The 72089-nt window shown below is 40.8% G+C and overlaps 8 non-coding genes across 8 annotated transcripts; all 8 read left to right on the top strand.

Moving 5' to 3' along the window:
- Window positions 1–31248: 31248 nt before the first annotated feature.
- Window positions 31249–31321, top strand: trnak-cuu (transfer RNA lysine (anticodon CUU)). The gene has a single exon. It is a non-coding gene; the product is annotated as a tRNA-Lys (tRNA).
- A 2628-nt stretch (window positions 31322–33949) lies between these two features.
- trnak-cuu (transfer RNA lysine (anticodon CUU)) lies at window positions 33950–34022 on the top strand. Its single transcript has one exon. It is a non-coding gene; the product is annotated as a tRNA-Lys (tRNA).
- Window positions 34023–35958: 1936 nt separating this feature from the next.
- Window positions 35959–36031, top strand: trnak-cuu (transfer RNA lysine (anticodon CUU)). Its single transcript has one exon. It is a non-coding gene; the product is annotated as a tRNA-Lys (tRNA).
- A 1165-nt stretch (window positions 36032–37196) lies between these two features.
- On the top strand, window positions 37197–37269 carry trnak-cuu (transfer RNA lysine (anticodon CUU)). The gene has a single exon. It is a non-coding gene; the product is annotated as a tRNA-Lys (tRNA).
- A 2627-nt stretch (window positions 37270–39896) lies between these two features.
- trnak-cuu (transfer RNA lysine (anticodon CUU)) lies at window positions 39897–39969 on the top strand. The gene has a single exon. It is a non-coding gene; the product is annotated as a tRNA-Lys (tRNA).
- Window positions 39970–41138: 1169 nt separating this feature from the next.
- On the top strand, window positions 41139–41211 carry trnak-cuu (transfer RNA lysine (anticodon CUU)). The gene has a single exon. It is a non-coding gene; the product is annotated as a tRNA-Lys (tRNA).
- Window positions 41212–43161: 1950 nt separating this feature from the next.
- On the top strand, window positions 43162–43234 carry trnak-cuu (transfer RNA lysine (anticodon CUU)). The gene has a single exon. It is a non-coding gene; the product is annotated as a tRNA-Lys (tRNA).
- An 18225-nt stretch (window positions 43235–61459) lies between these two features.
- trnat-cgu (transfer RNA threonine (anticodon CGU)) lies at window positions 61460–61531 on the top strand. The gene has a single exon. It is a non-coding gene; the product is annotated as a tRNA-Thr (tRNA).
- The last annotated feature ends 10558 nt before the right edge of the window (window positions 61532–72089 follow it).

Genomic DNA, 72089 nt, shown 5'->3' with positions numbered 1-72089 from the left:
GAAAAATTAAATTCTGTTTGATTATGTTTATGTGTAATGTATCACAAAGATGTTTACAATTAATGTTGTTTCTTTGTCACTTGTCTTACTGCATTAGTGTTGTTACTTTTCAGCCAGATGGGTGGGACTTGTCACCATGGTAACCCAGAAAATGGAGGAGAGACTCCAAACATGTAGTGAAAGAGTCTAATTTTAACCCAAACAATGATATTTTTCCAACACCGAACTAAATAATTTTGTTGTAAAACTTTAAGAAAGCTTCAAATATGTACAAGTGCTTAATAAAACATGACATTTTGTCAGCGTTGTGGACTCTGGGTTGACATTTAGTCACCTAGTGTTTACTTACTTTCAATCTTTTGGCAACCGTGTTTTATCTTTAGTCAAATTTAATTGAAGAGATTTTTGCGTTTGTGATTGCTTCACCATCATCTTTCTGTACAGTTCCATGGTTCCAGATGTTTTCTGGTCTATAGGAAGGTTAATGTAAAAGCCTCAAGTGTCCATTAATTCCAGTAAACAAGATCATTTCCACATTGTGAACAAAGCTTCTGTCTCTCTTAATAATTACCTCCGCCAGGAGGTTATGTAATCACCGGAGTTTGTTCGTCTGTCTGTCCGTCTGTGTGTGTGTGTGTGTGTGTGTGTGTGTGTGCGTGTGTGTGTGTGTGTGTGTGTGTGTGTCTGTTTGTCTGTTAACAGCATAACTCAAAAAGTCATGGACGGATTTTCACCAAATTTTTACAGGATGTCCGGAAGAGCAAGAGTAAGAATTGATTAGATTTTGGAGGTGATCTGAATCACCGTCTGGATCCAGGAATTTTTTGAAGGTCGAAGGACAATTGAGAGATCCGTCCATGACTTTTTGAGTTATGCTGTTAACAGACAAACAGACACACACACACACACACACACACACACACACACACACACACACACACACGCGCACACAGACGGACAGACAGACAAACGGCATGGCGGAGGTATGCGCTCTCCAAGTGCTTTTCTAGTTCATTCTGTGGAAACATGAAACATGAACCATATCCAGACCATAACATGACTGAACGTAAAGTGCTTCTTATTTACGGCAGGACAACAGGTCAGACATTAAAACAGAAAATTATTCTTTTCTTCATTCATCTGTAACGTTATTCATTTGATATTCTTACTTTTAATTCAATTTTAGTTTCATTTTTGGTATTAAAAATAGATGATCAAACAATGTAGGTCAGTTTTCAGTGGATTTACGTCAATTCAACAATGTTGTATAGTCTATATGAATACCAAGATGGATTTTATTATCCTCTACTTACCTCAATTTTTTCCTCACAGCAAACTTAAAGAAAACTTTTGCTCACGTCAGTCAGACTCCAGCAGCAAAACCCCTGAAAGTGTTGAACTGAATCCAACTTTTCATTTTCTGGAACAATGTGATCTCTTAGTTTGTTACCTGCTTTACCTGCTATCAGCCTGGAGGTCCCTGAACCGGAACCAGGTCACATCTGTTATTAAAGCACAACCTGAAGCATGCAGAGTGAAGCACTGTAGAGGCTTCCTCGTGCTAAGAATGCTGCTTAAACGGAACATTTGTTGTGCTTCATTTCTGTTACATCAAGCTTGGTAAAAATCTGCATTTGAGAGTTTTAAAAGAGTTTTTAAACGTCTCAGGCTTAGTCAGTAATCCTGTTCTGTTTGGAAACAGTCATGTTTATGGTTTGTGTTTGTTTGTTTGTTTATTATTTGGATCCCCATTAGCGACAGCATAAGCTGCAGCTATTCTTCCTGGGGTCCTAAAAGATTATAATGAAATACAATTCTAAAAATACAATCACTCAATCAAACAATAAAATATTTCACATTTAAATCATACTGTAGTTTAAATAGACATAAAGTGTCATCATAAAATGACAATTGTATTGTGTATCCCCAAGGACCAATACAGTTATTAAATACATTGGTTTTGCCATGAAGAATCAGCAAATCAGATGTTTTTGAACAATTTTATGTGTTTGGTGTTTTTGTCATTCCCCTGAAAAATATGGAGACGTAATGATGACAGTAACCAATGACCTGTAACTGCACTTTCACTCTAATGAGGAAAAACACCACAATTGTCCCTCAGAAAAAACCAAGATAATGGAACAATACTTGGCAGAGTTCAATGACAATGTGAATAAAGCTAACTGAATTACTGGAGGGTGACAGCTGTGATGAAACTGCAGGGAGGTGTGTAAGATTACAACTCTGTGAGAGAGAGAATCTAACCACTTTCTGTCAAAATTTGATGGATTTTTTGTTCTCTGTCAGAACAAAAGGAAACATGAGGTCAGCATAAATTAGCATAAATTAAGCAAGCAATGAGGTCAGCATAAACTAAACAAGCAATGAGGTCAGCATAAATTAGGAAAGCAATGAGGTCAGCATAAATTAAGCAACCAATGACATCATCATAAATTTGCATAAATTAAGAAAGAAATGACTACTACTACTACTACTACTACTGCGATGTTGCAGGTTACGCTGTCTTCCACCGACTGGGCGGTGTTACAGCTGACTAACCCTATGACTTACCCGCATAGAGTACCCTCTCCTGTGGAAAAGCGAGTGTGTGGTGTTGGGCCTTGTTATGATGAGTTTTCTGCAATTTGGTTGGCAAAAACTTCGGGTCCCATGTCGTACTTACTATCGCGCCCGTTACACTAGAAGCGGTGGTTTGGTTTCTCCTAGCAAGTGCCAGAAGCATAAGGAAAAGGAAAATTTTGTCCTGGAAACTTTCCGCTCAGAGTGTGGAGTTTATCGCACTGTGCTAGTTCTACCAATGACAGCTTGGAACGAGAAGACAAGTGAGATGAGGGATAAAATTAATTCACTCTTTCACAGTTTTCGCGATTGGAAGGATACTTTGATGATGAAAAGAGCTCACACAATGTGCTAGACCACGCCTTACTTGAACACTCGTTATAAAAGAGAGAGAGAAATTTGCCTCTGAAACCAGACTGGCCATTACATTCCTAGCTGAAACCCGCCATTAAAGAGAAAAAAAATGAGCAGACGTCTCACTACCACTTTCCTGGGCCCCGTAACTTTGGCCTCGCAGCCTATGGAAGATTCACCGGTATCACCCCCGGAGCACATGGAGGCCTGCCTCGATCCCCCAGTCTCGCAGCCCATGGAGGCCTCCCTCAATCCCCCAGCCCCCGCAGCCCGTGGAAGTTTCACCGGGGCTCTCTCTTCGATCATCTCACCACCACCGTCACCTACATCTGACACGCCATCAGCTGACGCTGAAGGATCTGGGCATCTCTGTGCAAGTGAGCGACAGAGAGAGGATGGAGCAGGAGCTTTCCAAAGAGTCGTGGCAAAGGCAGGGCAGCGGGAGAAGAGGAGGAGGAGGAGCAACGCTGTCAGACGCGGACTTGCGGTCATTATTGCAGGATTGAGATAACAAATGCGCTCAGGTATCTGATTTTTGCCAATGTTGTCATTTACAGCAAATGTGTTAAGAGGTTATATTAGTCCACTTTAGGACTTTTGACGCAGCTAGCCACGCTGATAAACAGTTATTGGTATATGTTAATGAAAATTAGGGGCTTGGGGGAGAAAAACACTCCTTTATTTTCTTATACATGAAATGACCCAGGATAGGGTTACAATCTCACCAGGGAGTTTCTGTTTCTCTTTAGTTTGGTGATTTGGATGGCACTCTGTGCAGATTTCCCAGAGAGGTTAAAAAGTCACCGCTCTCTGCCTGGGATGCAACTAGGGCTGGGTTCAATTTTGCATCCAGTGGGACTTGTGGAAGTCTATCTTATTCATTTGGTTCATTTTGTTCCTCTCAGTTTTCTTGTAAATTGTTCTCATATCCTTGACATGTCAGTTAGGTCCACACATGGTTATAATATTAAACCCCAGTTATTGGAATTTGACAGGAAAAATTCATTCGCAAGGTAGAAGGATGAGGAGAATAGGGAAGTGGCAGAAAAAAGGAAAGAAAAAATACTAATACATGACAAAACTGAACGTTGTTTCATATAATGTTAAAGGAATTAACCACCCAATTAAGAGAAAAAAGATCTTAGGTCAGTTGAAAGAATTTAATTGTTCTATTGGCTTATTACAGGAAACCCACCTGACTCAGGCAGAACACAAGAAATTAAGAAGGGATTGGGTTGAACAAATGTTTTATGCCTTTTGTCCAAATGGTAAAAAGAAGGGGGTGGCGATTTTGGTTAGCCGGTCCACTGGTCTTACGGTACAAAGGGAGTTAAAGGACAACCAGGGCAGATATATTGCAGTCGTGGGAACAATAGAAGGAGTACACTTTACAATTATGAATGTTTACGCACCAAATGAGGATGACCCCACCTTTTTCAAAGACATAGCATCTATATTAGCAAAGGAAGCTAAGAGTACAGTAGTTCTTGGGGGAGATTTCAATTGTGTCCTCAACTCGAAAACTGACAAGTTGCCAGCTGAATATGGACCCCCCAGTAGCAAATCCAAAGCAGCAAAATTCTTGTTAGAGGAGCTAGGGCTGAGTGATTGCTGGAGAGCTATGAACCCAAAGATAAAGGACTTCACATTTTGGTCTCAAGTTCATGGTTTTTATTCTAGAATTGACATGATTTGCATCTCCAAGCAGAGTCTTCATAAAGTTGAGGATTGCACTATAGAGCCTATTACTTTATCTGACCACGGCCCTGTCAGAATGAGATTAAATATAGGTTTTGGAAGACACTTTAAGTACTGGAGGTTAAATGTTTCGATGTTATTAGATCCAACCATACAGCAACAACTAAGACAGACAATAGGCGAATATTTTGAACTCAATGGTAATGGATCAGTATCCCCCTCCACCTTGTGGGATGGTGCGAAGGCGGTACTGAGAGGTAAATGTATTGAAATAGCTGTTAAATTAAATAGACAAAGACGAGAAAAAGAGAAACAATTGGAATGTGATATAAAAAGATTAGGGGATGAGCATAAGATAACTGGTGACGAGAACATTTTGAAACAACTACAGGCCAGTAAAATGAATCTAGATGAAACACTCACTCTAAAAACAGAAGGCGCTCTTCGTTACACAAAGCAAAAATATTATGAGAATGGAAACCGAGCCAGCCGTCTGCTTGCATTTCAGTTAAGTAAAGAACAGTCTAGTCGTATAATTCCTAGAATAAAACGTCCCATTTTTTCTACTGAGGTGTCACATCCAGCAAAGGTGGTGGAGGCGTTCAAAACATTTTATAAAATCCTTTATGATTCACCAGATCAGGCACAAGATGTGACAAAAATCAAAGAATTGTGATCAAATTAGAGGCCGAACAGTTGACTAACCCAGTTACAGTGGGGGAAATACAAGAAACCATTAGACTCTTGAAAAACAATAGATCCCCTGGAACTGATGGCTTTTCATGTGAATTCTACAAGATTTTTATGAAGGAGTTATCGCCCAAACTTTGTGATGTTTTCAATTATGCTTTATTTGAAAACGGCCCACCTAAATGCTGGTCGGAGGCCATTATAACAGCAATTCATAAGGAGGGGAAGAACTCATTAGAGTGTGGCTCTGACAGGCCTATTAGCCTGCTTGGAAACAATGTTAAAATTCTCAGTTCTATTTTGGCAACCAGAGTTCAGAAATATTTGGGCAAATTAATTAATCCTGACCAAACTGGATTTATACCAGGACGCCAGAGTCCAAATAATATTAGAAGGGCCTTAAATTTACAGTCAGTAGCAAAAAATTCCATTCGTCCTTCTATGCTTCTCAGTCTTGACGCTGAGAAAGCATTTGACGGGGTTGATTGGTCGTTTTTAAATTACACATTGGAACAAATGGGGTTTGATATTACATTCATTAATTGGATTAATACCTTAAATAAAGATCCTGTCTCTAGAGTTACAGTGAATGCTCCGATTTTTTTGAACTTAAGAAAGGGGTGCGACAGGGTAATCCAATTTCACCTATTTTATTTGCATTAAGTATTGAGCCCTTGGCTGAACTGATCAGAAGAAATGACCAAATAGAGGGGATAGTAGATGGAGGGGGCACGGTACATAAAATTTCTCTATTCGCAGATGATGTTCTTTTATTTATAAAAAATCCAGCATCATCTGTACCTGCTCTCATGCAGGGCCTAAGAGACTACGGTGAATTTGCAGGGTATAAGGTCAATGAAGGGAAATCCAAAGCATTGATGATCTCAGGAAGTGGGCCCAGCCAATTAGACAAGCATGTGAAATTTAAATGGTCAAAAGAGGGCTTCAGATATTTGGGTGTCATTCTGACAAATCATTCTTCTCAACTATACAAGGCTAATTATGATAGACTTTTAAATCCCAAATGAGCCGTGTCCCGTTTTTTATTTGGAAATCGAAAATCAAAAAACGTAAAATGAGCCTATATCTGATTTTCTACTGTGGGTTTATTTCACACAAGTCGGGAAATAAAATACAAACGTCATTCCCTTTCGTGTGTCTCGCTTTGCCTTGGACAGGTGTCGTGCCAAAGTAGTTACCGTCGATAGAAATTGTATCCCCTGCCGCGGGAGCGTGCATGCATTCGGAAGGGTGGAGTTATAATTCTGTGTTTAGATATCAGCGTAGTTTTTTAATAAAACAAAACGTGGATTGTTACGATCATGCTTTGATTGTCAAACATGCTTGGTAATGCAGCACGTGACATTTCTGTCTGAATAAATGCTTTGCTATACATGGCGTGTTGCTCAGTTAATAGTATTTATCGCGCTGCCTAACAATGTCTTTTCCTTCTCCTTTTTGTAATAAAGTGTGATGTTGCTACTCGATTACCCTGCTCACTAAACGTAGGCTCAATACCCTCTGGGTGGGAACTAGATTCAAACGCGCCGTAATTCAATCTTTAGATCAATCTGTCCAACTTCTGATACAGTAAAATCAACACCACTGTGAGCATTTTATCACACTGCCAGACTCAATTCCACCAGGGTATCTTATCTTCAAATATTGGCGTTTTTGTTTTGTTTGTTTTTGGTTAAATCCCCCCTCTGTTCATCATCAGAATTTCATAGCATTTATTCAGAAATTCTCAACACAGACAAATGACGATACAGGAGGATCTACCAGAACATGTTATGAGGGGAATACAGATTTCAGCCTCATTGTCTGCACTGTCCAAGGTAAAGCGAGACACATGAAAGGGAATGACATTTGTATTTTATTTCCTGACTTGTGTGAAATAAACCCACAGTAGAAAATCAGATATAGGCTCGTTTTCCATTTTTTTGATTTTTGATTTCCAAACAAAAAACGGGACACAGCTTGTTTCTAGTTTTTCGTTTACCTTCATCCAAACGGAAATCGAAAATCGGATGGTTTCCCGTTTTTCGTTTACCCATATCAATCCGCAAAACAGATGGCCATAAAGTACACGGACCGTTAACTCCCAAATTGTCTGAGTATCCCTTTAATGCACAGGGCTAGAAGGTAGTGTCGTCAGGACAGTTGAAATGGAGACAATTTTGAATTGACAATTTACAATATTTTGCTGATGGAATGTTTTGTTTGATTTCATCACAGGATTGTGACACTGATGAGATGTGGGCAAAAGTATCTGTCAGGGTGCTGATTGTTGTCAGTGAAGATGAGCAAGTCGTTCCAAATCAGCTCCACCTTCACCCAATGTCTACTGCCATCATTGCTGAGGGAGGTATTGTAATGGACAATGTCCAGAACCTGCCTGAGGCACTTTGCCTTTTGTTTGGATTGTCATACGCTTTACATTTAGACAACCCAAAGGCCATGAAAAACACTTTGGGCTTCATTCAAAGAGTGATGCTTGGCCTGAGAGAGAGCAAACTCCCACCAAAATTGCAAAGTCTTAAAAATCTTTTAAGTTAGAATGCAAATGCTCGAGTGGATTCAGTTGTTTCTTATTGTTCACTGTATTAAAGTCAGCCCACGGGTTCATCAGCAAGTTAGAGGCTGTATGTTCGTACATTCATTCACACAGGTGAGATTGCCAGTCATTACCCTCTCAGGTTTATGTGTTAAATACAGTGTTATAAGGAGAAGAAAAAGTTGATGTAAATGGAAGAAAAATAAAAGACAATTTATATTTGAACTTTCAGCAGTTATTACCTTGATTTATTATGTTTAACTGTAATTCGGATTATTTTAAGAAATTGAAGCCTGTTTTTATTCCTGTATGGATATTTTTGAACCACTTGAATTGCTGAAGTTCAGTTTGCATGGTTTTAGAAAATAAGTCAGATTGTTGTCCAAGTAAATATATAACTTAGAAATGCTAAGTTAGTTCAACTTAGATAAGTATGTTAAATGAACTGAACAGTGTAAATTTAACATGCAATTATTTAGTAGATTTTGAGTAGTCTTTAGTCAAAAGTGTTCTAAAATAAGTCATCAAGTACAGTCTACTTGATTGTTTTAGTTGCTTAAACTCATTTGTAAGTGTACTCTACAAAGGAAGTGCTAGTTAGTACAACTAAATTTAACTAGTTTTCTTTACTTGTTTTTTAAGTGCAACCGGTTTGCATGCTTTTTTTAAGTAATGATAACTAATTGGATTTTACAGTGTATGGTCGCCAGTGCCGCTAACTTCACGTTTCTGATTACAGAACTTCCAATGATCAGAGTTGGTTTCTCAGCAGGTGTGTTGCTGAGTGGGGAAAAAGAATTGGAAATGTGAAGCGGTTAGTGGTGAGCCTGCACAGTGGGCTTGAACTTAGGACTACGTTTTCTACAAACTGTCACCCTGCCACCCTGACTTGCCAGCTGCTCGGGGACGGCTAGCAGAACCTACACTAGCTGCTGTGCTATTGCAGTCTATTAGTGTTACACACAGAGATTTAATGAATATGTAATTAGACAAGGTTGAGAAGCTACAACAGTCAGATAACACAACACAGCGCTAGAACAGGAAATGATGCAATATGCTCACCGTAACATCAGACATCAGGGAGGATGAATCCCTTATTTATTAAAAACCTGTTTAATGAAAGAAAATGGATGTGTACAACAGCCTCAACCATCCAAGACATGGCTTTTACCCAGCAAAAGCTGCAGAAAATTTCAATTATTCCTTTATGGAATCAGTGGATGAATGCAAACACATGCTGTCTGTAAAATTATCAGAAGGAAAATAAATGGAGGGATTTTGAAACCACTAATGATTATTGACATGTAGCCCTGTGTATGCCGCTCTTCATTGGTGCAATTGGTGCAGCCAAGAAAAAAAGTGTGTCCATCAAAGTTTTTTATTTATGTATTTAACCTTTATTTTACCAGGTGAGTTAGTTGAGAACAAGTTCTCATTTTCAATAACAACCTGCTCAGTTCAGGTGTTTTAATCAGAATCTTCTCCCTCCAATGTGTCAGTATGTTCCAACAGAACCCAGTATTTGCAGTTTGATCCTGGGGGATGAACTCATGCTGCACAATCATGCAAATGTGGAAGAAAACATTGAGTGTGTTCCTGGTACTGATCTCTGGCTGCTGTTTGGTCTTAGTTTGTCGTTGTAGATTCAACTCTGGTCACCAGTGAAAATGCTTCACATGAAATCTGATGTTTGCTCTGTATGAAAGTCTCAGTTTCATGCTGAAACATTCAACTATTAGTGGTCAGAAGTGGACATCCAGGGAGTTTTACAAAATGCTTACATGTAGATGCTGTTCGTTGTACTGTAGACAGTTTCTGCACTTGTACAGTCTAAATGCTTATAATATTTGGTTTGCTTGCAGCAATCTATGATGGCATGTGCTCAGACCTTTAAAGAGAGTCTATACCATGAAGATGCTCAAATTATTGTTAGCATTAGCAGTTACAGCTACATTTATGTTACTGCCACTCAAAATATACACACTGTTATTCATGACAAGGGAAAATAATGAGTGTAAACTTTGAAATTACAGCTGAAGCTGAATTAAAGTTAATCTGCGTTAAATTGCAGTGCTTTTTTAGAAATTCAGCTCAATCATTTTCGTACTAAAGTATGGACTGTGTATCTACAAATATGTTCCATTACTTACTGAGAGGGACAGAAAACATTACCTAATTTTGACAGATGCTCACTCCTGATCTTCTAGTCTGCTTAGTTTGATTTCACATGTGAAATTCACACATGACAGGCCTTCAGCAAAGAGCCAGAGCCAGTGAGATGTGGAGAGTGCAGAAACAGGGCAGCATGATGACTGGCTGCAGAGAAATGGTCCAGTCCCACAGCAGATGGTTAGAAAGCCTCTCAGGATGTGGCATTATCAATGAGACCTGCAATGGCTTTCAATTTAAAATACAGCTACTCAGTCCTGTCTACTCTGCTTCTGCCTTTTTCACAAGAGCAGCTAATTATCTGAATCACAGACTCATGTAATCAAAACTGTCTTCTGAATCACAAATGCAAATACCAGTCAAACTGCTGCATGCTGTGCGAGGTGGAAAGTGTCAAAGGAAATCTTCACCACATTGTAGTTGTTTTGAACATCTTGGAGATTGTAGCAAGCATTTTACAGCTGTTGCACTTATTTTGGCTGAGACTTTTCTTTTCTCCCAAAGCTTCAACTGCATTGTGTAGATTTTTGTTCGGCTGTAGAAGATAGATTTCCAAGGCCTGATTTTATTGGCAGAAAATGAGGAAGGACGGAATATTCATCTGCCAGCAATGAAGAAGCATGGAATGTTCCGCTACCAACAACAAGGAAGCCTGGAATGTTCAACGACCAACAATGAGTAAAAAATAGAATGTTCAGTAACCAACGACCACAAAACATGGAATGTCCAGTTCCCAAACATGAGGAAGCGTGGAATGTTTAGTTTCCGTCACCAGAAATAAGAACGCCTGGAATGTTCAGCTACCAATAATGAAAAAGAATGAAATGTTCTGTTACCAACAATGAAGAAGCATGGAATGGTCAGTATCCAACAGTGAGGAAGAATGGAATGGTCAGTATCCAACAGTGAGGAAGAATGGAAAGTTCAATTACAAACACTGAAGATGCATGGAATGCTTAGTTACCAACAACCACAAAGCATGGAATGTCCATTTTCCAAACAGGAGGAAGCATGGAATGTCCAGTTCCCAAACAGGAGGAAGCATGGAATGTTCAGTAACCAACAATAAGGATCCACGGAATGTTCAGCTACCAAAACCGAGGAAGCATGGAATGTTCAGTTACTGACAATGAGGATGCATGAAATTTTAAGCTACTAACGATGAGGAAGCATGGAATGGTTAGTAATCAACAATGAGAAGACATAGGATGTTCAGTTCTCAACAATGAGGAAGCATGGAATGTTCTTTAACCAAAAAAGAGGAAGCATGGAATGTTCAATAACCAACAATAGGGATAGATGGAATGTTCAGCTACCAACCATGAGAAAGCATGGAATGTTTAGTATCCAACTATCATGGAATCTTTAGCTACCAACAATTAGGACGAATGGAATGTTCAGCTACCAACACTGAGGAAGCATGTAATGTTCAGTTGTCAACAATGAGTAAGCGTGAAATGTTCAGTATCTAACACTGAGGAAGCATGGAATGTTCAGCATCTAACATTTAGGAAACATGGAATTTTCAGTATCCAATAATAAGGATTCAGGTGATGTTAGTTACCTAGACTGAAGAAGCTTGGTGTGTTCACTGTCCACCACTGAGAAAGCATGGAATGTTCAGCTAACAACAAAGAGGACACATGGAATGTTCAGTATCCAACACTGAGGATGCATGGAATGTTCAGTTGCCAGAAATGAGGAACAATGAAATGTTCAGTATCTAACACAGAGGAAGCATGGAATGTTCAGCAATCAGCAATGAGGAAGAATATAATGTTTAGCATCTAACACTTAGGAAACATTGAATGTTCAGTATCCAACAATAAAGATTCAAGTGTTGCTTAGTGACCAAGACTGAGGAGCATGGTGTGTTCAGTATCCACTACTGAGGATGCAAGGAATGCTCAGTATCCAACACTGAGGAAGCATGGAATTTTCAGTATCCAACAATGAGGAAACATGGAATTTTCAATATTCAACAGTGAGGAAGCATGGCATGTTCAGTTACTACCAACTAGGAAGCACTGAATCTTTAGCTACCAACAAATAAGAAGAATGAAATGTTCAGCTACCAACACTGAGGAAGCATGGAATGTTCAGGTCCAAATACTGAGGACGTATGGAATGTTCAGCAAACAACACTGAGGAAGCATGGACTGTTCAGAAACCAACAATGAGGAGACATGGAATGTTTAGTGACCAACAACTAGGCAGCATGGAATGTTCAGAAACCAACACTGAGAAAGCATGGAGTGTTCAGAAACCAACAAGGAAATATAGAATGTTCAGTATCTAACAATGAGAATGCATGGAATGTTCAGCTACCAACAAAGATATAACATGGAATGTTTCGTATCCAACAATGAGGAAGCACAAAATGTTCAGTATCCAACAATAATGACGCATGGAATGTTCAGAAAACCTACAGCCATCTTTCATCCCCGTGATATTGAAAAATTCGGAACATCTTGTCTCAGAGTGATGCTGAGGAACCAATCCACATATTCAGAACTTCTCAGCTGGACTACTATAGTTCCTTATTATCAGGATGTCCGAATAATTCTGCTGAAAACCTCCAGCTGAAACAAAATGCTTCAGTCTGAGTTCTGATAGTAACCAGGAAGAGAGATCACATTTCTCCCACATTAGCTTCTCTTCCCTGATTTCTTGTAAAATCCAGGATATAATTTAAAATCCTGCTTGTGACATACAAAATTCTTAAAGAACTTATCGTTCCATATCATCCCAGCAGAGCCCTTCACTCTCAGACTGCAGGTTTACTGGTGGTTCCAGAAGTTCCAGAAACAGAACCTTCAATTATCAGCTGCTCTGTTGTGGAATCAGCTCCCAGATGCCTACTTTTAAGATAAGGCTTAAAACTTTCCTCTTTGATAAAGTTTATAGTTAGGGCTGCTCAGGATCGCCTGAGATATCCCTTAGTTATGTTGCTATAGGTTTAGATTCCTGGAAGATTCCTATGATGCACCGGGCTCTTCTCTTCTCTTCTCTCCTCTCCTCTCCTCTCCTCTCCTCTCCTCTCCTCTCCTCTCCTCTCCTCTCCTCTCCTCTCCTCTCCTCTCCCCTCCCCTCCCCTCCCCTCCCCTCCCCTCCCCTCCCCTTCCCTTCCCTTCCCTTCAGTTACAACCACCATTACAAATCACTAACTGTATGTCCCTGAGGTCCTGTGTTCTGTCTGCAGGTATCTCTGATCTGAAGTTTCTGGCCTCACTGACCTCCATGATGTCCATTGTTCTGTTTGTATTCCTTGCTCTCCACCTGCTATCCTGCTGTCCACACTCTTACCCCAACTGGCTGAGGCAGATGGCCAACTTCTCTGCGCCTGGTTCTGTCAGAGTTTATTTTTTACCCCTCCCTAAGGTTTTTTGGGTTCCTTCCCTCCGTTGCCGATCACCTTATTATGTTAAGCGCTGTGAGAAAGCATATATTGTGATTTGACGCTGGATAAATAAAGTTGAATTGAATTGTGCATGAATTGGAGAAAGACTCATTTCAGGGGAAGGGAAACAACTGTATTGGTGCAGCCAAAAAATAAAGTGTGCCCAGCAAAGTTTTCTATTTATTTATTTATTTAACCTTTATTTTATCAGGTGAGTTAGTTGAGAACAAGTTCTCATTTTCAATAACAACCTGGTCAGTTCAGGTGTTTTAATCAGAATCTTCTCCCTCCAATGTGTCAGTATGTTCCAACACAACCCAGTATTTACAGTTTGAGCCTGGGGGATGAATTCATGCTGCACAATCATGCAAATGTGGAAGAAAACATTGAGTGTGTTCCTGGTACTGATCTCTGGCTGCTGTTTGGTCTTAGTTTGTCGTAGATTCAATTCTGGTCACCAGTGAAAATGCTTCACATGAAATCTGATGTTTGCTCTGTATGAAAGTCTCAGTTCCATGCTGAAACATTCAATTACTAGTGGTCAGAAGTGGACATTCAGGGAGTTTTACAAATGTGGCAGGAGCACTGTGAGCAGAGTCACAACAGGACAACTTTGATTTGTGAGATAACATTAGTATGGAATATCAGTCCATTGCTGGAATGCTTAAGGTCCTGCATATGAAGAAAAGCTCATAACAGTTACACAACTGTGTTATTAAAAAATAATATTGAGAGCAAAGAAGAAAATGATCAATGATTTAAGACACTGTTCAATTTTTTTTTATTACTAATAGACATCAGTCAAGATGACCAACAAATGCTGACTTGCTCCATACATTTTAGTATATTTCCAAACCCGCAGATACTCTGGTTTCTATATCGTGTTCCTCTGTATTATTTGTTAGCACACTTCAGTGTTTTTACCAGCTTCTGGACACTGGTATCATTTCAGTCTCATGTAGAGGTGTCTAACTTCAGCATTTACAACAGAAAAATACCTCTTTCAATTTCCTAAACAGGTCAATAAACAACATTTACTCTCCAATGCAGAAATTCATGGCCACTCTCAAGGTTCTACAGTATATTGTAGTTAAAACACATAAATACAGCTGGAGGCTCTTCACTGCTGCATACTATCTGTAGAATGACAGAAGCTCACTACAGCAACACACTGCAGTGAAGAACAGCACCTTTTTATTGAACATGTCATGTCTGGGTGGAACATGTAAACATGTTTTACACCTTCCTCACTTGAAATGCAATTTTTGAGCATACATGAAGAAGTAAATGAATGAGTAATGGGTTTTCCTCATGAGTCACAAGCTGTTTGTGTTCTGTGGAGCTGGAATTTACATTCTATGTCAGCCAAAGAAGCAGCAGCTTCATGGATCATTGCGATCATTGTGTGTATATGTGCGTGAATTCTGCAGGATGGAACAAACAGGATATTCTATAAAGATAATGTATGAAACTTTACAGCAGGAGATTGTGTTGAACACAGAGATATACTCCATTCACATTTCCTGGTTCATATATCAGCTGTGCCTCAGAGACCGTCCATCTAGCAAGGGATATCATTAACTGCAAATTCCAACACTTAAAAGAAAACATGAATAAAATGTTTAAAGAACTTTAGAGGATATTTTCATTTCCAGCAATGTTTCTACAAAATTATGTTTTAACATCAACCTTTGGAGGAGACTTTGAGAAAAATCATGTTCAATGATAAGTGAGAAACATCCTCCGAGCAACATTCAGAAATGTTTTTCCAAGAAGTTATTGAAATGATTTTTTTTTTTTTTTCCAAAGAACTTGATCAAACTTACTTTGTGAAAGACCATTTAACAGTTGCATGCAGCTTGCAAGAACAGAAACACCTTGCATGTTTCACACTGGACTTGAGGTCACCAAAACAGCCCGACGCTCTGCAGCACACCACATTCTTCAGGTTGACCACCTCTGGAAGACGTGCATTAGCCCTTCTGCAGATGGAGATGCAGTTCCTTCCTGAAACGTTTCTTCTCTGGCTCCAAATGGCCAGTGTTGTCTTCCTGTTCTGAGAGATCTATACCGTCTTCCTGTACATTGTGCTGGGCCAAGAATGTCTTTGCCCCTTCCATTTGAAATTCTAAAAACTGCATGATGTCCTTTCTTGGTGTGCCATGTGCTCTTGGCGGTAGGAGCCAAATGTTGGCTGAAACAACATCTGTGGAGTTGTTATGCTCAGTCTAGAGATTACTGAACGGAACATGAAAGGGCATTCTTCCCCTCGTTCCCAAGCAGCTACAACACTTTTTCTCATACAGTTCAGTGCTTATTTACAAATAAGAGTAAACAGAGAATGTGGTTTTAACAACAATACAGTTACAGGGGGAAGTCAGAATCCAGGCACAGAAACAGACAAACTGGTTTCAGCAGAAAAAGGAATCTTTATTTATAGCAAACATAAAACTAAAGATACAAACTAAGGAGGGGCTAGAAACAGGAGGGATGACTGGCAGGGAGGACGGGCTGAAACCTGACAAACCAAACGTTAGAGAAAACTGAAGACCACAAAAACAGTAAACTCTAAACTAACTACAGAGGGGGAGAAAGAAAGAAAAAAAAAAATCAAGAAACCTGCAGAAGAATGAACTAAAAACAATCCAACAAAACTGAATACTCACAACAGGAGAAAAAAAAACTAGACTGAAGGGGCAGGAAAGCAGGCTCAGGGAATCCAGGGCTGGCAAAGCACAAGACGGAGTTACAGCAGTGTAGGACAGAACAAAACCAGGTGGAAATCCAAAAAAAGAAGAAAATGAGTCCAGGTGAGGAACTAACAGGAACCGGCAGGAGTACAGGGGCAGCATTAAGTCCATGAAGCCGTGGTGATCGTAAGATGGTACAGAAGTCTATGGACCAGCATGAAGTAAGTGACTGAGCTGAGTTTATATAGTAGTGGTGTAATTGAAGACAGGTGAGGTAAATGAGCTGATCAGTGCAGGTGATTCATATAGCAGTAATCAGGAGTGCAGGCAGGTGAGTGTGAGTGAGACAGGCAGAAAGATACAGAGACCAACAGATGCAAACAGAGGGACAAAACAAGGAGAGAGATGACAGGATCCATCCATCCTCTATACACCGCTTCATCCTCACTAGGGTCGTGGGTCGGCCGGAGCCTTTCCCAGCTGACTCAGGCGAAAGCAGGGGACACCCTGGACAGGTCGCCACTCTGTCGCAGGGCTACATATACAGACGAACAATCGCACTCACATTCACACCTACGGGCAATTTAGAGTAACCAATTAACCTCAGCATATTTTTGGACTGTGGGAGGAAGCCGGAGTACCCAGAGAAAATCCACACATGCACAGGGAGAACATGCAAACTCCATGCAGAGAGATCCCGGGAAAGCCGGGACGTGAACCAGGGATTTTCTTGCTGCAAGGAGAAAGTGCTAACCACTTACTCCACTGTGCAGCACAAGATGACAGGATGAGTGAGAGAAACGCAAGAGAGACAGATGACAAAGACAGGAAGAAGGACAGACAAGGAGGAAGGTGGAAGGAGAAGAATAGGGCTAGAGCAGGGATCACAATAGATAATGTGTAACTAAAACCTCGAGTGAGGCGGAGACGGCCCGAATATTCGGATTCATTCATCTGGTCACCCGGACCGGAGGAGACCTGTCTGAGTGTTTGGATCCTTTTTTTTTTTTTTTTTTTTTCCTTTGGATCCTTTCATCTGGTCTCCCGGACACAAATTTTGCACACTGCCTTCGTTTTGTCTTCAGTTAAACTGAAGAAATCCCAAACAGTGGAGGTCTTCGGCATCTTGTCTTGCATTTATGCAGTGAAGTGAAGCATGACGGGGGGGGGATACCGCTGTAGCGAACGATTATTCGGATATTCAGGTCCAGCCCTACTGAGAACAAGTACCTCGCTTGGGTTGTCCTTGAAAGCTTGGTCCTGGTGTTGACTCTTCAGGGTCATCATTTGAGCAATCAGACTCAACCTGCCGAGTCTGGGCTGGATCTTCTGCCTCATTCCCTCATCAGTCTGCACTGTCCTGGATTCCATGAACCACAATCCACCATTCACAGCCACTGAGACGCCATGCCACGGCCATGCCACGGCCATGCCACGGCCATGCCACACACCCCCTCCATTCTTCTGCCTGTCTTCCCTCCTCAAGCCAGTCGTCAACTAAGTCCCTCTGCTCTCTCTCTCTATTACAGCCAGCCAGTTTAGCTATTCTGAGGTTTCCAGTACTATCGGTGAGATATCTTTATGCCAAAGTTTCAGCATCAGTGGTAACACTGAGGCTCTGATGTCCACTAGCTTTCCTAGTCGGGTTTTACCTTGTTTGGGTTAGTTCTTGTTAAATTTCTGATTTGTTAACTTGAATCTGTTGACTATAATTCGTTCGAGCCCTTGGGGGTCCCTAATGAGTCTAGTTGTGTTTATGCAACTTCCTGTTTCCTGTTTTAGTTTGATTCATTGTCTTGTAGTCTTTTCTTTTGTGCCTGTAAATAGTATTTTCTACCTCTATATTCACTTGGCATGTCTTTGTTGTTCTGCACCTGAGTCTCAGAGTCAAACCCTGACACAAATATGTGGACCTCAAGTTTAGTAGCATAGTAGTTCTTTACTGTTCCAAACCTTTGTCAAATTTGCATGCCACATTAAAAGTATGCATAACTTATCAAGAATCAACAATAAAATTTTATTTGATTTTTTTCTACCTTGATAACGTTTTGGTCGGGAGTGGCCACCTGACTTTCTGATCTGTTTTTCTTTTCTGACACCACTAGGTGGCAGTGTAAGTGGTCACGTTTGTGTACATCAGGTTCCAGTTACACAGAATTAAGCATTATGGTGCAGACAACCAAAATTGTGTTGTCCACCGATGTGGATGCCAGCTCATAGGAGGTACAATGTATATTTTGAAGTCTTTTAATTAAACAGCACGACTGTCAAAACCATTGTACCATTGTAAAGGATGAAACAGAGAATTCTGAAGCTTTCAGTTTGTTAGTCTCACATGTTTTTGTCTGTTACTTGAAAAATTTTAAATGTTATAGAGAGATACTTTAGATCTGAAACAAGCTCACAGAGGCTTTAAACATTTTTGAATAAAGGATTTCATGGATTTCATTCTGTTTTTATGTTATTGAACCTTCAATATGGGATTTGCTGATGTTTCAGCAATGAATTCTATCTTTATTTTTCAAATATAAAAACTAATGTTACATCTTACTTTTTTAGGTATAGCAGTGTCTGACATGCTGCTGTTTGTATTATGCATGAAGCTTAGTATTTTTACTCGACTACGTCAATCAAACATGAATTTTCTTTATAAATGTTGCCTTTATGCTACTGTCAAAAGTCATTTCATCTTTCAAACAAACGGGAGCAGACTTCATTGGGACAAAGAAGTGATGTTATAATACAGCAGCATCACCAAAGCAGGTTTGACATCAATATTTGTACCAACATTGTTGTTACAGAAAGATATTGGCTCCAGAGACACAGAAAGGCAGGGAGTCACTGAAAAAATGAAAAGGGAACACGACAGTAGAGATTAAAATTGAACGCATGGGTGACTTTGCTTCAGTGTTGCACAGGTTTGCCAAATTTGATGGACCATATGCTGTCGAAAATCCCCCAGACCATTACAGCGAGTGTTTTCTCCGATCAATCATCCATGGCATCGCTGAACTGTGGACAAGCTTGATTTTTATCTTCAGGCAAAAATGAGAGCAGGGGAGGGCTGATCAATGATTGAGGACACTATTCAAGGTAGAGGGAAGATTTCAGACATCTTTCATCAGTCATAGTTAGACGTCAGCTGAGATGGTCGACAAACGCTGACTTTCTGTTCTAGGTCTTCCTCATGCTATTTTTCACTCTTCACCCTCAGTGTCAATACTTAGCAGTGACTCAAGCACATCATCATAAAAACAAACATAGGACACCAAAGTTTGTGTCCAACAGGGGGTCCAGACACTCCTCAAGTACAAGTTGCATGTTCTGGCTGCAGCTGTTGGACTAGTCCAAAGAACAACTTTAAAAGTTACGGCTTTATGTTTTAACACCCTGAATTCACAATATAATAACAACAGAAATTTGTTTCCTCTCAGAAAAGGCCTGAATTTCCTCCCAACATTCACGTAGAGTCTGGCTGTACCCGAATGGTGCCCTGCCACATGCAGCCATTTTGTATCACTAGATACATGTATGACTAGACTGTCTCACCTTTCTAACCATAAACAAAACAATAAACATAAACAAACCATAACAGGAGAGGTGATCAAAAAGTTTAGATACTGTCTGTAGTGCACATATGCAAAATCATGCACAAGCAACAAGCGCAAACAGTAGCTATCAATTGTCCAGCGACCACGTGATACCATAATATCAACATCTGGACTTGTGTTTCACATGTTGTTGTGACCACTAGTGGGTTCATATTTGCGATTTCTCCATGATCCACAAACTGGACTGGAGAGCAAACATAAGCAGCCTGAAGATCATTCCTGGCCATGAGAGATGGATCTGCAGCTACAACCAAGAGAAGGAAGTTCCCACAGCGAAAGAGCCGGAAATGTGAATCCGAACGCATCAAGAGGTCAGGAGGTTGTCGTTCTGCCTCAATTTACTGACCATCTTTAATTTTTTCTAAAGCTATTTTTTTGGCCTTCATTATTTTTGATAGGCCAAGTGTGAGACAGACAGGAAATGGGGAGAAGGTATGCAGCAAAGGGCCACAAGCAGAAATCGAACCCAGGCCACTGCGTTGGGGACCAGCTCTAGTAGATGGTTCACCCTGCTTAACCCACTGAACTATGCGGGTGCCCCGACCATCTTCAACTTTACTGATTATTTTTAAAGTGGTGAATATTGATTGAGCTGACCATGTGGGAAGTCTGGACTCATAGGTAACAGCCATTTTTGAGTTAAAAACACTTCAAGAAGATGGGTTGTATCTATTTTTACTACTTTTTCTTCACACCAATCTGTGGAGCAATGTTTGTAGATTACTTAGTAATGTAGTTAGAGTCCTGAAATTTTGAATGCTCACTGATATGTACATATGGTCTTCAATGGAACAACCCTGCTTTGATAGAAGAATTTAAAGTAGTTATATAATGATGCAAATTTGGTCAAAAAATGTCCATGTTTCTGTCTACACTGATATTTCACAAGCCTAAAACCTTCATTGTTCACCCTGTTTTCTGCGATTGCTACCAAGAGGAGCTTTAAACAAAGTATGTTGCCAGTCACAGGCATATTTTCTGAGAATTATTTTTCTTTTGTATTTATGGCTAATATTTGAACATGCACTGAGCAAGTGAGATGGAACACTTACAGAGTGACTCAAAAGTTTGGAAACAAAGTTTAACTGCAACTATTTGAGTTGGGGGTGCTTGAATTCACTCTTATTTTAGCCATTTTTGTTATAGCATAATAAAATAACTTAAAAGCATAGTATTTGCCGAGTGCAATAACTCAGAAGAAAATGAATAGAACCATAAGGTCCAGGTATGCTGGAGCATCACTTCAAAATGCAGGCCATCAGTGTCAGATTTCAAAACTCTTGATGGTAAAGTATCTGACAGTTTTAATTTTTTTAAACATTCAAAAGTACTATGAGACAACATTTACTGGCCAGTTTGAGGAACCTTCATAAGCATGAATGAAGATACATTCCAGAAGATACCAGTGTAACCAGTTGGTGGAAACGTTCACAACTTTGTATAAGAAACAAACATGAACATGTCGAAATATGTTTGTTTTACACTAATCTGTTACTCTTCTGAATATATCTGTGGTACTGATTTATTGAAATAACATTATATTATTTGGATTATAAACTTTTCATTTGTTTCCAAACTTTTGGGTCACCCTGTATATAATATTGTTACTGGGCTAAAAAAAACCCAAGGTTTTCCAATGCATAGTGACATGTGACCAAAAATGTTCACATTTTACTTAATAATATATGTATGTGCAGATTTATTTATTTTTTATTTGGTAAATTGAGTTAGAATGACCCTCAAAGAAACAGAGCTCCGCGGTTTGACTCAGCTCGATAAAGTTGGTTGTTGAAAGTGTAAAGGCAGATTAGTAAAGCCTTGGCTTACCCTGAAATGGCAAAACTACAGATTCATGGCATAAAAAAATTGAGTGGAATCAGTCCAATTTTCATACAAGGAAGACCTATCATATGTATCTCTCTGATAAAGTAATGAAACCGCAATGAGATATGTAATTTATACATTAATGTTCTTTTCCAGGATATTTAGAAAAGTTTGCATGAAATGAAGCACCTTATCAGAGAGAGAACAATAGATAACAGCTATGAGTCACAACAGTAACAAGCAGTCCATCAAAGAGCAGAAAGTTGGGACTCTTGTTTAGTTGCTGTTAGTATTGATGTGTTTTCTTTTAATTATCCAGAACAGCACACAGCAGGCATGAATAAAACTAAAAATATGAACTGATTGCTGATGCAAGCATCCAACTGGAATCATGGTAGGAGGTTTTTTGACCTCCTTTGCCCTAGTTGCACTGAGAGCACAATATTTCTCTCACACTGACACCGTGGGCTGCTCTCAGTCAAATTAAAGCTGCATTTTTCATTATTATCACTGCCAGTCACAGCTGCTAATTAATGGCCAAATGGCAGTTTTAGTTCAAATGTAGCTTAAACAAATAGTGGGTAATCTGCACATCATTTTTCTAACAATTACATGTCTGGGTCCAAGTTTTATAATAGTTTAAATGATAAATGATGTTACTATTGTCATATACAGCTGTGAAGAACAAACAAAATGTGACATAACTCAATAAATGAAGGAGCTTAATGGAAAATTGCAAGTCTCATTGTTTCTATTGATTTGCCTGCCTGTATTTGACCATAAAAATGGTTTTAAAAAGCATCAAAAGGTCAGAAATAGATTCTTGTGAACACTGCTGAAAACCTCTAAATTTATTACAGTGATGTTAAAAATTAAAGACCTGCTTTTCTGTCTCTCTTTATATTTATCCTCGTACTTTGTGTGATTGTGTTATCTTCATACCTCTGCAAAATTACGACCAGATGAAAGTTAAAGGGAATGATGGTGAACTGTGGCAAAAAAGAAATCAGTTCAAATCATTTGAACGGAGTGAATAGTCAAATGAACGGAGGCTCGTCCAATTAGAGAGTACAAATTAAATCTAGGCACAAATTAACAAGTGGTTTCATTCCCATATATTGTGCTCGGCTAATGGGATTATTTTCCATATCTTTAAAATTTAATTTCACACCAATGTATTACGGCTATAATATGCATGGGGATCCTCACATGGGGGCTGTTAGGTTAAACATAAGAATAGAGACATTAATCTGAAAACTAATTAGCTAATCAATCATCCACTAGAGGGAAAAAGGGGAAGAAAGCTTAATGACAGGCCGTGACCCCGAATAGGCTTCACCACGGGGTGTTGGAGAGCAGCTATTGCCCCTGGGAAAGCCTGTTGGAGAGAAATGTGGCCAACCCAGTAATGTGAGCTGCAGCTAATTCACTGATGGTGGAGAACTCGGGTTTCCCATGTAAACACTGCCCTGCATGTTGCTGCTGTGTGAGCCTGTGGTTTTCATTTAAAAAGGTGACTTTGCAGGGTTTTTTGATGTATTTTGGCTTTGTGTGTGTGTGTGTGTGTGTGTGTGTGTAAATCAAAAGCGCTGTCGGCATCTTATTTAACCACCTAACAGAGGTGACTTTTGCAATTGTGCTTTAGTAGCATAATATAATGCTGCGTCACAGGCTTCTGGCAGTGTGTGTGTGTGTGTGTGTGTGTGTGTATGTGTGTGTGTTTGCTTAAATGAATTTGAATTTTCATTTTCACCTCATAATAAACAATAATAAGCTTTCATTATCCCCCTGCCCTGGCCTGTGTTCTTCTGTCCTCCAACTTCGTGGTAATCCATACAGAAACAAACTGTCCTGAAGATCAGAACAGCAACAGGAACCATCCAGATAAATACATACATACACACATACATACATATTGAGAGACCAGATAAACACCTGTTAAATTGTCAGTTGTCATTAGTCATTATCAAAGTCTGTAATTTATAAGATCGATGTAAAACTTGGAGTATCCATATTAGTAACAATTAAATACTGGCCCCAGTAGGAGCTCAACACAACAAAAGTCACTACACTTTTTATTCATCCATCCTCTAAACACCACTTTATCCTCACTAGGGTCACGGGGGGTGCTGGGGCCTATCCCAGCTGACTCTGGTGAAGGCAGGGGACACCCTGGACAGGTCACCAGTCTGTCACAGGGCTACATATACAGACACACAATCACACTTAAAGGCAATTTAGAGTGATCAATTAACCTCAGCATATTTTAGGACTGTGGGAGGAAGCCAGAGCACCCGGAGAAAATCCACGCATGCACAGGGAGAACATGCAAACTCCATGCAGAAAGATCCCAGGCCCACCCTGGGATTTGAACGGGGGATCTTCTTGCTGCAAGGAGAAAGTACTAACCACTACACCCCACTGTGCAGCCCACTTTCATACTTTTGAAATACACCAAATGTGTTTACAAAACAGACTGTCCAGGTTGTAGTTTTCATGTTTTTGTTTTGTAGAAACTCTGGTGGGATTTTCTTCTGTGGACGGTTGTCATGCTGGAATATTCCTTTTCTCCGAGCCTCTGCAGACTGGGAGTCATCTTGTCAGCCAGTATATTGGTTTATCCACAGACATTAATGGTGCAGCTGTGACAGATACTGCCTCAGATCACATTCTGTGCTTCACTGTCAGGACTATGTATCCTCTGTGGTAGTCTTGGAAAGCTCATAAAAATGAAAAAAAAGGACCATAAATAGACACAAAATTACCCAGGAGACAGACAAAACAACTCCAAAGATTATTACCATGAATTACCACAAAGACACACTAAATGCCTTTGTGCTTCACTGTCCAACTGTGCATCCACTGTGGTAGATCTGTTCAGGTTCACACCAAACATGGTGGACTCCATCTGAGAGCAACAAATTTATTTTGGTCTCATCTGACCGAAGAATGTTCTCCCAACATTCTTGTCAACGACTTATGGAAGTTGGCTTAATCTATCAGCTAAACGTATGGACTTATGGAAGCTGGAATTCACCTCTGTATCTCATGAATTTGCGACCATTGCAAAATAAAAGAGGGAAAAGAAAGAAAGCAACTGTCTGATTCATGAGTGAAGTCCTGTTCAAACCCTGGGTAGATGAACATCCTTTTTCAAGTGGGGAAACTGCACACAAACTCTCAGAAATCGTCAATGAGAATCACCTATCGTTGAAAGTGGGAGTACACTTGACAATTCTTCAGGCTTATTTTTGTGTTCTTGAACCAAATGTCTTGTGGAAGATTTGCAACTACTGTTTTCTTTTTCATGTCCTCCGTCCTTCGAGGTTGATGTTCTGAAGTGTCCTTCACGCTGTCTGAGCTTCACAGAAACTCTGGTTTCCATTGACAAACACAGAGCCACGTCTAAAGCAGCTGCCGTCTGTTTTCACAGCTAGATTGTGAAAGTGGTTCACTGTCCGTGGAGTCCTCTTTGAAGCTCTGATTTGTGGCACTATGACTCCTTCTGTACCTCCGGATTACTGCTGACACTGTGTTTCATCTGTGTTTTAGTGGGACACTGATCTTTCTGGATTCTTTTCAATCACTTAAAAATCGCACAATCATAATTTTCAGTTCTTCTCGCAGTTCTTTTCCATGTGGAGCCATGATGCAGATACAAACAACCCGTCAGTCCAAAACTGAGAAAGTTCAGCTGTTCACAGCTCATTTTAGAATCACACCCTCTGAAAATCACAGGTGGACTTTTGTTTCAGTTGTGTGTTGACTTTTCTTGTACTGAGCCTCTACTTTGATGCCTGTATTTTAAATATAGTCTAACATGTTTGTTTTTGATTGTTAATTAAAGGAAATACTCTCACTGTCATTTTAAAAATAATGTTTTTCTTATCATTTAAAGGTTGTAACTCAGAAATCTGGCTTTGCAAAACCATCTCAGCAGTAATCTGATTACCTTTAATGGACTGATTTTGTCATCATTATTCATGTGTGTTGACCTGGAAAAAGCTCCCATGTGCAGACATTTCCAATGATATGGAAGCAGTTTATGTTTCTTTCCAGAGGACTATTTCTCATTTAGAGAGCAACAGAAGAAGGACATATCTTCTTCATACAAAATTAAATAAACATAGAATTAAATACATCACTAGTAAGCATAAGAGGGATGTCATTGATCACTAAAATCCAAAGAGAGGTTCATTTTGCTTTAGGGCCACATGGCAGCTTGTAGACACAAAAATACACTGATAGAAATAAACCTTTAAGGAGACGAGTCACAAACTCTGCAATTCATTAAAATCTGTTTTCACTGCTCCTCCACAGCATCATACTCTTCTCAGCATCTGACATGATACTTTAATCATAAAGAGGTGCAACTCAGCTCTTCACACATGATGTTGTTTTTATTTTCAGGCAGACTTTTCATCTTTTAATGAATCAGTATTGATGCTAAACAGCCACCTGAAATGAAGTGTCAGTGTCTCCAGCAGAGTGGCCCAAACCTGATTTCATCTCATTTCTCTGGGGCTGCATGACTCACTGCTGTGACTAATGCTGTGTGCATGTGTGTGTACCTTTATGAATCACAAAATAATACACAGAGATAACACACACACACACACACACACACACACACACACACACACACACACACACACACACACACACACACACACACGCGTACATATAAATACTGAAATCACGCTTTAAAACAAACTTAAATGTCATAATGCCTTCCTGAGAAGTTTTGCTTGTTGTTAGTGCTGTATATTAATAGGGATAACAGCTTTGTACAACTAAGTTAGAGATAATGATGTATTTATGAACTGTCTGTACTTCCTATAATGCTAAACTGCAGCATTTAGAGTCCCATTTAACCAATGAAATCAGTCCCTTTCTCTCTGCTTACCTCTGAAACCCGCCTGTGCACAGATTCCTCCCGCATCTGCAATATTTATCGCATACTTTTCTCCATCTCAATATTTGATGTTTCTTTAATGCTCCACAACAGTATGAGGTCTCAGAAGCTGCCAGCAGAAAGTTAATGTGCTAAGTGGACATGAATAATAGAAAAAGATGGGCCAAAATTAAAAGGCTCCCCTCTTTGTTTCACTTTTCCTGTTTTCATTAGGTGCCATGCAGAGAAGCTCGCTGTCTTTGTAGATAATGAAGCTTCAGACTTTTACTAGATACATTTCTACATTTTTAGACAGATGCATTGTTGTGCAATTTTATATAACATTGTAAGTTAATCAACTATATTTTGTTTACACTGCTACATTTTCCCAGCTCATTTAAAGGGGAACTTCGGTTTTTTTCAACCTGGGGTCTGTTTCCATATGTCATTTCATACATGTGAGTGATGGAGAAATGAATGTTCGGCATAGCTCCAGTATTTAGCCAGGCAGGCAGCTTCGCAGCTCAGCTAGCAGCTCAGCTAGCAAAAAGTATGGGGCAACTTGCCCCCCAGCATCAAAGTCCACTCTAACATGCTTTTTTTCAAACACTGACCGGCTCGGATAGTGTCAACAAGTGTCCCACAACATACTAGAGATGAGAAGTGAACGAAAACCTCCACATTACTTGGCGATTGCTATTTGTTGTGGTCTGTATCCAAATCTCAGGATGCTAGAAAGCAAATCTCATTCCGAAATCGCGCGATAGCTCGCGAAATCGTGTGATTTGGCAATATATATATACCAGGCTTTGCAAAAGTTCTGTTACACTCGGTTTCATGATCTTTAGAGACGTTTACATGTCGGAGTGAAAAATTCCATTAAATAAACTGAAAGTTGTACCTTATAGGCAGGTTTTTTGTGCTGAACATCAGCAGGATGACCGTCCACAGAGTCGCGGAGAGGCTAAAGAATGGTGAAGATCTTTCAGGTCTTCACCATTCTTCAAAGATCACTGAAAGATCTTCACCATTCTTGAGCCTCTCCACGACTCTGTGGACGGTCATCCGGCTGATGTTCAGCTGCTTGGCTCTGTCAGACTTGTGGCCAGCATGAAGGAGAGCAGATATCTCAACTCTTTTGACTTCCATCTTGATACAACTTCACCGGAGAAAAAAATTGTATTAAGGACACCTGCCTATATGGTAGAACTTTCAGTTTATTTAATGGATTTTTTTACTCTGACATGTAAACATCTCTAAAAATCATGAAATCGTGTAACAGAACTTTTGCAAAGCCCGGTATATACATATATATATATATTAATATAGATTATAATTAATTACAATTAATAGGAATTAATCAAAATTATTTCACAGCAACCCTGTGATTAATCGGATTAAAAATGTCTTTTTTTTGACAGCACTATTTTCATCACGTGGTCGTGGGTTAGTGTGTGCAACATACACGTTGTAGTAACTTGGTTTGGCCACTATGTCAAAATCATTGCTGGTGCTAAATGTTTCTATGCAGTTCTAAGAAAACCCTGGTTCTGGAAAACCTTTAAGTGGTATCCAGTATTCCACTGAGTATCCAGTTCTTCTTTGTACACCCAAGGCTACTCCCACAGATTTGTTCTTGTAACCATATTTCTCATCCATATTTTTCCAAAGGTCCACATTGCATCACTACTAAACTCTGCCTACTCTTTAGATTTTCTGTACTTTATTGATTTAAATCATTTTTGTAATTATATATTCAGTTTTACATAAGACTGTGTGACGTGATTGCAGATAGTGAGACTTCCAGTAAAACTTCCATTTTACTGTGACTAGAAGTTTTGAACTGGTTCTGGACAGCAGCAGCTACAAACACCAACATAACCTTCAGTCAAAGCAGATGAATTCAACCAAGCCTCATGTCTTCCAGGCGACATATCGGATCTGTGATTCAGGTGTATTTGTGCAGCAGCAACAAATTAGCTAGAACCGTTTCTTTCAAAAGGTTGATTTATTCATAAAATTATTATATGCATGACAAAAAAAACACACTCTTGAATTATTCAGATAACATTCATAGACTAAGATACCTCCTGTGAATTTCTCCACTCTCTAATTTAAAAAGGAGGAATAATGCATTCAGACATTTTCTCGGTTGCTATGATATTAAAGCCGTCTCCCTGCTGGGTCCAGGAATCTGCTCCATCCACCTTTCTGCTTCCCTCTCCTTCAAATCTAATCACATTATCTAACCAAGTTCTGTCCTTGAATATTTCTTTAAGCAGAGTGCACGAACATTATTAACCTTCCTCCTGCTCCTATGAACCAGTTTCTTTAAATCTGTGTCTCCGACAGAAAAACAGGGTTCGGGGTAAAGGTCAGAGGTCAACATCTTCTGGACTCCTGCACAATGAATCTAATTAGAATTCTGATGAGTGGAGAGCAGAATGTCAACATTTTCAAGCACTGGCTTTAAAAAGGTGTGAATTTACTATTTATGTAGAAAAAAGGTGGAAAAACTAATATATGAGTATATTAAGCTAGAATAGTATAGAAACATATACCAACAAGAAAAGTACGTGTAACCCAGCCATGAACTAACCGTGACGTCACCCGTTGGTTTCAGAAAATGAAGCCTGGATTTTGCTACTTCCTGGTTGCCGTTTAGCATTTTTTGGAGCCAGTGACGTAAAAAGCGTTATCAAACAGACTGGACCAGAGAGCAACTAGAGGCAGGATTGGCTGAGGACTCTCTTATCCCGCCCACATTTTACTGCAGAGGCTTCTGTTGCTGTCCATCAAGTATAGCCACGCCCCCTGGCTCCACAACTTTAACGATTTATTTAAAATTCAGTATTGATTTATTTTAAGATCGGCCACCTGATCTCTCATTTTGACCATGAAAAATAACGGGAAAAAAATCCTGAGCTGTAGAAAATCAGTCTATCAAATTTTATTTTTTCCAAAAATGAATTGGGGTCTATGGAGCAAAAGCTTTTTGGAGCCAACCCGAGTGGACGACGTAATATTGCAAGTTTTTGACACTTCCGGGTGGGCTTCAATTCTGGAGCCAGATGCTACATCCATCTTTATATTCAGTCTATGGTGTAACCCCCCTGGCCTGGCAGGTGTCAGGTGGGGTGTGTTTATAAATCCAGTATGTGTTAACAAAGAGACACTACGTTTCCGCTTTCATTCAGCTTGACTGCAGGATTTATTCTCCTTTCTTCAGCAAGGAAATAATGACACAAAAATATGCTATTCATTTTGTAAATTACTCAATAACACCAAATGTATAGACAGTATCTTGAATTTGACATAATAAACACCTGTGGGCTTTATAAAACAAATGCACAAAAATGCATCCATTAAAACGTGTCTCTGTCACTTACATGGTCTCTGACATCACACCAAATTACACATTAAATGACACCTAAACTGTCAGTGTCAAACTTCACTAATTCTGTGTTAGCAACTTACGAGAAATGGGTCCGCTAGCCTAGCATAGTCACGTGCAGCAAAACAGCTGAATCTCTACAAATAATTTCAACATAACTCGACTCAAAACATTGCACGTTATATCCAAGAATTCACAACATGCTATTGTTATGATCCCTGCTTCAAGCTTGTAGCGGTTCAACTAAAAAATGCTGCACCCTGCAAAGGTTCAGTGTTGAAAAAAACCTTGTCACCAATATCAAACCGAATATCACAGTCATTCTATACAACAAATAAAGAGGAGGATACAGGCTTATAACAATCAACTCAAGTTATTCATTGTGAAATCCAGTCAGCGTTTTCAGTTGTCTCTTCTTTCTACAGTCTGACCGGTCCAACATAAATAATCCACTCCTGGTTTTCCACATAATCCAACAAAAGAAGAACCAAACAAGGGAGTGGGTTACGGCTGTTCATTCAGTTCCAGAGAAACAAAAATACTCCAAAGAAAAACGCTGCCGTTTGGTTTGGGAACGAAGGATGAATCACAACGAAGAAAAAGAAAAGTGAACCAAACTGGATATCAGATTCATCAATATTGTTTTTCTTTTTTTGTTGATATTGTTTCTTTCCCAGGAGAACAGGAAGGAGTATTTGGGAATCCAAAGAATTCCTCATCCTCTGTTTCCTCCTCAAATATTCCCTGTAGGTGATCTTGCTGGAGCTCATCCACTTATTCAGCAGATGGATAACACGGTTTGAGGCGGGAGATATGCATGTTGCGATGGTCCTCTCCACTGTCCTAAAGAACCACTTCATAGCTGAGAGGTCCAGTCTGCTGGAGGATGCGATATGGAGCCTGCCACTTTGGAGCGAGCTTCGGGGTGAATGATTTTTCTGCCTTGGACATGGGATGAGCGCATCGCCAGACTCTGTCCTTCTCGTCAAAACTCATGTCCCTGTGGTGTTTGTCGTAATTCCTTTTCTGTGGATTACGGGCCAGAGAAAGGTTTTTGGAGACAAAGTCCTTCAGGTCATTGGGCTGGGATATTTTAGAATAGACTGAAGAGTCAGGCACAGCACCTCGTGGCTGCAGCACTACGTCCCGTGGTAACCTGAGCGGTCGACAAAGATTGAGTTCAGCCGGGTTGACGCCTGTGGAGTGATGTACGGCTGAGTTTAGAGCAAACCTGAACTCTGGAAGATGCTTATCCCACTGCTTATGCTGGGAACCCACAAAAGATGCTATCATGGTTTTTAGAGTCCCATTCACTCTTTAAATTAAGTTGATAGTATTAGGTGGGTTTTTATACGTTGAGTGCCATATATTTGCTTAGTGCTTCAGAGCCCGGCTAGCTCAGTCGGTAGAGCATGAGACTCTTAATCTCAGGGTCGTGGGTTCGAGCCCCACGTCAGGTGCAGTTTGTTTGAGTAGCAGTTCATCTCAAAAATGTTGCACCCAGCAAAGGTTCAGTGTTGAACAAAACCCTGTCACCGATATCAAACCAAATATCACAGTCATTCTATACAATAAAGAGGAGGATAAAGGCTTTTAACAATCAACACAAGTTATTCATTGTGAAATCCAGTCTGCATTTTCAGTAGTCTCTTCTTTCTACAGTCTGACCCGTCCAACATAAACAATCCACTCCTGGTTTTCCACATAATCCAACAAAAGAAGAACCAAACAAGGGAGTGGGTTACGGCTGTTCATTCAGTTCCAGAGAAACAAAAATACTCCAAAGAAAAACGCTGCCATTTGGTTTGGGAACGAAGGATGAATCACAACGAAGATAAAGCAAAGTGAACCAAACTGGATGTCTGATTCATCAATATTGTTTTTCTTTTTTTGTTGTTGTTGTTCTTTCCCAGGAGAACAGGAAGGAGTATTTGGGAATCCAAAGAATTCCTCATCCTCTGTTTCCTCCTCAAATATTCCCTGTAGGTGATCTTGCTGGAGCTCATCCACTTATTCAGCAGATGGATAACACGGTTTGAGGCGGGAGATATGTGTGGCCGGATGGTTTCTCCCTCCTAGCCACTGTGTGGCACTGTGCTATTCCAATCGACGCTGTAACAGCGGGGTGGTATCCGGCGCCATTGCATATATATACACAGGTGGGTGGCTTCACCTCAGTCTCATGCTTTCTCTTGAGCTCTCCCCGCGGTGGTAACCGCAGCCGAGCGGGCTGGATCCGGCGTGATCAATCGGGACGCACATATCATTGGTACAGGTAATGGGCTTTTCCCCCTTCCCTTTTATGTGATGTGCAGCGCATTTAGTGACAGCCTGCTTTACTTTGTTTAGTGACGCTGGGAGACGGGTCGCTCCGTTCAGCGTGCCGTGGGTGCTTCTGTGACGACAGGGTAAGCTATGCGGTCCGCATTATGTGATCTGATGTGTCAACTGGTCCCTGATTTTGTGTGGTTGCTGCAGTTTATTTGCTGCTGCTGTCATTGGATCTCCTCCTACTGCATTGCTTCTACGCTGCGCCACAGCTAACCGGGTATGTATCGCTCAATGAGGAAGTGATCAATGAAGTCCAGGTGATGTTATTTTAATGACAATTCTGCTTAATTGTCTACCTTTACTAGGTTGCAGCTAAACGTGTGGTTCATTGGACATCATCGTTCCCTGGACTGGCGGCTGTCTCGGCTGTCTCTGCTGTCTCTGCTGTCTCGGCTGTTTCGGTTCTTTCTTTCTTTTCGCCGGCTCTTGGTTGCGGCTCTTGTTCTCGGTCTGTTTGCCGGCTCTGTGATTGGTGCCGACAACTTGCTGTGGTTAACTGTGTTGGTGTGTATTTTCCATTAGGTTTACCGCCAACGTGTGTAGAGTTACTGCATTGTACTTTTTCTGTTAAACCTCAGGCTATGAGGATTATCACGCCTCATATGTCACCTGTGTTTTAAAAGTTATTGTGTGGAGTGAGTGAATGTGCGTGTGTGTTTTTACTGTGTATATTGGTCTGGTCACCAGCACTGCTAAATCAGGAGTACTAATTATTTGTTTCTTTTGTGCAGGTTTGGTGAGCCTCGGCGGCAGTTTAATCCCTGGTGGTGGTTCACGGATCCCTTTTTCGTTGGTGTGTTGTCACAGGTGTGATTATTTGGACCCCCTTTTTCTTCTTTTTGGTTATTTGTTTGCCTGCCGCCATGGTAAGCCAGCCTGCTCCCTTTATTGTTTAAGTTTAGTACTCCTGATTCTCTCATTTAAACTGGTGGCTTGCTTTTTATATTTAATGCCATAATTAATAAAGAAATTGTTGTATTTTTGGAAACACGTCTCAGCCCAAGTGATTATGAACCTGTGTGCCTTCAGTGTTTAAATGGTCCTTGGTTGATCATGTAGAATTGAATGTCCCGGGGGTGAAATTCCCCTGGGTGGCGTTGTCGCGATATTTGTGTGAATCCTAGCCATTTTTCCCCATTCTCCATTCCCCTTCCCTTAGAGCTCTCCCTTCGCCATGCCACATATGCATGTTGCGATGGTCCTCTCCACTGTCCTAAAGAACCACTTCATAGTTGAGAGGTCCAGTCTGCTGGAGGATGCGATATGGACCCTGCCACTTTGGAGCGAGCTTCGGGGTGAATGATTTTTCTGCCTTGGACATGGGATGAGCGCATAGCCAGACTCTGTCCTTCTCGTCAAAACCCATGTCCCTGTGGTGTTTGTCGTAATTCCTTTTCTGTGGATTACGGGCCAGAGAAAGGTTTTTGGAGACAAAGTCCTTCAGGTCATTGGGCTGGGATATTTTAGAATAGACTGAAGAGTCAGGCACAGCATCTCGTGGCTGCAGCACTACGTCCAGTGGTCCCCTGAGCGGTCGACAAAGATTGAGTTCAGCCGGGTTGACGCCTGTGGATTGATGTACGGCTGAGTTTAGAGCAAACCTGAACTCCGGAAGATGCTTATCCCACTGCTTATGCTGGGAACCCACACAAGATAGTATCATGGTTTATAGAGTCCCATTCACTCTTTAAATTAAGTTGATAGTATTAGGTGAATTTTTATACGTTGGGCGCCATATATTTATGTAGTGGCTCAAAGCCCGGCTAGCTCAGTCGGTAGAGCATGAGACTCTTAATCTCAGGGTCGTGGGTTCGAACCCCACGTTGGGCGCTGTTCGTTTAAGTAGCGGTTCATCTCAAAAATGTTGGACCCTTCAAAGGTTCAGGGTTGAAAAAAAACCTTGTCACCAATATCAAACTGAATGTTGCAGTCATCCTACACAACAAATAAAGAGGAGTTGCAGGCTTACAACAAGTAATTATAGTGAAATCCAGTCCGCATTTTCAGTTGTCTCTTCCTTCGACAGTCCGACCCATCCAACATAAACAATCCACTCTTGGTTTTCCAAATAATCCAACAAAAGAAGAACCAAACAAGGAGAGTGGGTTACGGCTGTTCATTCTCATTCAGTTCCAAAGAAACAAAAATGCTTGAAAGAAAAACGCTGTCTTTCGGTTTGGGAACGGAGAATGAATCACAAAGAAGAAAAAGGAAAGTGAACCAAACTCACAGGTCAGTGCTGTTTTTCGTGTGCGGCGGAGATGCTCGCGCTGCGGCTGGCGTCTTTTGGGGCAAAGTCCGACTTGCGCCGGCAATCGGTAACAGGTAACCGCGCACCATTTGTAGCGATTACGTGGGGAGACCTACACCATGAACAATCTGTCGCTGACTTGCCACCACCATACTGCTCTGGAGCACTGCAGATATGGGGAAGTAGCAGGGCTGGCCTCCCCAGCGCGCGGAAAACACCACCATCTTACTGTCTGGAAATCAGATGGGCTGACGGGGCGTGGAGGTCTGGTGAATGTTCATACACTTTCTCCATACATTCTATATATATATTGCACTTTGGCTGTCGCCACCGCCCACCCCCCCACCACCCCTTTGGGGGAAAAAAAACAAAAAGCACAGCACATCGAAGGCAAATACAGTAACAATATACACGACCCCATGACCAGTCTATATATGGCTAGTAAATGCCCACCAGTATTTCAGAAATAATGCACCCAATTGCCTTTTACTTCCTCCTATTAAGTACCTCAAAAATACGCTGGCTTTAAAATGTACTACTTGAGTGCATATTTATAATTGACTAAACACTACAGTGGTTCTGATTCCGGTTCAAAAGTACATTTGAAGCACATAAAATCAAGTACTTTATTATTAGTAGTATTATTATTTAAGCGGTGCCATTTGAATTCGGAGGTCAAAGTAAGGCAGTTGTTTCATATTCTGTCAACTTATAAAGCTGATTTCTGTATGACTGTCTTAACCTGTGGCTGTCTGACTCATCATTCATCATTGTTGTTTTTCTTTCCTTTTTTTTTGTTGTTGTTTCTGTCCCAGGAGAACTGGAAGGAGTATTTGGGAATCCAAACAATTCCTCATCCTCTGTTTCCTCCTCAAATATTCCCTGTAGGTGATCTTGCTGGAGCTCATCCATTTATTCAGCAGATGGATAACACGGTTTGAGGCGGGAGATATGCATGTTGCGATGGTCCTCTCCACTGTCCTAAAGAACCACTTCATAGTTGAGAGGTCCAGTCTGCTGGAGGATGCGATATGGACCCTGCCATTTTGGAGCGAGCTTCGCGGTGAATGATTTTTCTGCCTTGGACATGGGATGAGCGCATCGCCAGACTCTGTCCTTCTCTTCAAAAAACTCATATCCCTGTGGTGTTTGTCGTAATTCCTTTTCTGTGGATTACGGGCCAGAGAAAGTTTTTTGGAGACAAAGTCCTTCAGGTCACTGAGCTGGGATATTTTAGAATAGACTGAAGAGTCAGGCACAGCACCTCGTGGCTGCAGCACTACGTCCAGTGGTCCCCTGAGCAGTCGACAAAGATTGAGTTCAGCTGGGTTGACGCCTGTGGAGTGATGTACGGCTGAGTTTAGAGCAAACCTGAACTCTGGAAGATGCTTATGCTGATAACCCACAAAAGATGCTATCATGGTTTTTAGAGTCTGGTTGAGTCTTCAAATTAAGTTGATAGTATTAGGTGGGTTTTTATACGTTGAGTGCCATATATTTGCATAGAGGCTCAGAGCCCGGCTAGCTCAGTCGGTAGAGCATGAGACTCTTAATCTCAGGGTCGTGGGTTCGAGCCCCACGTTGGGCGCAGTTTGTTTAATTGGCAGTTCATCTCAAAAATGTCGCACCCTGCAAAGGTTTTGAACAAAACCTTGTCACCAATATCAAACTGAATATCACAGTCATTCTATACAACAAATAAAGAGGAGGATACAGGCTTTTAACAATCAACTCAAGTTATTCATTGTGAAATCCAGTCAGCGTTTTCAGTTGTCTCTTCTTTCTACAGTCTGACCGGTCCAACATAAACAATCCACTCCTGGTTTTCCACATAATCCAACAAAAGAAGAACCAAACAAGGGAGTGGGTTACGGCTGTTCATTCAGTTCCAGAGAAACAAAAATACTCCAAAGAAAAACGCTGCCGTTTGGTTTGGGAACGGAGGATGAATCACAACGAAGAAAAAGAAAAGTCAACCAAACTGGATGTCTGATTCATCAATATTGTTTTTCTTTTTTTGTTGTTGTTGTTACTTTCCCAGGAGAACAGGAAGGAGTATTTGGGAATCCAAAGAATTCCTCATCCTCTGTTTCCTCCTCAAATATTCCCTGTAGGTGATCTTGCTGGAGCTCATCCACTTATTCAGCAGATGGATAACACGGTTTGAGGCGGGAGATATGCATGTTGCGATGGTCCTCTCCACTGTCCTAAAGAACCACTTCATAGTTGAGAGGTCCAGTCTGCTGGAGGATGCGATATGGACCCTGCCATTTTGGAGCGAGCTTCGCGGTGAATGATTTTTCTGCCTTGGACATGGGATGAGCGCATAGCCAGACTCTGTCCTTCTCTTCAAAAAACTCATATCCCTGTGGTGTTTGTCGTAATTCCTTTTCTGTGGATTACGGGCCAGAGAAAGGTTTTTGGAGACAAAGTCCTTCAGGTCATTGAGCTGGGATATTTTAGAATAGACTGAAGAGTCAGGCACAGCACCTCGTGGCTGCAGCACTACGTCCAGTGGTCCCCTGAGCGATCGACAAAGATTGAGTTCAGCTGGGTTGACGCCTGTGGATTGATGTACGGCTGAGTTTAGAGCAAACCTGAACTCTGGAAGATGCTTATCCCACTGCTTATGCTGGGAACCCACAAAAGATGCTATCATGGTTTTTAGAGTCTGGTTGAGTCTCCAAATTAAGTTGATAGTATTAGGTGGGTTTTTATACGTTGAGTGCCATATATTTGCTTAGTGTTTCAGAGCCCGGCTAGCTCAGTCGGTAGAGCATGAGACTCTTAATCTCAGGGTCGTGGGTTCGAGCCCCACGTTGGGCGCAGTTCGTTTGAATAGCAGTTCATCTCAAAAATGTTGCTCCCTGCAAAGGTGTTGAACAAAACCCTGCCACCAATATCAAACTGAATATCACAGTCATTCTATACAACAAATAAAGAGGAGGATACAGGCTTGTAACAATCAACTCAAGTTATTCATTGTGAGATCCAGTCAGCGTTTTCAGTCGTCCCTTCTTTCTACAGTCTGACCCGTCCAACATAAACAATCCACTCCTGGTTTTCCACATAATGCAACAAAAGAAGAACCAAACAAGGGAGTGGGTTATGGCTGTTCATTCAGTTCCAGAGAAACAAAAATACTCCAAAGAAAAACGCTGCCGTCTGGTTTGGGAGCGAAGGATGAATCACAACGAAGAAAAAGCAAAGTGAACCAAACATCCGTCTGATTCATCAATATTGTTTTTCTTTTTTTGTTGTTGTTGTTACTTTCCCAGGAGAACAGGAAGGAGTATTTGGGAATCCAAAGAATTCCTCATCCTCTGTTTCCTCCTCAAATATTCCCTGTAGGTGATCTTGCTGGAGCTCATCCACTTATTCAGCAGATGGATAACACGGTTTGAGGCAGGAGATATGTGTGGCCGGATGGTTTCTCCCTCCTAGCCACTGTGTGGCACTGTGCTATTCCAATCGACGCTGTAACAGCGGGGTGGTATCCGGCGCCATTGCATATATATACACAGGTGGGTGGCTTCACCTCAGTCTCATGCTTTCTCTTGAGCTCTCCCCGCGGTGGTAACCGCAGCCGAGCGGGCTGGATCCGGCGTGATCAATCGGGACGCACATATCATTGGTACAGGTAATGGGCTTTTCCCCCTTCCCTTTGATGTGATGTGCAGCGCATTTAGTGACAGCCTGCTTTACTTTGTTTAGTGACGCTGGGAGACGGGTCGCTCCGTTCAGCGTGCCGTGGGTGCTTCTGTGACGACAGGGTAAGCTATGCGGTCCGCATTATGTGATCTGATGTGTCAACTGGTCCCTGATTTTGTGTGGTTGCTGCAGTTTATTTGCTGCTGCTGTCATTGGATCTCCTCCTACTGCATTGCTTCTACGCTGCGCCACAGCTAACCGGGTATGTATCGCTCAATGAGGAAGTGATCAATGAAGTCCAGGTGATGTTATTTTAATGACAATTCTGCTTAATTGTCTACCTTTACTAGGTTGCAGCTAAACGTGTGGTTCATTGGACATCATCGTTCCCTGGACTGGCGGCTGTCTCGGCTGTCTCTGCTGTCTCGGCTGTCTCGGCTGTTTCGGTTCTTTCTTTCTTTTCGCCGGCTCTTGGTTGCGGCTCTTGTTCTCGGTCTGTTTGCCGGCTCTGTGATTGGTGCCGACAACTTGCTGTGGTTGATTGTGTTGGTGTGTATTTTCCATTAGGTTTACCGCCAACGTGTGTAGAGTTACTGCATTGTACTTTTTCTGTTAAACCTCAGGCTATGAGGATTATCACGCCTCATATGTCACCTGTGTTTTAAAAGTTATTGTGTGGAGTGAGTGAATGTGCGTGTGTGTTTTTACTGTGTATATTGGTCTGGTCACCAGCACTGCTAAATCAGGAGTACTAATTATTTGTTTCTTTTGTGCAGGTTTGGTGAGCCTCAGTGGCAGTTTAATCCCTGGTGGTGGTTCACGGATCCCTTTTTCGTTGGTGTGTTGTCACAGGTGTGATTATTTGGACCCCCTTTTTCTTCTTTTTGGTTATTTGTTTGCCTGCCGCCATGGTAAGCCAGCCTGCTCCCTTTATTGTTTAAGTTTAGTACTCCTGATTCTCTCATTTAAACTGGTGGCTTGCTTTTTATATTTAATGCCATAATTAATAAAGAAATTGTTGTATTTTTGGAAACACGTCTCAGCCCAAGTGATTATGAACCTGTGTGCCTTCAGTGTTTAAATGGTCCTTGGTTGATCATGTAGAATTGAATGTCCCGGGGGTGAAATTCCGCTGGGTGGCGTTGTCGCAATATTTGTGTGAATCCAAGCCATTTTTCCCCATTCTCCATTCCCCTTCCCTTAGAGCTCTCCCTTCGCCACGCCACATATGCATGTTGCGATGGTCCTCTCCACTGTCCTAAAGAACCACTTCATAGTTGAGAGGTCCAGTCTGCTGGAGGATGCGATATGGACCCTGCCACTTTGGAGCGAGCTTCGGGGTGAATGATTTTTCTGCCTTGGACATGGGATGAGCGCATAGCCAGACTCTGTCCTTCTCGTCAAAACCCATGTCCCTGTGGTGTTTGTCGTAATTCCTTTTCTGTGGATTACGGGCCAGAGAAAGGTTTTTGGAGACAAAGTCCTTCAGGTCATTGGGCTGGGATATTTTAGAATAGACTGAAGAGTCAGGCACAGCATTTCGTGGCTGCAGCACTACGTCCAGTGGTCCCCTGAGCGGTCGACAAAGATTGAGTTCAGCCGGGTTGACGCCTGTGGATTGATGTACGGCTGAGTTTAGAGCAAACCTGAACTCCGGAAGATGCTTATCCCACTGCTTATGCTGGGAACCCACACAAGATAGTATCATGGTTTTTAGAGTCCCATTCACTCTTTAAATTAAGTTGATAGTATTAGGTGAATTTTTATACGTTGGGCGCCATATATTTATGTAGTGGCTCAAAGCCCGGCTAGCTCAGTCGGTAGAGCATGAGACTCTTAATCTCAGGGTCGTGGGTTCGAGCCCCACGTTGGGCGCTGTTCGTTTAAGTAGCGGTTCATCTCAAAAATGTTGGACCCTTCAAAGGTTCAGGGTTGAAAAAAAACCCTGTCACCAATATCAAACTGAATATCACAGTCATTCTATACAACAAATAAAGAGGAGGATACAGGCTTATAACAATCAACACAAGTTATTCATTGTGAAATCCAGTCCGCATTTTCAGTTGTCTCTTCTTTCTACAGTCTGACCCGTCCAACATAAACAATCCACTCCTGGTTTTCCACATAATCCAACAAAAGAAGAACCAAACAAGGGAGTGGGTTACGGCTGTTCATTCAGTTCCAGAGAAACAAAAATACTCCAAAGAAAAACGCTGCCGTTTGGTTTGGGAACGAAGGATGAATCACAACGAAGAAAAAGAAAAGTGAACCAAACTGGATGTCTGATTCATCAATATTGTTTTTCTTTTTTTGTTGTTGTTGTTACTTTCCCGGGAGAACAGGAAGGAGTATTTGGGAATCCAAAGAATTCCTCATCCTCTGTTTCCTCCTCAAATATTCCCTGTAGGTGATCTTGCTGGAGCTCATCCACTTATTCAGCAGATGGATAACACGGTTTGAGGCGGGAGATATGCATGTTGCGATGGTCCTCTCCACTGTCCTAAAGAACCACTTCATAGTTGAGAGGTCCAGTCTGCTGGAGGATGCGATATGGACCCTGCCACTTTGGAGCGAGCTTCGGGGTGAATGATTTTTCTGCCTTGGACATGGGATGAGCGCATAGCCAGACTCTGTCCTTCTCGTCAAAACCCATGTCCCTGTGGTGTTTGTCGTAATTCCTTTTCTGTGGATTACGGGCCAGAGAAAGGTTTTTGGAGACAAAGTCCTTCAGGTCATTGGGCTGGGATATTTTAGAATAGACTGAAGAGTCAGGCACAGCATCTCGTGGCTGCAGCACTACGTCCAGTGGTCCCCTGAGCGGTCGACAAAGATTGAGTTCAGCCGGGTTGACGCCTGTGGATTGATGTACGGCTGAGTTTAGAGCAAACCTGAACTCCGGAAGATGCTTATCCCACTGCTTATGCTGGGAACCCACACAAGATAGTATCATGGTTTTTAGAGTCCCATTCACTCTTTAAATTAAGTTGATAGTATTAGGTGAATTTTTATACGTTGGGCGCCATATATTTATGTAGTGGCTCAAAGCCCAGCAAGCTCAGTCGGTAGCGCATGAGACTCTTAATCTCAGGGTCGTGGGTTCGAGCCCCATATTGGGCGCTGTTCGCTTGAGTAGCGGTTCATCTCAAAAATGTTGGACCCTACAAAGGTTCAGCGTTGAAAAAAAACCTTGTCACCAATATCAAACTGAATGTTGCAGTCATCCTACACAACAAATAAAGAGGAGTTGCAGGCTTACAACAAGTAATTATAGTGAAATCCAGTCCGGATTTTCAGTCGTCTCTTCCTTCTACAGTCCGACCCATCCAACATAAACAATCCACTCTTGGTTTTCCAAATAATCCAACAAAAGAAGAACCAAACAAGGAGAGTGGGTTACGGCTGTTCATTCTCATTCAGTTCCAAAGAAACAAAAATACTTGAAAGAAAAACGCTGTCTTTCGGTTTGGGAACGGAGAATGAATCACAACGAAGAAAAAGGAAAGTGAACCAAACTCACAGGTCAGTGCTGTTTTTCGTGTGCGGCGGAGATGCTCGCGCTGCGGCTGGCGTCTTTTGGGGCAAAGTCCGACTTGCGCCGGCAATCGGTAACAGGTAACCGCGCACCATTTGTAGCGATTACGTGGGGAGACCTACACCATGAACAATCTGTCGCTGACTTGCCACCACCATACTGCTCTGGAGCACTGCAGATATGGGGAAGTAGCAGGGCTGGCCTCCCCAGCGCGCGGAAAACACCACCATCTTACTGTCTGGAAATCAGATGGGCTGACGGGGCGTGGAGGTCTGGTGAATGTTCATACACTTTCTCCATACATTCTATATATATATTGCACTTTGGCTGTCGCCACCGCCCACCCCCCCACCACCCCTTTGGGGAAAAAAAAACAAAAAGCACAGCACATCGAAGGCAAATACAGTAACAATATACACGACCCCATGACCAGTCTATATATGGCTAGTAAATGCCCACCAGTATTTCAGAAATAATGCACCCAATTGCCTTTTACTTCCTCCTATTAAGTACCTCAAAAATACGCTGGCTTTAAAATGTACTACTTGAGTGCATATTTATAATTGACTAAACACTACAGTGGTTCTGATTCCGGTTCAAAAGTACATTTGAAGCACATAAAATCAAGTACTTTATTATTAGTAGTAGTATTATTTAAGCGGTGCCATTTGAATTCGGAGGTCAAAGTAAGGCAGTTGTTTCATATTCTGTCAACTTATAAAGCTGATTTCTATATGACTGTCTTAACCTGTGGCTGTCTGACTCATCATTCATCATTGTTGTTTTTCTTTCCTTTTTTTTTTTGTTGTTGTTTCTTTCCCAGGAGAACTGGAAGGAGAATTTGGGCATCCAAAGAATTCCTCATCCTCTATTTCCTCCTCAAATATTCCCTGTAGGTGATCTTGCTGGAGCTCTTCCATTTATTCAGCAGATGGATAACACGGTTTGAGGCGGGAGATATGCATGTTGCGATGGTCCTCTCCACTGTCCTAAAGAACCACTTCATAGTTGAGAGGTCCAGTCTGCTGGAGGATGCGATATGGACCCTGCCATTTTGGAGCGAGCTTCGCGGTGAATGATTTTTCTGCCTTGGACATGGGATGAGCGCATAGCCAGACTCTGTCCTTCTCTTCAAAAAACTCATATCCCTGTGGTGTTTGTCGTAATTCCTTTTCTGTGGATTACGGGCCAGAGAAAGTTTTTTGGAGACAAAGTCCTTCAGGTCATTGGGCTGGGATATTTTAGAATAGACTGAAGAGTCAGGCACAGCACCTCGTGGCTGCAGCACTACGTCCAGTGGTCCCCTGAGCGATCGACAAAGATTGAGTTCAGCTGGGTTGACGCCTGTGGATTGATGTACGGCTGAGTTTAGAGCAAACCTGAACTCTGGAAGATGCTTATCCCACTGCTTATGCTGGGAACCCACAAAAGATGCTATCATGGTTTTTAGAGTCTGGTTGAGTCTTCAAATTAAGTTGATAGTATTAGGTGGGTTTTTATACGTTGAGTGCCATATATTTGCTTAGTGGTTCAGAGCCCGGCTAGCTCAGTCGGTAGAGCATGAGACTCTTAATCTCAGGGTCGTGGGTTCGAGCCCCACGTTGGGCGCAGTTTGTTTGAGTAGCAGTTCATCTCAAAAATGTTGCACCCTGCAAAGGTTCAGTGTTGAACAAAACCTTGTCACCGATATCAAACCGAATGTCACAGTCATTCTATACAACAAATACAGAGGAGGATACAGGCTTATAACAATCAACACAAGTTATTCATTGTGAAATCCAGTCCGCATTTTCAGTCGTCTCTTCTTTCTACAATCTGACCCGTCCAACATAAACAATCCACTCCTGGTTTTCCACATAATCCAACAAAAGAAGAACCAAACAAGGGAGTGGGTTACGGCTGTTCATTCAGTTCCAGAGAAACAAAAATACTCCAAAGAAAAACGCTGCCATTTGGTTTGGGAACGGAGGATGAATCACAACGAAGAAAAAGGAAAGTGAACCAAACTCACAGGTCCGTGCTGTTTTTCGTGTGCGGCGGAGTTGCTCGCGCTGCGGCTGGCGTCTTTCAGGGCAACGTCTGACTTGCGCCGGCGAGGCACCGAGGAACACTAAAACTGAAATAAATAAATAGAATAAAAAAAATAATATAAAAATAATTAAAATAAAGGTTAAAATATGTATAACCATAAAACCCTAAAAGTTCAAAAATCGAGTAATAATAAATAATAATAATAATAATAAAAAGCATAAGAAGAAGGGTTAAGAATAATCAAAACAAGTTGATGGCCTGGTAAAAAGATGAGTCTTGAGCCTCTTTTTAAAAATATCAACAGTCTCTGTAGCCCTGAGGTTCTCCAGCAGACTGTTCCACAATTGGGGTCTTAGTAACCGAATGCCGCCTCCCCGTGTGTTTTAGATCTAACTTGTGGTATAGATAAAAGGCCCGCGCCAGAGGACCTCAGGGCTCGAGAGGGTTGATATGGTAAAAGTAAGTCTAATAAGAAGGCCCAAGACCATTAAAACATTTATAAACTAATAAAAGAACCTTGAAATCGATCCTGAAGTGCACAGGCAGCCAATGCAGCGATTTTAAAACTGGTGTAATATGCTCCCGCCCTATGGTCCTTGTCAGCACTCGTGTGGCTGAATTTTATAATCACTGAGTATTCGATATACTTTTTTTCTGGGACGACCAGAGAGCAGGGCATTACAGTAATCCAAACGACAAGATATAAAAGCATGCATCAGCACCTCTGTGCTCGCCTGAGAGAGAAATGGCGGACACTGACTATATTCCTAAAATGATGAAAACCAATCTTTGTTATGTTTTTAATATGTGGAATAAAGGAAAGCTCAGAGTCAAAGATTGCGCCCAAATTTTTAACAGATTTTGATGGTTTAAAATCCGTTAGTTTTGGTAAAAGTTTCTCTCTCTGGCGCTCAGGACCAATGACTAAAATCTCTGTTTTGCCCTGGTTGAGCTGTAGGAAATTCACTGCCGTCCATGACTGAATATCGGAAATACAGCTAAAAAGAGCATCAATCGCCCCTGTGTCTTCAGGAGACACGGCGATGTACAGTTGCGTATCATCAGAATTACTATGGAAGCTGATACCATGCCTCCTGATGACACCCCCCAGGAGAAGCATGCAAACATTTAAAAGGACTGGACCTAAAATTGACCCCTGGCGGACCCCACACTTTATCTCATGTGTTCCTGAGTAACTTGTATCCAAACTTACAAAGAAGCTTCGATCAGTAAGGTAAGAGTCGAACCATTTCAAAACAGTACCAGAGAGGCCAACCAGGTGCTTTAGTCTGTTTAATAAAATGTGATGGTCTACTGTAGCGAAGGCGGCGGTCAGATCCAACATCACCAAGACTGTGAGTTTATGATTATGTAAGTTGCACCTGATATCATTTAAAATCTTTAAAAGGGCTGTCTCTGTACTGTGATTCATCCTAAAACCAGACTGATGCTTCTCTAAAATGTTGTCCTGAGTTAAAAAAAAAAAAAAGGATTTACTGGGTTAAAAACAAGTTTTTCTAAAACTTTACTTAAAAATGGTAAGTTGGATACAGGCCGATAGTTATTTAAGACATTGGGGTCTAAGTTGCTCTTCTTCAGAAGGGGCCTCACCACTGCCGTTTTAAAGGAAGTAGGAAAGACACCTGTCTGAAGAGAGCAATTCACAATGTACAGCAACTGTTCCTCAAAGAAGCCATAAAATGTCTTAAAAGATGGTGTAGGAATTGGGTCTAGAAGGCAGGTTGTGGGCTTAACCTGGGAGAATACTCAACCAAGCGTCCTTGCATCTACCAGGGCAAAACTTTCCAGTGTTTTGTCGGGTAAAATCAACGCCATAGGTGAGTCGACAGTTAAAATTTGTTGGGGTAAAAGATTCAACCTGATGTAATTGATTTTACTTCTGAAGTGGTCTGCAAAGTCCTCACATAGGGTGTCATTAGGAATGGAGGGTCTGTTAAAATTTTTATTAGTTAAAAGGTCAATCGTAGAGAAGAGATATTTCGGGTTATTTTTATGGTTAGTAATTAGATTATGAAAATGAGACATTCTTGCACGTTTGACCGTGATATTATAAGATTTAAGATGTTCACAGAAGATGTCATAATGAACTGTTAACTTGGACTCTCTCCGCCTTCTCTCAGCTCTCCTGCAGCTTCTTTACAAATCCCTGATCTCTCCAGTTCTCCATGGTGGTATGGGTCTTGTTTTGATTTTTTTGGTTACAAGTGGAGCAACTGAGTCCAGTGTTGACCTAATTTTGTTGTTAAAATTATCAATAACAAAATCACAGGGGGCTGGTAGAATATCTGCAGGGCAGCTTTCTAAAATCTGAATAAAATTTGCAGCCACTTCAGAATTTAGGTAGCGTTTCCTCATTGTTCTCACAGGGGCCTCCCACTGGTTAAAACTGGCGATGTTAAAAAACACACAAAAATGGTCTGACACAGCCAGATCCATGACAGAGAGCGCACCCACGGACAGGCCATAGGTTATGACCTGGTCCAGGGTGCGCCCCCTGCCGTGCGTCAGCTGCATGATGTGCTGTTTAAAATCAAGGCAATATAAAATGTTTAAAAAATCTCTTGACATCGAGTCTGTCGCAATGTCCAGGTGCAGGTTAAAATCACCAGTTATTAAAATCCTATTATAAGCCGAATGAATAACAGACAGTAGGTCTGAAAATTCACTGATAAAAACAGTAGAGTGACGGGGTGGTCTATAGACTGTCACACACAGGATTCCGATCTGACCAGGTGCATATTGATTGTCCATGTGATGTCGGAGAAAGAAGAAAATGTTTGAGGCGAGCAGCCATGAACCCCGGGGATTTAAATGAACGCCATCCCGGTAAAAAGCGTCCTTGCGCTTCCATAAAAGATTAAAATTGTCAATAAAAGCGATGCCATAATTCCGACAGGCAGTGGAGAGCCAGGTATGGAGGCTCAGGAGCCTGGAGAAACGCCCGATCCCACGGCCGAGAGTCGGCACAGGACCAGCATGAAGGACTTCACGCTGCTCTGGGAAAGACGGTGAAAGAGTCCGATAAAATCCTTTTTTAGGATTTCCGATTTCTTTTTCGCCACATCATTGGTGCCGACATGAATCACAACCATTGTGACTGTGGGGTGTGCCTCCAGTATATCGGGGATTTTGGCAGCGATGTCATTTACTGTGGCACCAGGGAAGCACAGAGTTGTGGATAGCCATGACCTCACAACGCCTGATGATGGAGTCCCCGATGATCACAGTCTTGGGAGCTGGCTGATGCGAGATCCGGGCGCCGTTCAGTGGAGGTGAAGGGGGATCATGGATATGGTGTAACCCTTCGCTGGTGGCAGCCACTGTGGCAGACTGGGTAGGCATTCCGCGGCCCACTGGAGACATTCTGGAGCCCGGGTCCCGGCGGCCAGGTGAGCCTGGTGCAAGTGACTTTGGCCGTGGAGTGAATGTGAGCGCTGCCGGTTTTCGCAAAGCGTAGGGACAAGCCGCCACAGAGCCTGATGCACCAGCGCTGCTACAGTTATTGGCGGGGGAGAGTACTCCTTTTGTCTGGTAGGGCATTGCTCATTTTTATCCAGTGGAGGAAACTCATCTTTGTCCAGGATGTTGAACCGGTTGGACAGGCGAAGATCCTGAGCTGCCGGAGGAGGACAAGGCTGTGACAGTCTCATGGTTTTGCCGTGGTGAGGTACCGTCCTCCATGGAGCCGTCTGGTCTGGGTTAGAACACCGGAGAGCTCTGGGTTTGACTCCCAGCCGTGCCCACTTGTCCTCGGTAAGGAGGTGAGTGGTCCACGGCACGGTGTTATCCAGGTCTCTCTCAGTGGCAGAAGCAGCTGCAGGTACGGTGCTGGAACACTGCACAAGCACTGTGTCGATGTGGCGCTCATCTTCCCTGATTTTGTGAAGAAGGGAGACTGTTTTCCAGATCGATGACCTTCTGACTCAGCCAGAGACAGCCATCACAGGGACTAGGTGGTGAGGTAAGTGGTGGCATCATTCCTGCTTTGCTAGGTCTAGCTAGCCTACCAGGCTAAAAACAAGTAGCACAGTAGCTATAAAAGCAGTAAAATCGGAGTCTGATGATAAAAATCCCTCTATCGTCTTGCCAGTTGTAGTTAAAATCACATAAAAGGTGTAGTTAAAATCACAAAGATGTAGTTAAAATCACATAAAAGACAGATAAAAGGCAGTTTTAAAAAGTTTGCCTGAGAGAGCTCCGACAGGTAGACTCGGAAACACCACGCATGTGCAGTTGCAATATTCGCCTGTCAGCCTGTTTCTATGTGTTCTCTTGCTCCCCCCTGTAACAACTATGTCCTTATTCAGAGGTACATGCATATGGTTTTAAGGAATATAAATCCACCTGTATGTCTAAACAAAGAGACACTACGTTTCAGCTTTCATTCGGCTCGGCTGCAGGATTTATTCTGCAGCAAGTGTCTCAGTGCTTTTTTTCCCCTTTCTGGCACTAGTGACCTATTTGAAACTTGCTTTAACTCAGAAACCAGTAATACACCACGAAATTTGGTCTTTTAAACATATTTATCCACAATGAAGTAAATTTAATAAACTGTATGCATATGGGTATCTGTTTTCAAACACATTTTTAAAAAAACTTGTTTTTTTTCTTAGAAATGCAGCATTTGTTTATTAGTTATTGCCAAAATCTAATCACTTGGTCCTTGCATAATTTCTGACCTTCTCTGAAAATTTCATCCAGATCCGTTAATCTGTTTTTGAGTAATGCTGCTAACAGACAGACAGACAAATCAGTGGCAATTGTTACATAACTCCACCGAGGATCCGCTTCCTTAGCGACGTAATAATGCATGCACAACTGGAGTTAGGAAACAGGTTTCCACATAGTTATTCAAGCTTCTATGGCCTGCAGAGCTTTTCCAGTGTTTTGAACGAACCTGACTCTCAAGAAACCTGTAAAAGTTCTGCAGCGGGTTCAAGTCAGACCCATTTATTGCATGTATTTCCACTACTCTTCTCCCATGCTTCCTGTCTCTCTCTTCACTATAATAAAGACAAAAAGGCCAAAAACATAAATATATGTCACCTCCTTCAGAGTGGTTTCCTTTTCCAATGATACACAGATTCTATCACTGCTGTCACTCTTGGAGTACCTCCTGGAAGGTCCATTCTGTAAGCTTGTTAAGAATCATAGGCAATGTCCTTTGAATCTTTTTCAGCATGTCCAAACAGCTGCTATTCGGCTTGAAATTCATTTTAGGAAAGAAGCACAAAGAGCCAAATCTGCCAAGCAGGATGGCTGAAGAGAGATGAAACCAGACTAAATAAAGTTGACATAAACTCATGGGTGTTCAGTGTGCTGTGAGCAGATGTATCATGAAGGTTAGTGCCAAGCCACTCTGTGTTTACAGTCTGATCCCGGTGGAGGAATTCACAACATCGACAAAAGCCATGAGCACGCTCTTGGTTGCGTTTCTGACCCGCTGCACTTGCTTTGACTCTAAATGCCAGTGATGATCCTCAACAAGAAGTTTGGGTCCTTCAGAACCTGCTGACCAAACTCACGCAGACTTTCACACAGTGCAGCTACTTCCCATGATCAGTGCATGCTCAGTGGAAGCCAGGATTGACTTAAATGTCAGCAGTTTCCCTGATAGTTATACGACGATCCTGAAGCATGATTTGTTCAGTTTGGTGGAACTTCATGGTGATGCTGCCTCTTCAGCCATGAAGGTAATTGGCAAGAAGGACTTCCCATACCTTCAGATGATATTTGAGAAGTCAGTGCTCAGTCTGGCAAACAGAGTACTGTCTGATCCTTCTCATACTCTTTTTTTTTTCAGAGTATGAGTTGTTACCTTCTGGTAGATGCTACAGTGTGTCATGCTAAGAGTAACCGTTTTCAACTCTGCTTTATTCCCGTTTCCACTGTATTATTGAACAGCCGGTACATAGTGCACAGCTCGAATTAGGGTACCTGCTACCGGCTACCGCAGGACTGATATACCTGCACTTGTGTTTTATTTGCGTTGCTTAATGGGAATGGGTATCCTACAAGCCAGTGTTCTTCTTAAATGCTGTACTTTCCTGCTACTGTGTTGTCTTTTATAATGTTGATGTGACTGTAGCGCATCTATCTATCTATCTATCTATCTATCTATCTATCTATCTATCTATCTATCTATCTATCTATCTATCTATCTATCTATCTATCTATCTATCTATCTATCTTCTGCCCATTCTGAAACAAGCCTGCTGTTCAAACTAATCACCTGACTCAGTACTTTGGTTTTCTGAAGCATTTCATTTTAGAACATTCTTCTGGAATACATTGTTTCATGATAACAAACGAACAAACCAACAATTTAAAAAAATGTTTTCCAGATTTTCTCAAGTTCTCAGATAACAGAATGTTTTTTTTTAATGCAGAACATTTTATAATGTTCCCATTGACATATTAAAGGTAGAACATTTCCTTTTCTGCTGAAGGAACATATAAAATATTCTTATGTGAAATGTTTTCATAATGATAACATTGGATGTTCTAAATGCAACATTTGATAAATGTTTTCAAGATGTTATCAAGGCATCTGATAACACAACTTTTTATAAAGGCAATCCTGGCTGCAACATTCTGAGGATGTTACCTGGGTGGTTCTTGAGGAACACATCACAGAACCTTCTTCTAAAAAACAATATTACAGTGTTTCACAATAACAAAGGAGGAATGTTTTCAAAACAAACATGTTCTCCAGATGTTCTCACGTTTTCAGATGACAGAATGTTTAATGATTTTCCTCTTGCATGATGTGTAATTTATTTTTGGAACACATTAGAAGAACGTTCTTCTCATGTTGGAACAAAGGATGGATGTTCTCAGTGCAACATTTAATAAATGTTTTCAAGATGTCATTGAGACCTCAGATGACAAACTGTTCTTCATAACATCCTGTGATATGTATCCACAAATGTTCTGAGTATAGTGTTGAGGAAAATGTAGTATTATAGAATCAATAAAACGTTCCCACAATGTTCCTCAGTGTAACATGATAACAAGGAAGAACGTGCAGCTTCCAGTTTTCAGAACTTTCAAGCATGATGGTCTAACACTGTTGCCACTAAGTATTTTTAGAACACCCATAGTCATCCTACTTTTAAGAAAAACATTCAAGGAACTAAAAGAAAACTTTCCACTGCAAACTGTTGTAGAACTTTGCAGAACTTTGTTAGAATGTTTTGGAAGCAAAAAAAAAAACTGCTTTAAGACAAAAACAATAATGTTCCTTTTGTATTCAAAGTGCATCCTCCAGCTTTCTGCATGCATTTGTCTAATAAATGTCACTAAACTGGTGAACAAAGCCGACAGATCGATACACTTTGAAAAATGGCCTTCAGTTTCTCAGCTGATTTCTGAACCCCTCTGAATTTCTCTCCACTAAAAAAGAAAGCTGCTGGGTTTTGGTTTTGTGTGTGTGTGTGCATGATGTGGTTGTAAACGCAGATATGGCGCTTTGCACTCCTGTCTTGTTTGTTCGTACTCCAAAGACTCGTAACGCTCCATGCCGGACAACGTAAGTCCTAACACACAGCTGTACGGAGGCAGGGAGGTAGAGAAGGACTGCAGCTGAATCTTAAGTAGCATTCCAGTGTGAAACCCAAATGACCCGCTCTCGGTTTGAACTGCTCGATGGAACGATGTGCCGGAAACAATTAATCTCTGCGTGAGATCATTAGGACAGCGAGCAGACTCCCAGTGCAGATTACCATAATGAGCCGGTCCTCCAGATCAGCTCCCTGTCCTCCTCTGCTCACATAAAGTGACGGCAGCAGAAATCCTGGCTACAGGAGCAGAGGCCAGTTCAGAGAACCGCCATCAGGAAGAGGCTGCACAGATGTTGGCAGCCTGGGGCCACTAGTAGCCTATTACTACTTCAGAAGTCCTGCAGCGTTTGGGGGCCGGCTCCATCTGTGGATCAGGAAGAAGCAGGACTGACCATTTGTAGAGGCCATATTTAAACTGGAAGCTAAATGCTAAGCTAACAACGTTGAATGCCCAGTTAGTTGTTGAAAGTTCAGAATTTCCATTTTCGTGAAAATATAGATATGGCTAATATTTTCATAAAGGTTATTTATTCTTGCTGCAGGGTATAAGATTTATAGGTATATATTAATAGTATTTCTGTTATTAAAAAAATGAATGATTTTATTACAAAAATAATGAGAATAGAAAAAACACAAATATGGAAAAAATTAAATATTTTAATTGAAAGAAATTTCCTTTAAAAGCAGAAACAGTAAAATACAAATATATACTGACAGTCAATAGAAACTTTGAGGTATAAATGTACACAGAATTCTACTTGTAGGGGGGTTGTAATTATTCATTGTGGGTTTACTGATGATCTAGTGCCCTGGTAGTTGAGATAATGATGAGTTGTCATTTTGTCATGATTCATTGCACATGGGTTGGTCACTTTGCAAAAGTGAACCAAATACACACCAAGCAATACTCAGTGAGTATCTGCACAATGTGAGAATGGGTTTTGAAGGCCTATATAAAGGCCCAAAAAAGGCCACCATTGTTAGTCCAGTGAACAGCATCATGCCGCATCTATCACATGAACAACGTCTCCGGGCACTGGGTATGGCCGGTTTGAGCTACAGTGATGTAACCAGGCGTATGGGCTGTTCCCAACCCACAATCAGAAGCCTGGTCCAAAGCATGTGCCGACAGATTGCTGCCTGCGTCGAAGCAAATGGAGGCCATACTCGGTATTGACTGTTGTGACTTTGTGTTTGGCAGGTGCCGTTTTCTTTTGTCAAATTCTGTATTTTGAAATCATTCTTGAAACTTTAGATTTTTGTTTCTGTATGCCAATATGCTAAACAAATGATTCATATGAAGAAAATCCAGGTTTGGGCTTCAAAATAAAAATTATGCTGAAAAATATGGTCTCAAAGTTTCTATTGACTGTCAGTGTACTTATTTTTTTATGAAAGCTTTTTTATGTCTAATGTTATCAGACATTTTTTTCTTATAAAATTACTAGTAGGATTTTTTTTTTATCATTTAAACCTAAAGATTGATGATATAATGAGAAAACAAACAAAAAAATATGCAAAAATAAATTTGTTTCTTCATTAGCTTTTGTAGCATAGCTTTCATAAATATACGCTCCACCTTTTGCTTTACTAAATGAGGGTGTTGGATTCTGTCCCATAATACAAAGACATAGAAAGATCCTGAGTGCCTAAAGGTCCGGTTTATAATTACTGATTCATGAAATGTTTTCTAAGATGGAACCATCACTGGTTACATGTAGGGGATTTACATTAATTCTGTCTTTTTAAATAATTTTAGAGGTTCTAGTACGCCACAGTTTTCCATCATAGAGCAGAGCAAGAACTCTCAGCATTGACTGACCTCTCAGATGTTCATTGAATGTGTTTGTGGACATTCATGGTCTCCTGAGGTTAAATCCTGCAGTCTGGTTACCCTCTACTCTTTGCTTGACTACATTCATGCCTCCATGACAATTAACCTTTTCTTTGCACCATTCTTGGGTTACAATTAACCATCAATTTTATTTGAAATGCTGAATTTTAAGTGTTTATTTGTAGTATTCAGAGAATACAATGGGCACTAAATCAACTGCATACTTTCATGAAAGTATCTCCGTTTATTGTGTGGATAAAATTAAAGATAATTCATAGTGTTTGGGTTGCCACAAACTTAGCTGTAGATGTTTCTGCTCCCCAGAGAGATAAACTTTCATGACTCATTTCACCCCGTGCACAAAATTTAAAATTACATACCAGAAACTGAGGGCACCCACAGGAAGAACTTGTTATTCCAAGCCTGATTTCTAGTGCTCCCATAACAACAAGGCTAATCTAACTTTTATGTTTTTCTCCTAACATTGCAACCCCTTTGGTCTGACAATGAGGTTTCAGCATTTTATTCCTTTTAGAAACACATCTCACTTTAATTTTATGTTCCTGCCGACTGTCACAGTTACTCTATGTTGCCCAAACAGTCCTCTTGTGATTCTGGAATTATTCCCTGAAACAACTGCTTGTCCCACTAATAAGGGACATTAGAAGACCACAGTATTTTGCCTCAAAATCTGAAAATTCTCGGACTTTGTGAGGTGCTGTGATAATGAAGAAACCCATGAATGAGAGATGATCATTCTGCTGATCCATCATGCTGCCTGAACTCTCATTCTATCAGCTGACTGCACACACAGGGCCAACATACTAACTGTAGCAGTGCAATGTAAGTATTCATCTGTCTGTAAAACACAGAAATGGCCAAGATCTCGAGGTATGATGGGTGCTTTGGGTGCATAAGTTAGGATTTGAATTAAATTTGCTGGTAATGAATTTATTCCAAACTAATCTACATTGAGGACATAAATGCCACTTGGGTTTTGTTTTTAAAAAAGCACAAATGAACATGACTTACAGTTTACTGTAATAATGGTGGTTCTGTGATTCTGTAAATGCTAATTTCAGCAGATATTTAGCATTTACCATTTATGGCATGTTCACCTCCTAAGTTTAATTAGAAAATATTTGCTAGTTAGCAGAACAAACAGCTGAGGCTGTTGGGAATAGCTTTGGAAGATATTTGGTCATAAACAAGCTGAATGTGCCAGATGTATTTATACCTCATTGAAATACACAACAGGCATGCATGAATGTGTAACAAGAAGATGGACAAACCTTTAGGATTCATAGCCTATTTATCAACCACAGCACCCACAGACATACAGCACAGACTGTTTTTTAGCCGACACACAACAATTAACAGACTTTCTCCTTCCAGATTTGAACCCTGAGGCCGACCACGACAGAGTAAATTGTTCTTTTTGTTCTCTCCTACTCTGGACTTTTCTCCCTCCTCTTTTTCTCAAACAAGTCATCAGTCTAGGCTTCACTTCAGCACTGGTGCTTCTTTCTATCTTTGTCTGCTCTTTTCTCAACAGGTTTGATAAAGTCACACTGTTCCTGCTGGTTGGAAAATGGAATTAAGTGTCTGTTTTGTTGCCAGTTACCAAGCAAGAGGTGACATGATTAAATCAAACACAATAGACTCAAGACAACAACCCACCACGACAATGGAAGACCTATAGATCATGATATTTCCCCAGTGATAGGGCTTCTGCTCCACTGATTTGCCAGTCAGGCAGAGTGAGGGGAAGCCACATAAAGTTAATTTTAAAACCTGCTAGATTCTGGGCTGTTGGGAAAACTTTCACAACTAAAGTCTCAGAAACTTTTGCAAACTCGAGTTTACTAAAGTATTCAGAACCCTACATTTTTGCTATGTAGAAGGCCCCTTTTGGCAGCAATTATTTTGATGGTTTTTGGTAAGTTCCTACAGGTTTCATGCTCTTGGATTTTGGCCATTTATCCAATTCTTCCTGGCAGATAATCTCAAGTTCTGTCAAAATGGATGGGAAGCATTTGTGAACTTCCATCTTCAGCTCTCTCTACAGACGTTTAAGTCCAGGCTTTGGCTGGGCCATTCAAGGACATTTAGAAACTAGGAACATCAGCATCATCTCAGTTGTTTTCTTTTGGGTTCTTGTGGTGATCCTTGTGGTGAGATCGCTGTGCTCTGGAGCAGGTTTTTCTCCACTAACAACATGTGTTTAACTGCATTTATCCTTCCTTCAGCTCTGATCTGACAAATAAGAAGGCGCAAGGCCGTTAAGGCATTTAAAAACTAATAAAAGAACCTTAAAATCGATCCTGAAGCGGACGGGGAGCCAATGCAGCGACTTTAAAACTGGTGTAATGTGTTCCCGCCCTCTGGTCCTTGTCAGCACGGACCAACTGTATAGCACAAACCAATGTGTTTAGAGCCTGGTACAAAAATGGTTTTAAATCTCTATAGCTAATGTCTCTGTTCATGAAAACTCTACGGCAGAAACATTTTCATATAACTCAGCTTTTTAAGTCGCATTAAGACCTAAAGGTACACTACCATTCAGAAGTTTGAGGTCACCCAGACAATTCCATGTTTTCCATGAAAACTCATACTTTTATTCATGTTCTAACATAACTGCATAAGGGTTTTCTAATCATCAATGAGCCTTTCAACACCATTAGCTAACACAATGTAGCATTAGAACACAGGAGTGATGGTTGCTGGAAATGTTCCTCTGTACCCCTATGGAGATATTCCTTTAAAAATCAGCCGTTTGCAGATAGAATAGTCATTTACCACATTAACAATGTCTACACTGGATTTATCGTTCATTTAATGCTATCTTCACTGAAAAAAAAATGTTTTCTTTCAGAAATAAGGACATTTCTAAGTGACCCCAAACTTTGAACAGTACTGTACATATGATTAAATCACCACAGTCTATAGAGACGTATTTTTATTTCAGATTCTTTAATTTTGTGTGATTTTACTCTTGTAGACATTTCAATGCAGCACTTCTCCCATCACTACATGACTGTGTGTTGGACGAAACTGTACAAACTGAATGTGTGACGATAAAACATTTAACGCAAACTTGTCAGTCCCATTCAGACCCTGCAGCAAAAGAAAACAGTTTGTTAAAATTAGACTTATTTTATCTCCAAAAATGTTTGGTGGAACTCAACCAGATAACGCAATGATAATTCTCTTTTATGCATTATCACATTTATTGCATACAGTTAGCTAAAATCCAGCTTTTCTTTCTCTTTCTTTTCCTTTTTACCACATGACATCCCTCCACCTGGACACTAGGTGGCTCCGCTTATTAATTGTGTGTTTGTGTTTCCATCCATCCATCCATCCATTCTCTATACACCGCTTTATCCGCACTAGGGTCACTAAGGGGGGTGCTGGAGTCTATCCCAGCTGACTCGGGTGAAGGCAGGGGACACCCTGGACAGGTCACCAGTCTGTCACAGGGCTACATATACAGACACACAATCACACTCACATTCACACCTACGGGCAATTTAGAGTAGTCAATTAACCTCAGCATATTTTTGGACTGTGGGAGGAACCCGGAGTACCCGGAGAAAACCCACACATGCACAGGGAGAACATGCAAACTCCATGCAAAAAGAGCCCAGGCTCAGGCCGGGATCTTCTTGCTACAAGGCAAAAGTGCTAACCACTACGCACTGTGCAGCCATGTTTGTGTTTCCTATTCTTGTAAATGCAATATCTGAAGAACACATTGAGAAAATTTCTTCAATTTTGGATTTAGGGATGAATTGATTCAGTGGTCAAAAGTTAAAGTCAAACTGTATTTACTGGACAAGCATGTGAACAGAAAAATAATCTGTTTTTTCTCCTTGTTACAGTGAATGATACAAACTGAACCTTTAGACTTACAGAGATGTAAAACCACAAGGAAATCATTGCAGTTTTAAAAGTTAAAACTCTCCCTGTTTCAATGTTTTTGCCTATGGATTCTCTCTAACTGGGAATGTGAGTGAATGACGTGAGCAGCAGAGAGCATTGTGGGAGGAATACTGATGAGAGCAGGAGGACATAGTAGATGTTCAGTTAGCCCTGGAAGGAAGCAGCAGATGTTGAAAGGATGCTAACTGAAGCTTCGTGTTCCTTCCAGAGCTGCTTGGACTCCCTTTACCTCAGAGAAAAGCTCTCATAGTTCTGAGAAAATTAGAGGAAAAGAGGGTTAACAGTCATCACTAATCCAGCTTCAGATCAGTATTTCATTGTCATTCCTGGTGAAAGACAGAAATCAACCTGCAGATTCCTGTTTCTGCCTCAAAGTAGCTGGAGAGCTATCATGGCCTAAAACAGCAATAGGAATCATAGTTTTACCAGTTGTGTGTGTCCATTTTTACCTTTTTGTGTTTCATTTTTGTTATTTCTCTCCTATGTTTTCTGTTGAGTTTTTACTCTGACAGATTTGTCATTTGTCTCTTTGTGGTCATTTGTCTCGTCTTTGTCAGTTTTTGTCATTGTTTTTCTTGTTGTGGGTCTCATTTTTGTTGTTTTTGCCTTGTTTTGGTTGTTTCATTTCTTTTTTTAACAGTTTTGTTTGGTGCTTTTGGATTTTTTGCTTCTTGTAGTTTTGTCATTTTGGTTGTTTTGCCTTGTTTTGGTAATTTTGTGTCTCATTTTTCTTGTTTCATGTGCCATTGTTGTTGTTTGTGCTCTGTTTTTGACAGTTATTTGTCTTATTTCTTTAATTTTGTGTCTTGTTCTTGTTTTGGTTGCTTTGTATCTCACATTTGCTGTTTGGCTGTCTTGATTTGTCCTTTTGTGTTTCATTTATCCCAGTGTCTATTTTTGACAATTTTGCTCCATGTTTGTCTCTTTCTGTTCCACTTTGAGTAATTTTGTTGTCTTATTTTGGTCATTTTGTGTCTTACGTTTACTGTTGTTTGTCGGGTTTAGTCATTTTGTGTCATCTTTGTCATTTTGCCCCTTGTTTTGAGTCATTTTATTACTCTTTTTTAACAGTTTTGTGTCTTTGTGGTCATTTTGTCCTGTCTTTGTCAGTTTGCATCTTGTGTTTTTTGCTTCATGTGTCATTTTTAATGTTCATGCCTTGTTTTGTATCGTTTCATGGCGGTTTTTGACATAGTTGTTTGTCACTCATTGTCTCGTTGAAGTGTATTTGTGTTGAGGTGGAATAATGGACCGACAAACCAAAGTTAACACAAGTCTTTCTATAATTTGATGAAAGCAACCATAAGTGGGACTCATATCAAAGTGTGAGTGCAGAGCTGAGGAGACATTCACATAAACGATAAAATGTTTAATCTCTATGAATTCACAGAGGCTCGATATAAAATCAGCAGTTTTTACCACATTTCCTACTTTCCTGCCCTCCACCTGTCCTCTCTGCTTTATTCTCCCTCTTTCTTCTTTCTCTCCTTCGGCTTGATTTAGTGGTCGAAGCTTATAGCATTAACCTGAGTTAGCACCCAATTTAAACCCTCCTCTCTGCTGCCCATCTTTTTTTATACTATTTATTCCCTCTCTGCACTCTGTCTTTTCTACCCCCAACAGTTCCCCTCGTCTCCTGTCAGCTCCCCGCTGTAACCTCCATCCCATCAAAATAAGTAGCTCCACCCGTAGGCAGAGATAAAGAAAAGGCGTGCTGATGAACAAAAGCCTTAACGCTGTCTGATGAACCATCATCACAGCAGCTGCGATTTTTTTTTTTAATGATTAATAAATCTGAACGTTAATCTCTTTCCTTTATTGTCTTGAAGTAGGATTGAGGAGGACTTAAAGCACCTTGTCTTAGAGTAGAGGAACATCAGTTTTTCTTGTAGGTTTTTGTTGGCTGAGCTAAAGGACACAATATGGAGAAAAATCAATATGAAATGTATGAGTATGCAAACGCCGAGTCCCTCCAGGGTTTTGTGATCTTGCAGTTGCAAGAATCAGCAAAAAATCCAACCCCTCCACACGGTATTTACAAGAGCTTGCATTTTTTTCCCTTTCTAATACCTGCAGCTGTTGTGTAAACAATAGTCTAACTTGAGGAATGTTGTCCAGTTTTGCCAAAATCATTTTCTGCATTTAAATCAGTTTTGTCAAAAAAAAAAAAAAAAAAAAAAAGCCAAAGCCATAATTTGAATAAACTATCTGACTCTTCTGATGGATCACTTTTAAAGCTGGATGTGATGAACCTCCAGAGAACCTGAATCTACTGAGTGGCTACAGTGATTGTCAGCTCTTTGTTTAGTTGTCTAGCTCTACAACTTCATTGTACATTCAGCACTAAACAACACCCAGAAGATATGAGAAGATTTAACAGCTGAGGAGATGACGTTCTGTTAGGAGTAGGTGGAGACCAAACACAGAGATCAAAGATATTGGATTTAGATAAGCAATGAGTGGACATAATCACAGACATCAGTGCTATTCATCGATGCATCTGCTTCAGCTCAATCTAACAAATTTTTTCTTATTTCACAACCTCACTGTTACTCATTGGTGTGACAACTGCAAACACCCCACAAATCCCACAGGATATTCAGTCAACTCATCCAGTGGTTTGAAACAAATGATAAATAATAATAATGGATTAGATTTATATAGCACTTTTTTGTGCACTCAAAGCGCTTCACAATAAATCCATTATTCATTCACTCACACATTCTCACTCTGGTGGTGGTAAACTACATTTGTAGCCACAGCTGCCCTGGGGCAGACTGACAGAAGCATGGCTGCCAATCCACACCTACAACCCCTCTGACCACCACCAACATTCATACACCAGTGTGAGAGCAGCACTGGAGGCAAGGCAGGTAAAGTGTCTTGCCCAAGGACACAACTGCACATGACTCGGACAGAGTGGGAATTGAACCGTCAACCCTTCGATCATTGGACGATTCGCTCTTCCACCTGAGCCACAGCCTCCCCTATTGTTTGACGAGTCAAACAGAGTTCTGTGAGAGCCTTCATGACTTCTTCATTTACAGCAGCTGGCAATCCTGACTGTATTCAGCCTTTCATAGCCTCAAGTCAAGTACAAAGTTGTGATAAGAAGCACCTGACAGAAATGATCCTTTTTCCTCTACGTATCCAGAGTCAGATTGTGATGGCAGCAGTCTGAGCAGCTCATCTCTTCCCAGCAAAACTTTCCATTTTTCTTGGTGGATCCATTGATGCTCCCAGGCCAGATGAGATCTGTAACTCCTTCAGTGAATTCTGGGTCTAAACGGTGTCTCTCCTTAGTACAATATAACTGAAAAAAACCTTCAAAGGAAGACACTCTCTACTCTGAGTTCCCTCTGGATATTTGAGTGTTTCCCCATCTCTAAGCCTGCACTCAGCCAGCTCACACAGGAGCCTCATTTCAGCCACATGTGTCTCATTTATGTGCTTGCTACCAAGAGCTCACGACCAGAGGCAAAGGTCGAAACGCAGATAGACTGGTAAATTTAGGGGCTTTGCCTCACAACCTCAATCAGTCAGCAAAGAATGAACAACAGAACTTCAGCTGGAATAGGGAAACAGGGCCCGCCTCCTGGTGCTGGGGTGGTCAAAATTTACTTGTTTTGAGTCGTCACATCATCCCTCTTTATAGACTGTATGTGCCATGAACACATTTGATTTGCCAGCAGATCTTTAGTAAAAAGTTTTGAGGAAAGCAAACAAACCTTAATACTCAGTGTTGTTGCTCAGCATGTAGCTGCAAACAAGTGAGTTTCCATTAGAAATTTCATTAAAAAAACAACACAAACATTTCTCTCTAACTGAGTAGTAGAACTTAGAAACAAAGTTGTATTTGTTAGGTACAGTGATTCTTTTCTTTCTACTGACATGAAATCCAAATTAGCCAGAGAAAAAAAGGTCCAAGCATCTGTTACATAACATGAATCTGCACAGGAAAATACTTGAAACAGCTTTTTCTTTTTCTCTGGTGAATGAAAATAAACATGTTGTTCTGCTTTAACCTCACTATGGGTGAGACAAACAGGTAACACACTAGACAACAAGGAAGATACAATTAAAGCTCAATTGGGAATTAAGACGTTAATCGAGAAGACTGGTATTTACTCTACAGACAGGAAACCACACCTCAGTGTCAAATGATGCAGTAATAATGGTATATTTGCTGACGTTATTGTAGTACATCTAGTATTACAGACTACCTCATCTTTGAGCCATAAATATGTACATCACAAACAGACAGAGGCTTAAAGCTGAGTGACACAAGCAGCTAAACATTTAAACTCACCTCACATTCACAAATGTTTTGTTCATTTGGTGTTGATTCTGCAACCTTTTAGTTGCTTCTACTTAATGCCATGTTTCCATCCATTCAACTGCAATTTCACTCTGCACAAAACTTAGCAGCAGCAGCAGCAGGGCGTGGTGGCCCAGTGGTAAGGCGTTGATCTCGTAAACCAAAGATCATGGGTTCAATCCCCATCCATGCCTGTCTGGATCTAAACTTTCTTAGTGACTGCACATGTTCTATGCCACCAGGTTGTGTTGGCAGCAATGATTTAAATAAATGGTAATTAAAATCTTACCACTTGCTTGTAGTTCTTCTCAACCATATTCCTTGGATTTTATGTCTGCTGATCACATAAACAAAGAAGAAAAGCACTCAAGCTGCATGTCCACTCGATACGATTTTCCGCATGGAAATGCACTGCATCTGAAAATCGCACAGATGGCTGTCACTAGTGGGCCACAACATCGTCGCATGACAGCGTTCCAGCAACAGCGGGCCACTATGTGGTCATGTGAAAAACGCTTGCGGCTTGAGAGTCCGACAGGCATGTTGGATAAACAAAGCAGCTCAGCCGCCAACTTTCTCTTTTATTTCAAAAACACTTCAAAATATTTCTGAAAGCATATGAGGCGAGAAATAACCTGTGCAGCAGCTGAATCTGTCCTCCTTTTCGGTCAGCGGTGGCTAGTTTAGATTTTTCAGGACAGTTTCACGATGCATAAAATCTCCGCACACCACATCGAATTTGCATAAAGTAGAAGTCCAGTCTACTTTATGAAAATGAGCTCTGGGTAAACACGTCAGATCGCAGCTCGAAACACACCGCATGTTGCATGCTGGTCCAGTTGCAGTGCGCTTCCAGCTGTGATCCAGTGTGTCTTCGCTGAAGTGTTTTCGAAATAAAAGAGAACGTTTGTGGCTGAGCCACTTTGTTTATCAGACATACCTGCTGGACTGTCAAGCTGACAGCTCAGTCACATGACCACACAGTGGCCCTCTGTCGCTTGAGCCCTGTCATGTGACAATGTTGTGATCCGCTTTTGACTGCCCAGCATGCGTGCAATTTTCAGATGCAGTGCTTTGACGTGCCAGAAAATCGCATCTAGTGGACACGCACCTTCAGGCTATGAAGTCACTGGATCATCTCCAATGGATGAAATCTTTAAAAGAGATGTGGTAGGATTGCAATCATGTGTTCACTTGTTGTCATGGTTACAGTGACACTGTGCTGCTATCTGTATAGAAATCTTTAACAAATCTGTTAATCCAGACTATAAGCCACATCACTGGCAAAATCTAATCAGTTAGTCCTTGTGTCATTTTTGACCTTCACTGAAAATTTCATTCAAATTCGTTTGACCGTTTTTGAGTGTTGTTAACAGACAGACAGACAGACCAACACTGATGATCACATAACTCTGACACGTTCCTTGGCAGAGTAATAAGAACCAGAAACTGTTTCTAAGGAACAATAATGATACGGAAAACTTGTTCTGGCCATCTACTTATCCCACATGCTGATAATCTAATTCTGCTGTGAATTATCAGAAACTAGAAAACACCCCCAGGTGACCGATGCTTGTTCTATGGCTCTATGTCTGGATGCAGTTCACAGCAGAGTGAGAATTAGTTTTTCAGCCCTAAAAATTGTATGTATCATCTAATGTCCTTATGATGATATGAGAGCTTAAAAATGTTGGAAAATAATAACTGCAGAGTGAAAAGTGTAAAAACTCAACCCACTACGACGACTTTATGGGTCTGAAACTCCAAAAAATAATCATAATATGAGGGTCAAATTTTGCAAGGCCTCATTTTATATCGTGAAGTTATTGTGCAAAAACAATCATTGATTCTGAGTGGATCAGCTGAGAACATTTTATAGATTTTGTTGATTTTAAATGAAATGACCCACACAGTATTTTAAGCAACGAAACCTACAGTAAGCTTGCTGGTAGTTCTGCTCCTGATAAACGTTTCTGTATCTTTAGAAGAGTATATTCTTTATTATTAAGAGGCTTTATTTAGAGCACACACAGTCACCCACCTACCTGGAGGCAGACTGAAGTGGATGTGTAGGATGTGCTGCATCCTATTTAAAAGAATTGACCTCATCCTGCTTCCTGCTTCTCACAGACTCTCTGCAGTGAACCAACTCAAGCTGCTGCCTGGAAACCTGTGAGCAGCTTAGATCAGTGAGGGACAATCAACGCATGCATTTAATAGCAAATATGGTGAATTGTTTTACGTCTGTGTCCCTAAATATGTAAAAAAAATAATGTTCAAGATGCACAACAGGCACAGATAAACCGATACAGTCTTCAGGTCACAAGACACAAGATAAACAGTGCTGAGTTAATTTCTTCAACCAAAACAACACTGACCTATTTTTTTAAGATGAGAAAGAAGCTGAAGCTAAAAACCAAATCAAAAGGATTTTTTCAATGAAGATAACACTAAACGAATGATACATCCAATGTAGACGCTGTCAGTGTGATAAATGACTGTTCTATCTGGAAACAGCTGATTTTTAATGGAATATCTCCATAGGGGTACAGAGGAACATTTCCAGCAACCATCACTCCTGTGTTCTAATGCTACATTGTGTTAGCTAATGGTGCTGAAAGGCTCATTGATGATGAGAAAATGTTTGTGCAGTTATGTTAGCACATGGAGAAAGTGGGAGTTTTCATGGAAAACATGGAGTTGTCTGGGTGAGCCCAATCTTTTAAACGGTAAATATTTGCATTAACGCTTATATTTCACCACTGCCGTTAAGGATTTGACTTTTTTGTGAATGCACATGTTTTATTTATAATTAGAGTGCTGTGTTCACTCCTAAATGACAAAACATGCATGAGTGTGTTTAAGGTGTTTGGTTTTGTTCTATGTGCATGCTTGAATTTAAAGTGACAGAGTGTTTGTCGTCACCTCCATGTGTTCACATCCAACAGTTTGCACTCAGTGACACACACACACACACACACACACACACACACACACACACACACACACACACACACACACACACACACTGCTAACCACTTGTCTGTGCATGCATGTGTGTGCTGTGTGACTTGCTCTGACCGCCGGCGACAGTGTTCCCGGTTAGTGTTTTAATGTGCTGTGACACAGTGTTAGCAGTGGTCTGGATACTCAGTGGGCTGTGCTGCTGCAGGCTGCTTCATGTGACTGACTGAGGTTTGTTTATTACACAGAGACAACTTTAAATTAAAGATGCCAGATAGTTTAGAAGAAAAAAAGCTTTGGGAAACTTAACATATAGAGATGTTCTGCTGCATTTTCTGGGTAATGAAAGTCCTCTAGGTCTCAGAAGTGGAATATTCATATCTGTGCTGACTGTGGTCTGCCAGCTTCAAAAACTCGCAGACTTTACAGACCAAAGACCAAATCTAGTTCATGAAATGGAGGATTAAGAGTTGGAAAATTTAATTTATGTCAACAAATATTCAATACTGTGTCCTCACATGTTCTTCTGAAGCTCAAATGTGGTGTTTTTTTCTGTCTGTGATTTATTGACAGAATGATGCCAATCAAAATATATTGAAGCCATAATCTTCCATTCTGCATAAGAAAGCTAAATAATTGGTCCAAGTCTAACATGATTTTATTCAGCAAAGTACAGACGAAACCTAATTAAACTCCATTAAGTGGTTTAGTGCCTTAAGACAATCTAATTAAGATTTAACTAAGAGCTGAATGACTTCATTTAGTATTCAAATACAGGAAGACAAACACAAACAGAAAGGGAAGAGACAGACATTATCTGAATATAGGACATCGTACGTACACACTTACTATGGACACAATTTATATTAATTACACCGTGGGGATGCCAGAAATGTGTAACACCGGGTCTGCATTATCTTACTGTCTTGGAAGGGAATGTAAGTAAAAGAGGAGAAACAGGATCTGACCCAAAGTAGAAACACAGCAAACAATGTTTTCTGTTTCTTTAAAGAAACTGATTAATTTGCTAGCAACTTGGCATGTGAAGGAGAGTAAACCTTGACTGGGTTAAAGTTGGATTGTTAACCAGTAAATGGCGCTGTTGTTATCACAGTAATGTGGCGGTGCAGCACCAGGGTCTGTTTCAGTGCATTTAAAAAAAAAAATCTGTAGGTTTCGATAACAACAGCTCTGTAAATGAAGATGTACACAAGGCTGCTAAATATGAACAATTAGTGACATTCATTTACATGGGTTTTTTGATCCTCAGAAGCAGGCTGGGCTCAAATCTTATGCATGCCCAAACTGTCCAGTAGGATGCTCCTGACCAGCTCCTGGTTCAGTCCCAGTTGCTCAGCCACCACTCTGTTCAATGATCACTCCACACCACGTCCGTGACCTTCTGGATGTTGGCATCAGTTGTTGTCAAGGAACGTCCTGGTTTTGGATCATCCTCCACGTCACCCTATTCTGAACATCTCATGCTCCTCAAAGACCAGCCCGATCTCACAAACCACTTTCAGATGTGATTACCACAGCGGGTTTCGTTGTGAGCAACACGAAAAACATTTCATGGTGAGCGGCACGAAAAACATGACGAAATCGTTTTGGTGCGCACGAAACCGAAACAAAAATTTACGTGACAGTTTCACGAATCCCCGTGAGACCGGGTTGCAAAGACATGTGGGCAGGAAATCTTTCAGTACGGTCAGGGTTTCTGTTGGAGGTTTTCCCAAATTATCCAACAATTTGATGTTCCTTTGGTTCATTCTGTAACAGAGGGCATTTTACTGGAAATCCACCTCTAAAAAGACAATTCTAGTCAGTTCAAGTGTTTTTTTTCCCATACAGCGTTGGGATGTTGGGCAACGCTATGACGTACTTCATGACTGTGTGACTGCCGATTCATGTGATCAGCCACCATCATGTCATTTCTCCTTTTGTTTTTGCGTCATTCTGAAATGTGAAATTCTGCACAATGCAAACTGTGGTGTGTGAAGAACTCATTCCATCAGTGTCAACTATCATCAAAAATCAAAAAGATCAAAGCTAAGACAAAACCACGTTGACACACACAGAAACAGCAGAAACATTGAAACTAAACAGATCTGAACAACTACACAAACTACTATTATTAAAACAGCTAAAACGCAGTCAGTTCCCTTCCAGCCCTGCCTGTCGTTCTTCATGTCACACAGTGATTGTGGGTGGAGATGAAAAGGTTTTCATTGTGATGTTACATGATCTTTTCCACGTTAATTATTTCTTATAGAAGCGCCCGATAAAGCTCCAGCAGACCGAGCCTTGTACTTTGCAACTACTATCAATATTTGTATCTCGGTGACCACAGGAAAGTCTGCAGCATGTTTAAATGTGACTCAGAAACAAGCACGATCCTCAAACACTGTTATAAATAAATATATATTTAAATAAATCTACTCTTTAACGTCTCTGGAGGGAGAGTTCACACGGAGCAGACGGAGGCGATGGAGGCGTGCAGAGGCATATTTATTTATGGCACACAACTGAAAAGAGCTCACTGTTCTTTTAGTGCAAATGGGGCTGCAGAATTCAGAGTTTTCGGCTGTAACAACAACAGATGGTGGAGGAAAAAAAAGAGCAGAAGGGCCAAAGAAGGATCAAATCAAATGTGTTCATGTTCTTCAGTGAACACAGAGGTCAGAGGAGAGGATCAGGAGGCAGCAGGGGGCTATGGGAAGTGTAAGGAAACTGGTTCTGTTCTGAGTGAACGATAGCTGCTCTAATGCATGACTGTACTACAGAGAACTGTAAGATGGAACTTTATTTATTTGAACTGCAGCTGTACGCTAAAGAAAAATTTCTTCCATGGCTTCCTGATGTTCTGGACTTAGAGAGAACCTTTGCAGTTACCAGAGGATGCTGTGAAAGAGTGGCTCAGCTAATTGGAAACAAAAGTTGAAATTTCAAGTAAGACAAAAACACACATCGAACACAAAATACCATACCTGAAAGGGTGTTAACAGCACGCAAGCAGAGAAGTTCTAGATGATCCAGCTAAATGTTTCTGATTTGCTGCTTCCAGTGTTCAGTTCTGATTGAGCCTTTCCAGTAGAAGTATTTCTATCTGATGTTGATGGCAGCCTCCGTCTGTCCAGTCAACCCGTGCTTTGCTTTTCTTGACTTAGTGTCACTTACTTCTTGTCCTTTGCATTTCTTTTCTGCAATCTTTGTTAACTTTGTTGTAGTAAATTTGATTTCAACGACTACTTCTGCCTGTTCTTCACTCTCTGTGACAACAGCTAAAAATAATAGATGAATTAAATAAATCAAAGCTCTTTAGCTTTAATAAGCAAAAAGTCAGAAGTGGCAGTAATACGTTACAGTTACTCCATTATTAGATGTATCTGTCTGAGTAGGTTTAATACAGATTCATTTTTACTCTCATCTAAGTAGACGTTTGGCAAAATTATACAAATTCTTATTCATTCATTTTACTTACAATTATACATTCTGTTAGGAAACTACTGTTCTCTATTATGTCCCTGTTCATAGTGCAGCAGCTCATACCAGCACTATGAACATGAACGTATTCTTTGTGAATGCTGGACTGAGGTCAGGACATCAGACATGTATCGAAATAATAGAAAGCTAAATACTACATACATAGTGTGAAAGTTCTCAGATTTACAGCTGTCTAATGTAAATACTGAAGGTAAGAGTGGACTGTATTAACCATTATCATGAAGTCTCACTAAGACGGATGAAAACTTGGAGAGAAAATACTGCACACATAAAAAGACATGACAAGGCTTGATCATCTCCAAGCGAGACTTAAGACTCAGACATTTTCTTCAAAAGTGACAGATGTTCTCCTGTTATTGTATTTTCATTTTAGTAAGTAATGCTTTAAGAAGACAGTGTTGTGAAAAAGTATTTGCCCCAATATTCCATTGTTTGCATACTTGTCACACTTAAACGTGATGAAAGGTCATCAAACTAATTTTATTCTAAGACAAACAATAACCCAAAAAACCCCAAAATGCAATTTTTGTTTGATTTTATTTTTTGAAGGCAAAATGCTGTCCAGCCCATCTTGCTCTGTATGAGAACCTAATTGCCCCCTTAGCTACCAATCTACCAAATGACCAAATTCATTGTACAATCTTACCAGCCACACTCACATATGATTACTGCCAGGCTTGATGAATCTAAACATCACTAAATAGAACCTGTCTTCATTGTGAAGTAGCTAAAGGGTCTCAAAAAGCAGCACATGATGACACTTTCAAAAGAGATTCAAGAGCAGATGACAAACAAAGTCATTGACATTCATCAGTCTGGAGGGTTACAAAGTCATTGCTGAGGCTCTGGGACTCCAGAGAACCACAATTAGAGACATTATCCACAGATGGAGAAACATGGAACAGTGAAGAACCTTCAGAAGTGGAACGACTACCAACATTTCACCAAGAGCTCATCAACATCTAATCCAGGAGGTCACAAAAGAACCCAGAAGAACATCTAAAGATCTGCAGACCTCATTGGCCTTAGTTAAGGTCCGTCTTACATAATTCCACAATAAGGAAGACTCTGGGAGAAAATGGATCCATGGGAGAGTTAAAGGATCAAACCCCTACTGAGCAAAAAGGACATAAAGGTTGGTCTGGAATTTAAAAAAAATACCTTGATGAACCCCGACTTTTGGGATAACATCCTGTGGACTGATGAGTCATAGGTGGAACTTTTTGGAAGACATGGGTCCATTCCATCTGATGTAAAGCTAATACTGCATTCCACAAGAAGAACATGATACCAGCAGTGAAACATGGAGGTGGTAGTGTGATGGTTGGATGACTTGTCAGCACTGATGGAGCCATGAATTCTGCTCTCTATTAGAAAATCCTCGAGAATATCCAGTTCATGACCTAAAGCTCATCAACCATCAACGACAGTTCATGCTCAAAAACCATCTAATTAATGTGGCTGAATTTAAACTACGAAGAAGAGTGGACCAGAGTTCCTCCATGATGATGTAAGAGACTGATCAGAAGCTGAAACAAACATTTAACTGCAGTTGTTGCTGCCAAAGGACCAACCAGTTATTAGGTTTAAGGGGTAATTGCTTTTTCACAGGGGTTATACATGGTTTCTTATGCACATTATGTTTTGTGCACTCTAATAAATAAAACACTGGGTCAACATAAAAACTTATGTTAACCGTTTCCACTCGAATTTTTAAGTTGAGCCAATAGCTGGCAGAATTACATTAAGTCAAAGCAATGTTTTGAGTATGTTGAATTACCTTTTAGTCCGAACAAAAATGCATTTCTGAGTAACACGAACTTAATAATTGTCAACATGAATGCAAGTTTTTAAGTTGATCCAACATAATTTTTAAGTAAGGTGAAGAAGCTTTTTGGCCACAATTAAACAAATTTCTAAGTAACATGAACTTCATAATGGTCAACATGAATGCAACTTTTTAAGTTGATCCAACAATTTTTAAGTAAGGTGAAGAAGCTTTCTGGCCACAATTAAACAAATTTCTAAGTAACATGAACTTAATTAGCTAAACACTACAAGAGTGAAGTTAAGTCCTGTCCTATATTAAGGTTATGTTCAGCAGCTAAGAAACTCTCCTGGTGTTCAAAATGAACAAAAATTCAGACAGAAATATTCAAATTAATAAGAACCATGTATTAAAATTATGAAGAACACTAAATCCTTAACAGCAGCACTAAATAATTTAAAGTGCAAACAGCAGTAGTTGTAGGCTGTGTTCTCCTGACAAAGATTACTCCCATCAGCAAGGCACAGGATCTGGCAACATCAACAGGATCTCGTTTCCCTCAACAATGATGGTTGCACACCCATCACCGATGATGGCAATCTTCATCACTTGCATCGCAGGGTCTGCATCGAGCTCCTCCACATCCTTGAAGAAGAAATTAAAAGGTGTTGGGATCAGGGTTTTACATACAACTGTTTACAGCCTTGTCAGCGCCTGTGTGTGATCATGGAGGAATAAATGAAATCATGTGTCTCCCATTTTATACTGACAGGAGAAAACTGTGGTATTAGAACTCATCAAGTGTTACAGCCATCCCTGGTCTCCCCTAAATCAATATAAACAAAGCAGTAGTGGGCTTATAGCAATTTAAATGACTAGTGTTTGATTCTTTTCTTCCATAAAACTTAAGGGAAACACTTATCTGTGTAGTCATGGACAGTCAGACCTGTCCACACAGACCTGAAGGTGTGTGTGCGTTAGGACGCACAGCTGTGCTGTTACGGAGCGCACCACGGTGTCTGCTGGTTCGTTTATGAATCATAATGAACTCCTTTAGCTCCCCCGTCCCTCTCTGTCGGTTTTATCATAGCCCTGTTTAACTTTTGTCATATTTTGGGAGCCCAGAGGGCCGTCATAATGTGCTCTTTCTCCGTAGGTGCGTAATATGTGGGCCTGTCGTCCTGGTCAGGCGACAGTCTGATGAGCGGTTACATCGTGTTATCAATACATTTGTAAATATAAGTGTAGCTGTCCATTTCATAAAATCGTATCAATATTATCCATTGATACATTTAATTTAATCCACAGGAAAAAACATATTACCACTGAATCCCAAGCAGGTGAGCTTCTCACAGGCTGTCACCTCCTTATGGATTCAATACCGACCGCGTATTTTAGTTTGAAATGCGGGACAATTCGGTATTTTAAGGGACGGCTGGTAACTCAGAATTAGACTGTGATTCAGATAGGATGAAATAATAAATACAACTCGCCAAGACACAACCTATTTGTGCGCCGGTTTATAAGTCACATGCCGAAATTAACCAATTACTCCCGCATTGAAGCCAGTACAGGCATCACCTAGCTAACTTTACCTCGGCACACAGACTGCCCTACCAACACTGCACGCATTTAAAAGTAAGGACTTCCAGATTTCGATATTCAGTTACAGTAGGCTATCATCAACAGAATCCTGAGCAAATGCAAATAAGCATAAAATTACTTACCGTTCACCAAAATGCTTCAATGAGCTTCGGCTGTGCTTCGGCTGCTCACCATGTGCTCACTCTGCCCTTAAACATGGCCGCTCGCGCATGCGGGAAAGAGAGACTGTGGGCCGTTTACACGTCATCATATAATTTTTTTACATTAGCAGAACTTAAAATCCAATTGTTTCATGATGAACTGAAATTTTTAAGCTCTGACAAGGTGATGGTAGTGGATTGAATCAAAAGGCATTATTTCTATGTCATCCAAGCTCAAAAAATAACATTTACAAGTAAAAAGTCTAACTGGATTACAGAACTTGATTTTTTATTTCACAACAATATATTTATTTAAGTTATGACAAAAGGTCCACAGAATTACTTTTTAGAGTGTGGGCTAGCTCTATAAAGTTTTCAATATATAATTAGTTTGATGATCTGAGACATTTAAATGAGAGAAATATGCAAACACAGAAGATTTCTACATTGTATGTTGGAATACACAGTATAATAGTGTATCATACTGTTTTGTAATTTTATTCAAATGGCTACTTCTCAGGTTAGAATTTTTCAGATTCAAGAGAGTGTAAACCCGTTATGGTTTCAAAGACATTGCCTGACATGAATTGAAACTACAAATCAAAATTCATTTAAATAAAAATAAAGGATCTAATAGGAGGAGCCACATGTGGTTCACGAAGCAGGACTCGTTCACGTCGACATCATTACTGGATCCACTGAGTTTGACTCTCAGGATGTGTGTCCGGTCAGCCGGAGACGACATTTAATTAAAGCCTTTATATCAACGCA

Source organism: Acanthochromis polyacanthus, chromosome 10 (genome assembly GCF_021347895.1).
Source record: "Acanthochromis polyacanthus isolate Apoly-LR-REF ecotype Palm Island chromosome 10, KAUST_Apoly_ChrSc, whole genome shotgun sequence".
Lineage (NCBI taxonomy): Eukaryota > Metazoa > Chordata > Actinopteri > Pomacentridae > Acanthochromis > Acanthochromis polyacanthus.
Note: the sequence above shows the minus strand (reverse complement) of the source record. Positions and strands in the feature narration are given on the sequence as shown.